General features: G+C 33.9%; 5 protein-coding genes across 9 annotated transcripts; 2 read left to right on the top strand and 3 right to left on the bottom strand.

Moving 5' to 3' along the window:
* Positions 1-4,438: 4,438 nt before the first annotated feature.
* On the top strand, positions 4,439-8,884 carry LOC133183154 (centrosomal protein of 162 kDa-like). The gene is made up of 4 exons (XM_061318104.1): positions 4,439-4,547; positions 6,525-6,903; positions 7,184-7,414; positions 7,755-8,884. The coding sequence occupies exons 1-4, from the start codon at positions 4,449-4,451 to the stop codon at positions 7,967-7,969; spliced, it is 924 nt and encodes a 307-aa protein (XP_061174088.1). The 5' UTR covers positions 4,439-4,448; the 3' UTR covers positions 7,970-8,884.
* Positions 8,885-10,451: 1,567 nt separating this feature from the next.
* Positions 10,452-16,770, bottom strand: LOC133183155 (mitochondrial import inner membrane translocase subunit TIM50-like). Of its 5 annotated transcripts, none has more exons than XM_061318106.1 (11): positions 16,408-16,770; positions 15,624-15,655; positions 15,442-15,463; positions 15,154-15,200; positions 13,440-13,559; positions 13,037-13,144; positions 12,909-12,945; positions 12,081-12,142; positions 11,481-11,637; positions 10,996-11,099; positions 10,452-10,746 (listed from the first exon to the last, which is right to left on the bottom strand). In XM_061318106.1, exons 1-11 carry the CDS (start codon positions 16,760-16,762, stop codon positions 10,660-10,662), a joined length of 1,131 nt encoding a protein of 376 aa, XP_061174090.1. In that variant the 5' UTR covers positions 16,763-16,770; the 3' UTR covers positions 10,452-10,659. The 5 variants fall into 5 exon arrangements, with proteins under 5 accessions (XP_061174090.1, XP_061174091.1, XP_061174092.1 ...); XM_061318107.1 differs by lacking the exon at positions 12,081-12,142 and adding an exon at positions 12,253-12,314; XM_061318108.1 differs by lacking the exon at positions 12,081-12,142 and adding an exon at positions 12,597-12,658.
* A 4,062-nt stretch (positions 16,771-20,832) lies between these two features.
* On the bottom strand, positions 20,833-29,867 carry LOC133183157 (uncharacterized). The gene is made up of 5 exons (XM_061318110.1): positions 29,805-29,867; positions 27,088-27,315; positions 26,730-26,857; positions 25,416-25,516; positions 20,833-23,670 (listed from the first exon to the last, which is right to left on the bottom strand). Exons 2-5 carry the CDS (start codon positions 27,263-27,265, stop codon positions 23,145-23,147), a joined length of 933 nt encoding a protein of 310 aa, XP_061174094.1. The 5' UTR covers positions 27,266-27,315; positions 29,805-29,867; the 3' UTR covers positions 20,833-23,144.
* Positions 29,868-29,938: 71 nt separating this feature from the next.
* On the top strand, positions 29,939-49,905 carry LOC133181596 (fasciculation and elongation protein zeta-2-like). The gene is made up of 8 exons (XM_061316129.1): positions 29,939-30,267; positions 36,587-36,695; positions 40,381-40,536; positions 40,812-40,908; positions 43,184-43,440; positions 44,972-45,047; positions 45,919-45,984; positions 46,466-49,905. Exons 1-8 carry the CDS (start codon positions 29,957-29,959, stop codon positions 46,480-46,482), a joined length of 1,089 nt encoding a protein of 362 aa, XP_061172113.1. The 5' UTR covers positions 29,939-29,956; the 3' UTR covers positions 46,483-49,905.
* A 235-nt stretch (positions 49,906-50,140) lies between these two features.
* Positions 50,141-58,093, bottom strand: LOC133181600 (serine/arginine-rich splicing factor 6-like). Its single transcript, XM_061316135.1, has 8 exons — positions 58,072-58,093; positions 55,571-55,699; positions 55,308-55,378; positions 54,417-54,527; positions 54,108-54,177; positions 52,760-52,833; positions 52,417-52,542; positions 50,141-51,637 (listed from the first exon to the last, which is right to left on the bottom strand). Exons 2-8 carry the CDS (start codon positions 55,691-55,693, stop codon positions 51,376-51,378), a joined length of 837 nt encoding a protein of 278 aa, XP_061172119.1. The 5' UTR covers positions 55,694-55,699; positions 58,072-58,093; the 3' UTR covers positions 50,141-51,375.
* Between the last annotated feature and the right edge of the window lie 13,996 nt (positions 58,094-72,089).

A 72,089-nucleotide genomic window follows, 5' to 3' on the forward strand; every position in this document is an offset into this window, starting at 1 on the left:
TCTGTGCTTGAATAAATAATCTAATTTCCTAATGAGAAAGTTAACAAAATACCCAATTTTTAAATGAGCGGTATAATCCAGAAACGCTACCAAGGAATTCCGAATCTAAAAACATTGTCAGTCAGGTGCGTGGCAGAAATCAAGTGTTCAATTTATTGTTTTATTTATAAATTAATGTAAACTAAATAAATATGAACATCTGTATGAGAAAAATTCACTTGCCCTATCGGACAAGTACGTCAATAATTTCACTTGCCCGAACTCAGAAATTACTTGCCCCGGGCAATCGGACAACCGTTAATGTCAATCCCTGCCCAGGGGCCATGAAATTCACAATTTTGGAAAAGGCATCAATGCTTATCATAACCATGCAATTAGTTTGTTTACATAATATCCAAGAGCAGAGAAGAAGATTTTCAAAGAATTAATGCATTTTCACTATATAATCAATAGAGCCCCACCCTAACACCAGAACCCCTGACCCTGGGGCCATGAATTTCACAATTTTGGAAAAATCATCCTTGTGCATCATTATCATACACTTGGTTTGTTTAAATAATACCCAGGAGCAGAGAAGAAGATTTTCAAAGAATTAATGCATTTTCACTATATAATCAATAGAGCCCTGCCTTAACATCAGAACCCATGACTCAGGGGCCATGCATTTCACAATTTTGGAAAAGGCATCATTGCTTGTCATAACCATGCACTTAGTTTGTTTAAATAATACCCAGGAGAAGAGAAGAAGATCTTCAAAGAAATAATGCACTTTCACTATATAATCAATAGAGCCCTGCCCTAACACCAGAACCCCTAACCCAGGGGCCATGAACTTCACAATTTTGGAAAAGGCATCAATGCTTATCATAACCATGCAATTAGTTTGTTTATATAATATCCAGGAGCAGAGAAGAAGATTTTCAAAGAATTAATGCATTTTCACTATATAATCAATAGAGCCCCACCCTAACACCAGAAACCTGACCCTGGGGCCATGAATTTCACAATTTTGGAAAAATCATCCTTGTGCATCATTATCATGCACTTAGTTTGTTTAAATAATACCCAGGAGCAGAGAAGAAGATTTTCAAAGAATTAATGCATTTTCACTATACAATCAATAGAGCCCCACCCTAACACCAGAACCCCTGACCCAGGGGCCATGCATTTCACAATTTTGGAAAAGGCATCATTGCTTGTCATAACCATGCACTTAGTTTGTTTAAATAATACCCAGGAGAAGAGAAGAAGATTTTCAAAGAAATAATGCACTTTCACTATATGATCTATATAGCCCCACCCTAGCACCAGAACCCCTGACCCTGGGGCCATGAATTTCACAATTTTGGTAGAGGGCTCAATGCTTATTACAATCATGCCAACAGTTTGACTGCTTGATGTCCAGGAGTAAAGAAGAAGATTTTTAAAGATAGCACTAATTTTGATGGTTTTAGCCCCACCCCTCAGGCCCCAGGGGGGCAGGGACCATGAAATTCACAATTTTTGTACCCCTTCACCCATTGATGCTATATGCCAAAATTGGTTGAAATTGGTTCAAGAGAAGAAGCTAAAAATGTTCAAAAGTTTACGACCGATGCACGACAGACGATGCACGATGGACGACGACGGACGAAAACAGATAGCAATAGGTCACCTGAGTGACTCAGGTGACCTAAAAAATCAACAGGTTAAGTTTTAAATATTTTGAATTTATATTGTAGGAATAACAAAAAATTTTCTGTCATTTCATGAAATAATTTATTACTTTTTTGTGACGTCTCAATTAAGTTTGTTTTAATTATGGGATTTAAAACACAAGGAAAAATACGAGTTCTAAGAATGAGGAAAATATAAATTTAGAATCTAGATTTATATAAAATAAAATATAATCGTGTTTTTTTTCTCAAACGATCGTATTTATTTATTTTTTTTAAATGCCAAACATTTTATTCATCATGCTTCAAGTAGGTTTAAATACCTAGGTAGCTATAAGGATAAAAAGCCAAATAATGACAATTAAATGAAGAAAAAAGTTAATAAATAGGATAAATATATTTGTTTATTTAAAAAAAAATAGTTTATAGTCACTGCAATTAAAGTTTTGCATACAGATACCAGATGAGTTTTATGTCCAATTTTTACAATTGAAATTTAAATAGTGACTTAGTCACTTACACCATGATTTATATGTACAAGCCAAATTTTTAACAACAAATTTAGATGTTGATTTTAATTTTGATAAGAAAGAAATGTTGAGTTTTTAATGAACAACTTTGATGTAAAGACAGCAGAATACATGCACTGAAAAAAAATTTTTCTCCAAGTTTTGATATTGTACTGTTGTAAAATTATTTATTTAAAATTCGATCAGAATCAAAGTCAACTGTAGATGCTGTTTTTAGATTTTGACAAGTCATTAGCAGGTCAAGCACAATCTCTTGATTTAGTTAAAGCTTTATTAAGCTATTCAGAATAGCTTGATTAAGCTATTTTATCACACTTTTTATAAGAATTAAAGAATAATTATGTGAGCTTGAAATGAAAATCGTTACTCTGAGTGTCTGACACCCCTGACATGCTAGATGGCTTGTTACTTGAAGCGGGCGTAGGAGTTACTGTTCTTTGTAAAAGATCATAATAAAAATCTTGGAACTAACATATTTTTCTAAAAAAAAAAAAATAAAGAAAGATAATAATTATTAGATAATAATGATATCTATAAATATTTGTTTTCAAAAACTACTAAATTGTTGTCATTATTGGTGGGACTTGGAAATTGCACTTGAATTATGTGAGGATGTAGGAGTTATCGTTCTTTGTTTTTGTAACCGATCAGAATAAATGCTTCTAAACACTTTTTTTTTAAAATGATTTTTATTCAAAATATATTTAAGCAATGAGAATCTATAAAGATATACTCTTAAACATTACTAAAATATGATATTTTCTGGTGGGACTTATTATTTTTCTGTGGGACTCATGTGGGACTTATTTTCCCCGTGGGACTTGTTTTAGTATGTCCCATTATTGCTAGCGCTCTCGAGCGCTAGCAACTACGTTAGTCTATATTTCTGAAATACGCATGCTCGACTTCACGGTCGGGGATTCTGGGAAAACTACTGTAGATAGACTGTACGATAACAATTTCGTTTTGTCATACAAAAATAGAAATGATCCGAATTTCAGGCCTTTCCTGTCTGATATGCGCAATATACATTTCGTAGGTTAGAGACAGTCAATACCAGTCTAGATCCGGATTCTGAATCTTTTTAAAATTTATTGTCTAACCTACACATAAAAGTACAAGAAAAAATTTGGCCATATAATGCCAAGATTCTAGACATCTAGCTTTCCTTACAGTTTTACCACCTTAGTGGATAATTCCGGCAAGCTCGGAAAAAACAACAACAACAAAGATCTTTTTCAGAGTATGTTGGAAAGACATGTCAATTTAGTGTTTATCTTCTGAAAATGCATATGATCTGAAGTTTCGTGTTCTGTTGTCTAACCTGCACGTAAATGAACAAAAAGTAACAGTAACTTTGGTCTTATAAAACCAAGACTAAAGTTGTAATGAATACATAGCTTTTCTAATCGACCTTCATGGATCTTTCCGGCAAGCTCGGAAACCGCGGCAACCTCGGATATGTTTTCCGAGCTTGCCAGAAAGGCCCGAAGGTGCTCCTCGGTTCTACTGTCCTTTTATTTTTCACCTCGAAATTGAAATTACATTAAAATACAGAATGCTTAAAGCACAGTTAGGGGTTATGCCATTGCCGACGTGAAGCACACTCATAGATTCACCATTCTGAATTGTGACACACACACCTCAAACTCAACCCCCCAGTGCACCAGTCTGCCTTCCTTTTAATAATTAATCGATTCAGCAAATTTAACAAATGGTTCAGATATCTTTTTCTGTATTTTATTATGCTACAGCGCTAGCTCACCAATCTTTTTAAAAGATATGCTTGTAATAGCTGCGTAGGTAGAAATAGTCTTCGGACTGGACCTGTTAATAAAGCTAAGAAAGTTGCATTTTTCATGTAGACTGCATATAAATAGCAGGCAAATCCCTACCCAGCATGCTCTCTTCTGAGAAAAAAAACCTGGATTTTATATAAAACTGTGTTTAGCTACCCAAATTATCAGGAAAGAGAAAAAAATATTATGATATGAGCTATTATACCTTACTCTGTCTTCTCGCAACAGGAAATCATATGAGGGTAGTAAATTTCACAGCGAACACACCATTAATCCGGAAAATAATGAAATAATGTTTTATAATTACTTTTGATCATAACCATTTAAACAATGCATAAGTGGAGAGGAATAGAGAGGTCATTTTTCTCCATCACTTAAAGACGTTACATAATGTACACGAGAAACAAACCGAAAGCGAAAGTACTAGATAAGGTAACTGCTTACCCGAACAGACCGATTTTTTCATGATGGGATATTCGTTTTCAAAGCAAGATAGCAATGAGGAAATCACAAAACAGATCAATGATCTTGATTCTTTGATATCTATCATTGCTACAAAACAGGTATTACAAAATTTTGTGCTACGAATAACACCAGGGAACTATATCACTTCATGTATTCATTATGAATTTAATCCTCGCTTCCTCTCTCTGATGACCAAATCTTAAATGCCATTTCCTACTGCAACTGGGCAGAATCCAGGTATTTTTAAGGTTCAGTGCCATTTACCCAAAAAAACACCCCCCCCCCCCAAAAAAAAAACAACAACAAACAAACAGGCCCATGGGCTGTGGCAGTCACCTGACTATCTTCTGATGATTTGATTCTCCTGTAGGCCTAGAGCAGAATATCATCTGCAAAGAGTGTGGTAGTTGATTTTACTCTATCTGGCAGGTCATTGATATAGAGAAGGAAGAGTAGTGGGTCTGGGACTGAGCCCTGGGGTACTCCAGATGTAACTGGTGCTGATGAGTGGTTGCCTGTCTATCATGACTCTCTGGCAATCCAGGTCACTTAGGAAGCTCTTTATCCAGGTTAAAAGAGTTCTCCTGATGCCATAATGGAACAACTTGATCAAGTTCTAGTTGCTGGTGGCTTTCTGAGTTTCTCAGGTTATAATCAATGCAATGTGGAACTGAAAACTCTCTAAACCAATTACCATTCATGAATTTTACATATAAATGGCAGAAGACTGAGATTTTGTTCATAATCACATTGCATGAATCTTATGTCTTAGTTGCTCGATCAGAATTATGTTTTTAATGTAAAACAATGTAAAAGTGAAGAAAATGAACAGTGAACAGAGTGAGCAATCCTGAAAAGGATATGAATCTTTAACAGGGCAAAAGCAATTAATGTACCCTTGAAACACCAAAGGTGGGTACAGGTTCCCAGGAGGTCAGTAAGCATCCTTCAATCACTATAAGTCCTTTACATCAATCAGGTAAACAGAGTAATCCATAGTTAAATTTGTGAAAAAATAATGGCCAAAAATTTATGGGAAACATGCGAGTCATAATTGAATACAATAAAATAATACGCTGTATTTGCAAACAAGGTCATTGTAACAATAGTTCCATAGAATTTGCGAAATGCTGACTTTAAATGAGATAGTTGATAACCCTATTACGTCAACTTATTTATCAGCATCCTGCCTCAGTTTAGAAGAACATGCTCTTTTGTAGCTTATCAGTTGGGTAGACGTTAATACCACATGCAGGAGATAGTGGAATATGACTACATATATAGGGAAAGTTGATGATGGAAAATTAGAAGTCATTTCATTTGTTGTGAACATGTAGTTTAGATTGATTGATTATTTGTTGTTTAACCTCCCTTGCAAGAATTTTTCACTCATATACGACATCACCAAATACCAGTGAAGGGCTTCACATTTACACCATTATTCGGAGTTCAGGGCCATTGAGCAGTGAGGGTTCTTTATCATGCCAACACCTATCATAACAGGGGACATAATTTTTAAGGTCATATCCAAAAGCCTTGTGACTTGCACATCTAATGCCAGGCACTTTGTGAAGTAACAGTCACTACCTGTATCATACATCTTAGGTTTGACATGTGGCAAGAATGGGAATCAAGGAGTGAATGAGCATCCTACCATTAGGCTACTGTGACTCTTTGTATAATTTTGTTGTTAGATATATAGTGCAAATGATCAATTTGGTCCCACCATGCAGCCTGAGGCCTGGGGACACAAATTTCACAGCTTTCTCAGGGGATTAATTCTGCATACAATCTGCTTGTAAAGTTTTCAAGAATGAAGAGAATTTTCAAAAGTATGATGAACATTCAATATAAGACAAAATTAGCCCCAACCAGTGGAGCGTGGACCCAAGGGACATAAGTCAGAGGACTAGCTGCTGGTGGATTTAGAGGCAATACAAATATGTAGAGCACATTAAATTGCTTTGTAGGCTTAACTGTATCTCTAAATTGTATATGTTTGATTTTAGATGCCTATTTAAATGATTTAGATAATCCAAATTAAGATGCATGCATGACTTTCTTCTTCATTATAGGAGTCAATGCATAGAGAAATAAATTCACAAAGTGATGAAATTAAGAAACTGGTTGATGGAAAGGAAAAAGTTAAACACTTATTGAACACACCACGTTCTTCTCGTGGGGATCAAATTGATTACATGCATAAAGCAAATGTTCTTCAACGTAGTCTTGATGATTTGAAAAGAAGTTATGATGAATTATTGAGGGAAAAGAACTATGTGGATTCTGAGAGAAAAAGATTCCAAAGTGATAAAGAACAGCTAGAAAAAGAAGTGAGGAGATGGAAAGAAAAGGATCGTGAAAGAGTAACACTTCAACATCAAAATGGAGAATTGGAAAGAGAAGTGCAGAGATTGAAATATCGCTTGGAGGAAGCAATGCGTAAAAAACCTGGTAATTACAAGGGAAATGATGAAAATTTTAATCTTTTGCAACAAAACTGCACAGATTGGTTGAAACATTGGCCATTAACATTTAAGTATCTAGATATATTATAAGGGAAAAAAGTTTGTTAAGGAAGAGTGAATATTTAATTACTCAATAAAATAAAACCTAAATACCAAAATACATATCATGTACCCTCTTCTTTAATTTCAGTTTTAACTATAAAATTCACATGAAATACACTATTGCAATACTTCTATCTATATAAATCCTATTCTTTTATTTGAAGTTCAAATATACATATATGCCCCATCAATGAATGAGAAAATTTCTACTGCGGTGAGATCAGAGCTACAAATCATCTTGATGGGGCATCTGGAGGCCACCAGGGGCAGACAACTGGAGATTGTGTATACCTCTGATGCTAAATCTGTGTCCTCAAACAAACCCCTGATAGTTCTGTGTATTAACGCCTCCAGACTGGGGACAGATGTGGAACAGGCTCTTCAGCAGGTCAACTGTAAGTATGGTCTTAATGCATCAGACATCACAGCTGTGTCTTAGAACACTAGCTATATACATTGTAAAACAAAGTTAAGATCTAGCATTGCAGTTTAAATTTCTAAGAATGAATACAAGGTGTAAATTAAAATTTGAAATGGTGGGAATTTGTATAAACTAGTAAATTATCATATGACATTTCTCTGGAGTCCCTTGACAAATTTAATTTCAGGGGAAATTGAAAGAAAGGTCATTGAATTGAGTGTGAGTTTTGAATCCAAATTTTTCAAAAGAATTAGCTTTAAAGTGCAACAGATCTGCAATTTAATTTCCTAACAAATTTTCGCCCTTCTTGGCAGGTTCCAAATCAGTGACAGTAGCAGTGATACATCATAAAGAGCTTCACGCCCTGCCCCCACAAACCTCAGAAAAACTTCTCTACGGGGATAAATTCCGAGATCTTTATGCTATTGTGGACATTGCCTTTCTCACTAGCAAAGGGATGTATACTTGTGATATGAATAACAGAGCACTGGAGAGACTCACAGAATTCATATGTCAATTTGATACATAAATTAATTAAAAAATTTCGTAATATACTTGCATATAAGTCAGACTATTTTGGAGAAATATGCCATTGATCCGCTTATAAGTTGGTACTTTTTTTGGCCAGAATCTGTTGCCAATTTCTGATCAATATTCTATTGTACTTACACATGTTTTAAAGTATGTTTTGGGGAATCACATTGATATTTGATCTTTTCACAAATCAAACAAAAATAGTATTTTTAAAATTTCTAAGCACAAGTTTTATGCATAAGGTAACCTTAGATCTTCCCTTCCTTATATTAAAAGAATCTTTAAGTTCTGACCTTTATAAATGATTATCGCTGGAGTTGATACATAATTACTATATTTCCTCTTCTAGAAAAATGGAATTTATAAGTCGGACATAGAGTTTTGAACCAAAATTTGACTCCCATTTATAGGCAAGTATGTTACTTCAGATTAAAAAAAAATCCCCAAAAAAGCAGGTTCACCTTAATTGTTGTCATTGCTACAGTCTTTTGTAAAAAAAAAAATGCTATTAAAAATATATTTATTTATGTTGTCAATAATTGTGCCATATAAAAGCATTGGTCCAGCTCAAATCCAGAAGACATATAAATACAGCTGTATCTCAAACACAAGTATAATGTCAAAGACCAGGGAAATAGGGAAGTAACTCCAGGCTCCTTTCATTTGAATAAGAGTTTCAACTTTATTGAATTCTTGTATATCACTAGGTTTTTTGTTGTCAGTCCCAGCAAGTCTGATATACCTGGGTTTACCTGTTATACTTGTATTGAAATAACATAGTACATGTATATGTATACAATACACATCGTTTTAATCATTGATTTATGATGTACCAATGTTTTCACATCCATGAAATATGTTACTGTTAAGTATATATTCATACTAAAGAAATAAATCAGAAATTGCTGGATTTCTATGTTATAAAGTTCCTATTTTCCCATTGAAAAGAATTTTTTCAAGTTTTCTGAAGAAACACCAGTTTTACATTGCAGAAGATTGATTGATTGATTGTATGTTGTTTTACGTCCCATTCGAGAATTTTTCACTCGTATAGAGACGTCACCATATACAGGTGAAGGGCTTCAAATTTTGACATTTACTCAGCACTCAGGGCCATTGAGCAGTGAGGGATCTTTATCGTGCCAACGCCTGCCGTGACACGGGGCCTCGGTTTTTAAGGTCTCATCCGAAGTGCCGAGTGCATGGCAAAGGAACAGTTGCTACCCATTTTTTATCAACTTAGGTCAGTCGCGGCCGAGATTTGAACTCACGACCTCCTGATCACGGTGTGAGCACTCTACCGACTGAGCTACCGTGATCGGTACATTGCAGTAGAGTAAACGAACTTGATAAATCTGTCATGGCTTTTCAGTGCAAGAAAAATGTCCATAGGACATGCCAAATGGTACATCAATTTGAAATGTATCTTGTTTTTTTCAATCTGTGCTTAAGGCTGTTCAAAGTTAATTCTATGTGTAACATCACCTGCGTGCGTAGGTGTCGGAGAAATTGGCACTTTGAAAAAACAAACAATTTGGCATTCTAGTTAATACTCATCTGTTTGAAATTCTTTAATTTTTTTCTCCCACCCTTGTAGGTTTTTGAAGTTTATAGGTGATGTTAAATGTAGAATTAATTTCAGCCAGCCTAAAAGTGATCGAAATGGAATATTTTTTTTCAAACCAGTATACAGAACTAAAGCGTCTAATAGTGGTTATATTCATGGAGGGGCATAAAAAGTGTGCCATGACAAGCTAGTTCGGGGAATTTATGTCCCTCACTTAAGGACAAAATAAGGGGGTCAGACAACCTTTAAAAAATGCTGATAGCAAAAGAAAAACAATGATTGACCTTGACCTTTCACCTTTTGGCATTAATATCGATAAGGGTCTTTATTCAGTTACAGAGATTGATCACCTTTAGCTTCATTGCAAAATCTCCAAGAGTACTTGTTATCACCTAAGAACTTTATACAATACGTGAATTTCTGACTTTGGACTTTGACCTCAAAATCAATAGGGGATTTCCTCAAGTCATTAGGAGTTATTATATAAAACTTCAATTCAAAAAATCACCTTGACCTTTGACCTTAAATCAATAGGGGTTTTCTTTAAATCTTAGGGAGTTATAAAATTTCTTTGCAGAAGTTAAAGCACTTTTTTTTAAATATCGTTCTGTAACTAAAGTACACAAACAGAAGGACAGACAGACCTACATTAATATCCCCAACTTTCAACAAAAAGCAGGGACAAAAAAATTCATACAAAATTTGTTATTCATGCTATTCATTATTCTTAAGATGAAGGTGAAGTTACATGAGTTTCACCAATGAGAAAACTATAGTAAAGGTCACATTTGCTAATTCTTTTCAAAATAAAAAATGTCATAGATAAAAGAGTTTCAAAACAAGTACTCTTAAACAATTTTCTGTCATAAAGTTGGGCACACCTATAGATAAATATATCAACAATAATCTACACAGTATAAAAACAATTTTATTGACAGTCTCATCATCTGGCAGTATTGTTCATGATTTTATTTCAATTTAGAGTGAATGCATTTGTATGATATTGTCATGCATCTGATGCAGTTTTCACTTGTTTCTTTACACTTCACACTGATGCAGAAAGCACTCTATACTTGTTACATTGGGATATTTCCACCATTCAGCCACTTGTTCTTGAGCTATCTCTTTCTAAATGACTTGGCGAAATCAAACGGTGATTTCTGCTTTGGCTTCTCCTGTTCTTGTCTTTGTCTTTCTTGCTCTTCCTACAAAATAAACCAAGTTTATGACATCTACTTTAAAATGTCAATTACAAATTTACATCTCTATAATGTGTAGTCAGTATACAAAAATAAGCAAGTTTATGACATCTACATCAAAATGTCAATTACAAATGTACATCTCTATAATGTGTAGTTGGTACATTGTCATTTTTCTATTACAGGCTCTGAGTTCCATCTAACTCCTTAAAGTACATGTTCTTGTAATTTGTGGCAGTAAAATAATTATCTAACCTGAAGGAGTAACTGATTTTCTCTAAATTTGGCAATAGGGTCATCAAACTGCATGTAGTATTCTAACACTGTACGGACATCTTCAATCTTACTGTGTGCCAATGCTGAAAAAAAGATAACACTTATTTTAGTTTTTTTTACAAGGCTTTTACAACACCATATGCTTGAATTCCTCTGACATGTACAGTTAAATAATGTTATCCAATGTAAAGGATAAAAGAGATTGTTGAAGTTGATTTTAATTTCATTCTTAAGTTCTTTGTATAAGGTCAGAATATCAGAATTTTATTCATAACCTATTTGACAGAGAATGTAATATTCATGGAAAGATTGATGCATACACTAAAGGATGAAATTTATTACATTATATACACTAAGAAGGGCTAAAGTAAATTCCTGTTATTATAAAATTCTTATCTGGTAGATATTATGCTATATTTAAGTGGTGCCTTTTTCCCTCCCCCTTTCTCTAACAACTGACTTACTTTGTAGAAAAGAAGCCAGATCAAACAACGTGGTGTCATTCTCATCCCCGTCCCATTCTTTCAGAACGAATGCGTTGTTCCTCTGCAGCTTCACAGATTTGGGTTTACAGTCGATCATTATAACTTTGTTTAAATCTCTGTTTAAATAGGACAAATCCTGGAAAAAAATATAAATTCAAACTTCATCAGTAAATTAAAATACTGGTTCAGGGATCAATTCTTGCACAATTTAACACTATGAGTCTGGCAGACAATTAATTAGCTAATATAGATCAAAATATACTACATGTTGTAGAGACAGTATATCTGATAATCTCTATCACAAAATTTTGCAAGAAAATAAAACCTCTGCTGTTTGGGATTTATAATTCTATAAAATTCCTAAAAGCTGATGTATGACCAAAAAACAAATCTTCAAATATAAAAAAGTTCACACTCTGTTAGGTCAAGCATTTTTATCTTCAATCAATACAACATGGTGACTCAAATGCTAGATTTTTCAGAGATTTTTTTGCACAGTTTTATGACTAAGATGTAATCTTTGTGCTATTTTTTTTAACCTTACCATACACATGTGTCCTTGATCAAGGTTACACTCACTTTGACATGATCTTTGCCGTCATACCATGTGGCATCTCTGTATAACTTATAAATGACGTGACCTTGTTTATCTAAGTATTACTTACTTCAACATGATCTTTACCGTCATACCACGTGGCATCTCTGTATAACTTATCCATGACGTGACCTTGTTGATCTAAGTAATACTCACTTTGACATGATCTTTGCCGTCATACCACGTGGCATCTCTGTATAACTTATACATGACGTGACCTTGTTGATCTAAGTAATACTCACTTTGACATGATCTTTGCCGTCATACCACGTGGCATCTCTGGATAACTTATACATGACGTGACCTTGTTGATCTAAGTAATACTCACTTTGACATGATCTTTGCCGTCATACCACGTGGCATCTCTGTATAACTTATAAATGACGTGACCTTGTTGATCTAACTATTACTCACTTTGACATGATCTTTGCCGTCATACCACAAGGCATCTCTGTATAACTTATACATGACGTGACCTTGCTGATCTAACTATAACTCACTTTGACATGATCTTTGCCGTCATACCACGTGGCATCTCTGTATAACTTATACATGACGTGACCTTGTTGATCTAACTATTACTCACTTTGACATGATCTTTGCCGTCATACCACGTGGCATCTCTGTATAATTTATACATGACGTGTCCTTGTTGATCTAATACTCACTTTGACATGATCTTTACCGTCATACCACGTGGCATCTCTGTATAATTTATACATGACGTGTCCTTGTTGATCTAATACTCACTTTGACATGATCTTTACCGTCATACCACGTGGCATCTCTGTATAACTTATACATGACGTGACCTTGTTGATCAAGGCTATGAATCACAGGAACAGCATTCTGAAAGAAAAATTTGTATCCTTCATTTCTAAAAAGAGTTTATCACTGTGTATGTTATTCATGAATGAATGCTGTAGCAAACTGATTCTACCATGCCAGTCTCAGAGGTGTAAACAACGGTCTCAAACAGAGGTGGCCCAACAGCCTGGAGGAAATAATCCACCCCTGGTCTCTTCTTAAACCGCCATCCATTCTTAATCTGTAAGTGTAATAGCAACAATTAAGATGACTTCTGAGAGCAGTTTAAAGCATGTACATGCTCATCATCATATAACATTTTAGAAAGTTTACTGTCCACTCTGGCTTGACAAACTTTATGTTTGTTTCAAGTTATAAGCAGGTGCCCTCTATAAACATAGACACATTTTACCAGTCTGGCTTTACAAACTTAGTTATGAGTTAGTTAGTTAAAAGTTATTTAAAGTTAGTTATGAGCAGGTACCCTCTATGAATGTAAGACACATTTTACTTTATTTGTATGAGTGAGAGTTTACCGTCCACTCAGGCTTGACCAGGATACCAGTGATCTCCATGACCAGTGTGTATGGGGGCTGGACAAAAGGGGGCTGGAGGGGCTCTGGAAGCAGCTTCTTTCTGGAGGGCTCCTCCATCTCCTGTTATCAGAGTATAGCCAGTGTAAAGTCTGATTCATCAAGTGTAAAGTCTGATTCATCAAATGTAAAATCTGATTCATCAAGTGTGAACCCCGATTTATCAAGCGTAATGTCTGATTCAACAAGTGTAAAGTCCGATTCATCAAGTGTAAAGTCTGATTCATCTAGTGTAAAGTATGATTCATCAAGTGTAAAGTCTGATTTATCAAGTGTAAAATCTAATTTATCAAGTGTTAAATCTGATTCATCTTGTCTAAAATCTGATTCATCTATTGTAAAGTCTGATTCCTCAAGTGTAAAAACTGATTTATCAAGTGTAAAGCCTGATTCATCTAGTGTAAAGTTTGATTCATCAAGTGTAAAGTATGACTCATTAAGTGTAAAGTATGGTTCATCTAGTATAAAATATGATTCATCAAGTGTCTATAGTTTTAAGGAGTAACAAGTGTAAAGTCTGATTCATCTAGACATCTACTGTAAAGTCTGATTCACCAAGTGTAAAGTCTGATCCATCAAATGTAAATTCTGATTCATCAAGTGTCTATAGCTTCATGGAGTATTAAGTGTAAAGCCTTATTCATTGAGTGTCTATAGTTTCAAGGAATAACAAATATAATTTCTGATTCACCAAGTGTAACTAACTCTATAGAGTAACAAGTATAAACTCTGATTCATCAAGTGTCTGTGATTCCAAAAAGTAACAAGTGTACAGTCTGATTCACCTAGACAAGTGTCTGTGATTCCAAAAAGTAACAAGTGTACAGTCTGATTCACCTAGACAAGTGTCTATGATTCCAAAAAGTAACAAGTGTACAGTCTGATTCACCTAGACAAGTGTCTGTGATTCCAAAAAGTAACAAGTGTACAGTCTGATTCACCTAGACAAGTGTCTATGATTCCAAAAAGTAACAAGTGTACAGTCTGATTCACCTAGACAAGTGTCTATGATTCCAAAAAGTAACAAGTGTACAGTCTGACTCACCTAGACAAGTGTCTGTGATTCCAAAAAGTAACAAGTGTACAGTCTGATTCACCTAGACAAGTGTCTGTGATTCCAAAAAGTAACAAGTGTACAGTCTGATTCACCTAGATAAGTGTCTATGATTCCAAAAAGTAACAAGTGTACAGTCTGATTCACCTAGACAAGTGTCTGTGATTCCAAAAAGTAACAAGTGTACAGTCTGATTCACCTAGACAAGTGTCTATGATTCCAAAAAGTAACAAGTGAACAGTCTGATTCACCTAGACAAGTGTCTATGATTCCAAAAAGTAACAAGTGTACAGTCTGATTCACCTAGACAAGTGTCTGTGATTCCAAAAAGTAACAAGTGTACAGTCTGATTCACCTAGACAAGTGTCTATGATTATGATTTCAGAGTTAACTGGTGCATGTTCCCTATCGATGATTAATAAAGTTCTTATTACAGACAGTATTTTAAAAACAAATTTTTCAAGAATATGCAAACATTTATTTTAGTACAGTGAAGAAGATGAACCCCTTTGTTCCCAAATCTGAAGGGCCAATAATCATGATAATGACTCATTGGAATAGACTGCATGTTACATATAGGTAATAATGTTAAAAAAAATATACCTGTTTCTTTATTTTAAAGGTGGCAACACTTCTTTGAATGGAGAACCCTGCAGCAAACAACAAGATGTGTTACATTGTAGATGATTATTATACACACAGTCTTGGCATAATCAGGATATGTTAAATTTTAAATAATTTTTATGTGGGAATTCTTTTTTTAATGAATCATAGTTTCATACAACATGATGTTGCATTGTATGTTGTCAATGCTATGAATAATGTACAGTATCCTTTTACAATTAAATGTAAAACATTTTATAATGTACATAACCATGAAAAAAATCTTACCTTTTCCAAACTCATCCTCGACCTACAAACAATGTATAAATGTTTTACTTACAGTGGCTATTGTATTAGACGTATACATACAGGTAATGACTTAAACTACGTACAGTAATTGGGAAAAATCAATCAAAAATACAGAACTACTGCTAGGATGCACCGATATAAAGAAGATTTGTCAAACTTACTACGTTGCCTTCTGGGTCTGTTGGTGGTAGGCCTAAAAAAATAATGTACATTTATAGTGAGAATTGAATGTTACTGGCAAATCAAGTGAAAATGAATTGTAATCTAACAATCTAGAATACTGAATTCTGAGAGGGTCAATTATCAACTGTGTTTTATACTAGTCTGACTAAGAACAAATTTTATATAGTATAGAGAGTACCCTGCAGGCATTGACCTGTCTGCTCTTAACAAACTGCTGCATATGTAATCAAGTCAGCTAGGTGTTTTTCTGCTACTCAATCCTTGAAAGGTTTACAAATTTATTTTTTGCTAACCATTATCAACCATTATCAAGGGCACTGTGCTTGATTTTTTTTTTATGTCAAATAACATATAGCCCTGAATTCTTGTTCATAGGGTTTCACTCTAAGACTTGTGCTTTATGGACTTAAATTTACAGAATAGGGCCAGGGTGTGTTTAAGCCATAAATAATGTTTGTACAAAAGTATATTGTATTTAGTTTACTATATTGATCTTAATTCTGTGCATAACCAATCATATTCCTCAAATTTAGAATATTCTAGACCATCAACTTTTCAAGCAATAGAGGCTCGGTATCATTTTTCACAATAGAAAATTCAGTCAGCATTCATTTAAACTAAACATGGTAGATACTATTCTCTTTAGAGAAGTGGACAGGTAGATACTGGAAAGAAAGAAAAAACCAACAAAAATAAACAAAACTTAAAAGTTTTCCATTATCTACAAAATAACCAACCGGTAGGTTATGAGATTTATCTCACCTAAAATATATGCACCGTAAACACAGCCTGCTGAAAAAGAAGCGAGTGTAAACCACATAAAATATTCCCCATACTTCTTCCACTTGGATTTTTTCTCCTCTCCCTTCTCATAGTTCACATTTGAGTCTGACGTAACACTGTTGTTATATGTAACACTCCTGCTATGAAACCACCGATCGGTCGACCTTCGGAAAAACACACACGCACAAATACCTAGCGGGGACCGTAATGTGTCTGGTCGATATAAATATTTAACGTTTGTTATAGTTCTAGTGTTATCATAAAAATCACATTTGATGTTTGGTCCCTTAAAAAGTATTCGTTTAAATAAACATGTGGACCTGAGAGCTGACATTTTTTACCGGAAATGATGTTTAGCAGTGTAAAATCTTGAATATTTCTGGGTAGTTAGTATAATACCGGAAATGAATTTGAAGCCCAATGGCAACAACGCTCACCTGACAAACCCTTTTTGTTCGTGGCTTATATAATAAATAGAACTCTCTTATTCAACGTGTGAGGATCTTGTGGGTCCTGACTTCACCCCCATCCACCCCAACCCTCAGATAAATTAATTCATAATTAACATGATAAAGTAACCAAAAAGAAAAAGATAGATTGATTGATTGATTGTATTTTGTTTAATGTCCCTCTCGAGAATTTTTCACTCATATGGAGACGCCACCACTTGCCGATGGAGAGCTGCAAATTTTGTCCTATACTCGGCACTTACGGCCATTGAGCAGTGAGGGATCTTTTTCGTGCCAGCACCTACTGCGACAGGGGACCTCGGTTTATAAGGTCTCATCCGAAGGACCGGTCTCCATGTCCCACAGTGGGATTCGAACCCGCGACGTAAGGATCAACTCCTTACTTCGCCACTCTAGAGCAGTCATACCACTGCTCTAACCACTGCGCCACGCGGGCCACGAAAAAGATAGAAGAGAAAAAGTCCTAGGACATTCACCCCTCTTAACAAAGTTGTCGTGAACTGATGAAAGAGAGCAGCTTGTCTCTTCCCCTTTTCCCATTCCTAAAAATTTTTGTTTTGCTTGTGAAAATATCTGTGAGTTGGATTAATTTGTCCAAGACCATCCCCATATGAGCGGCTACGTCATAATCAATTGTGGCGGTCAGACGGGTTCGATCACCGGAGGCCAGATATTCAGTTGGTAGAGAGCCTGACTGGAGATTCAAGGGGCCTGGGTTCAAATCCAGGTCTGGTCCATCGCATTTTTCTCCTCTCCCGTTCATTTGGTGCCATGCCATGCCCTGAAATGGACAGGTGAAAGACCTGCCAGGGAAGAGCCTGGGTTGGTGTCTTAGCAGAGACATATATGTCTCTGGTCTTAGGGGGCTGAAGACCTTTAAGAAGGGAGGAATATGGCAGTCAGATGGGTTCGATTGCCAGTTACATGTCAGTCGTACTGAACTGAGGAGGGTGGGAGGATGAGGGGATAATACCAGTCCTGGGGTGTGGGGAGGTGGGGGGATGATACAAGTTACATGTCAGTCGTACTGAACTGTGGAGGGTGGGAGGATGAGGGGATAATACCAGTCCTGGGGTATGGGGAGGTGGGGGGATGATACAAGTTACATGTCAGTCATACTGAACTGAGGAGGGTGGGAGGATGAGGGGATAATACCAGTCCTGGGGTGTGGGGAGGTGGGGGGATGATACAAGTTACATGTCAGTCGTACTGAACTGTGGAGGGTGGGAGGATGAGGGGATAATACCAGTCCTGGGGTGTGGGGAGGTGGGGGGATGATACAAGTTACATGTCCAGTTGTAGGTACTGTATTATAGGAGGTGGGGAGGGTGGTGGGATATGAATTTAAACATTATCAGAAACTTTGTACATAAAAAATAAGCACAGTTGAATTTCGTTATCTTGAACACTGATATCTTGAATACCATGGATATGTCGAAGAGATTTGGAAGTCCCAACCCCTTATTTTTTAAGTATTTTACCCTGGGTATCTTGAATCCTAGGATATCTCGAAGTTTTTGCTCGGTCCCATTGAGTTCAAGATAAGGAGGTATGACTGTATGTACTTACAGCGAATTACAATATACAGGTAAAGTAAGCTTGCTGGATAGCTCAATAGGGTATACAATTTGGTCTAACAAGTATCACATTAGGTTTGAATCTAGGTCATGAAGTTACTCAGGTGTAATATTAGATTTTACAGGTAGATGTGAGTTGATTTCAATTAGGGCTGGGACGATATATCGAGATATCGATAATATCGATTCAATGTGAGGATGATACGCATATCGATACATATGAAGAAATATCGACATATCGCCCAAAAAATTCTGACTAATGTTTTTCTTTGTTTACTTAACATTTTGGGTTTAATATGTAAAATAAATATGCTTAATATAAATATAAATATAAAATACATAATAATTAAGACCACTTGTGCAAAATAATTAAGTATTACAACAGATATACAACTTCTTTGAATAAATTATTCTTATATGTGAAGAAACGTTTTGTTCACTTCAATATAAAAAAAGGATTTATAACCAATTAAACATATCGTGATACATATCGTATCGTGGCTCAAATATCGGGATACGTATCGATATAGAAAAAGTTGTATCGTCCCAGCCCTAATTTCAATGTTGTATGGATCCACATGTATACGTGTCAATGTGTTCTGCTGTAAATTAATGCATTTAATAAAATTTCTTTAATAATTATTGCAAATTTCAGTTAATATGCAGCATTAATGAATGACAACCCCCCTTCCTCCTTCCTTGTCCTTGCAAAAGGTATTGTTTAACAAGTAAGGAAGTAAGCTTTCCATTTCATTTTTCTTTCATCTTATGGATTTTAAATAAACACATAAATATTAATAATATATTAAATAATTTAATAATAAATAACAAATATAACTTGTACTGAATTAATTTATGATCAACATCTCTACACCCATCAAATTTCTTTATTCTGTAACTCTCTGAAAATCTAAAATTTGAATTAAGGGCTTGTTTTACAAAAGAACTTATGACTAAAACTAAGCACTTTTGCAATTTATTTTAATCTTTACATTGTATAAATTGATATTTTATACTTTATATGAAAAAAAATAGGTAATTTTATAAAAGCAAAATCCCACAAAATTATTCGGTGATGAGAGTTAAGAACTATCATGTTAAAAATTTTTAAGACTTAGTCATAAGTTCTTTTATAAAATGGGCCCCAAGAGTTGGCATAGGCATAGTTTAATCCCTCCATCCTCAACCTCCCCAATATTTTCTCTCCTTTTTAATCAGTTTTCAAATATTGAGTGGCTGTTGCTATTGTTTATTGATAAGAATGAAACTTTTGTCCAAAAGAAAAATTTTACCCTCTAATTTGAAATTGCATGTAGGTCATGAAAATAGATTATAAATCATGTAGGTTTTAATTTCGGAAGTGACAAGACTTTTGAGCAATTAGAAGGATAGTATGCGGAAGATTTATGCATTACTGAAAGAGCTAGCATACAATTTTACTGAAAAAAATTGCAATTAAAGAAAAATAATGCATTTATTTACAGCAGAACACCTTGGCACATACAAGTGACTTCATTCAACATTGAAATAAACTCACATTTACCTGTAAAATCTAATGATACACCTGAGTAACTTCGTGACCTAGATTCAAACCTAATGTGATACTTGTTAGACCAAATTGTATACCCTATTGAGCTATCCAGCAAGCTAACTTTACCTGTATATTGTAATTCGCTGTAAGGGAGCCGACTGGGGTTTTATTGAGTGACATTAACTTTAGTGTACATGCCTAGTTAAGGGAAAAAATACAGGTACATTTACTTTAGGATTTTATGGTAAAGTGCCAATTTTTCGTCCTTTAAAGTAATTTATACAAATACTACTATAGACTTTTTCTCAAATTGTAATGTATGATGAGTAATACTACATTGTGCATTATTTATATGCAAGACACACAAAATTCTACAATCTGGTTTCCAGGGGGGGCATCTCTAAATGTCAATAACGTCAATTAATGAAATTTTCCTGTTTTTATGGAGTACTACAAAATACGACCGATACAAAGGGTTTATACAAAAAATAACAAAAATTATTTTGAGATTCTCAAATTTCTATGGTTTAAATTTTAAGTTTATCATAACATCACTATTATGAAGTCAATCTACCCATCGGTTGAAAAATTGTTTTAAAAATCAGTTATATAAAATTGTGATTAGATTTTATTAGCCTGTGATTTCTTAATTTTGTTAAATTTTATTAAATATATGAAAATACTTGCTTTAAAAAGTAAATACACTTCATTTTATTATGATGTGCGAAGTATTGCGCAGTGGAAACCCCAGTCGGCCCCCTTAAATTTTAATAAAATCACATAAACAATACATTGTTAAATGTTGATTGATCACTAAAATAACAACTTTACAATAATTTATTTTATTATTACTTAATTCAGATAATACATGTACATGTATACAATACCAGTAACAAGCAATGTTGGTCCATACATAAACATTTTTTCCACAATTTATATGCAATAAACTCTAAAAGCTTTTTATCAAATGCACAACTGTATCATTTATACAAGATTACTTCTATGAATAAATATTGATGATATTATCTGGTGAAAAAGGGAATTTATTCTTAAATGCACGTTTGGTTTTGAAATAAGAATGCATTAGTTCATTATCTCTGTGTAACTTATATGACTTTAATTATAAAGCATTGCATGGATTACACAAGATTATTCTAATTTTTACTGCAAATTAATTATTTGTAGATCAATAACATTTGAGATTGATTCAATAAATACACTGAAGTGATATAGGCTGAAGGGCCACAAGGCTCACCTGAGTAACATTTTACCTCCTGACAAGTGTCATTATGTATATGTGAAAACCTTTTTAAATGGACAAAAACTTCAAGTTCATCATTACTCGATTTCAGTTTACAGCAAACTGAATAAGGCTTGATATTTACAAATTATAGCCTTTCCAAAACATCTTAAATGGAAGAGATGTGGCACATGTTGTAAAAGAAAAATCATTCTATGATAAAACTTGCCATTTTTAGGTTGTAAATATTCATAAAAAGAATTTCAAGAGTAAAAAAAAACTTGAAAATGTTAATTGATACTATATCTGAAGTCTTGTGTCTACATGTTTGTTAAGTGTAAGAAATACTTGTGTATTGTTTATTGAAAGTGTTTGGTTGGACAAAGAGACAGACAGCATTAAGACAAAAGAAGGGATGCTGGACACAGGTGATCAGAAAAGCTTACTTGAGCTCAGTTCAGGTGAGTTAAAAAAAACAAGCTTAAATTCTCCTAAGGTCAATTTGAAATAAAAAAATAATGTTTTAACCATTACATTTAGACAAACTTGAATTTCCTTGCTTTGTGGCAAGTTGGTCCAGTAAAAGAACTTATCATAATGAAAACAAAAAATTTACTAACAGACAAACAGACAATGAGGTGAATAATTCAGAACAGCTCATTCAAGCCTTTGGATGACTTAAAGTATACAATTCTCTCAGAATTTACATGAAACAATGGATTTAGCAGAATCTCTTAAGTTTAATGACATAAATTGTAAAAGACTATAATAAAGAGATTGCTTCTGTCTTCATTTTTTTCTCTTATTCTTAACACTTAAGATTATACATATATACAAACAAACATCTCAATAACATTCACATCAAGCAATGTTCACTTGTATGTATGATATCACATCAACCATATATGTACTATATATGAAGTGTATGATATCTGATACCGTAAACACAGAAATTTATGTATGGGAGATTAGGATAACTGCAGTACGGGCACTTGTTCACATAAAATATTTAGTTCTTAGTACATGTGTACATGCACGCCAGATCCATAGATTTGTATATGCTATGGATACAGTGTGTGATGAATGAATAAACCTAATAACATAAATATTTTTGCAAATGTATTATGTCAAATTTAAAAATTTATTAAAAAAGAAATATCTCAGTGTGTGAATTGCTTTGTAGTAAAAACAGTTTAATAAAAAATGGGATCAAAGTACATGTAGATAATTACAATGGATTTAACAGAATACTAGCATACACATTCTGAAAGGTTTCAGTACACTGAAGGCAAGAAATGTAAATGGCATCTTGTTATTGTAAAACTGTATCCCCCCTCCCCTTATTTCACAAGAATATAACAATATCATATGGAAATGTTTGATCTAATGGATTCTGATATGTCACTTGTACTTTGGTCACATGACAAAATGACAGCACAACCACTGAACTAACAACAAATACATATCGGTATATACATCAATAGCACACTCTCCCCAATCAAACCTGTAGGAAACATAACAACATTATCTGACAAAATTTTTCAAATCAGTTTGATTTTTGTCTTATCAGCAACAAGATTATCTAAAAAGACTTTGTTCTGCGACTGACTGTATATAAGGCGATTCAACACAACCCAACCTAATCTGTTACAAAATATTGGAATCAGATTGATGTCCCCCCGTGTTCTGATTTAAATATACTACTGAGTATGTGATCTGAAGTGATTTACAATGTTTAACAATCATCACTCTTTTGTAAATTCATCAAGAAATGCCTTTGGATTCACAATAACTGCAGGAGAGCCCTTTTGATAACCTATGACCGTACTGATAATATACATAAAGTTACACTGCCTACGTATCATTACAAAAATATAAACAGCTAGAATCACAGGGGTCTAGTTCTGGACTTCTTCACTGGGTCTGTGTGAACTGCTTGTGTCTGAGAATTCATCCACATCTGAACTAATTTCAAGGTCATTGTCCTCCATTCCTTCCCGATGTAATGATGTCATAATTATGGGAGGTTCATTGTTTTCCATTCTTTCAGGATGTAATGATGTCATAATTATCGGAGATTCATTGTTCTCTGTTCCTTCACGATCTAATGATGTCATAATTACTGGAGCCTCAGTGTCCGCCATGTCTTCTCCGTCTAATGATGTCATCATTATAGGAGGTCCACTGAGACTTGAATAACAATGTTCAGGGGGAGATAAATGTGGATAGTAAGGAGGGATCCAGCACACACTGGCTGGAGTTGTCCCCCTTGGACAGATCTCTACACAGGAAGTGCTCATTGCCTCTGCGTAAGAAGGTGGGTCTTCTATCTGCTCATTCACTTCCTCAGGCAGAAGAACTGAGTGGTTCAGATCAGATTCGGTGGCCTCCATGTAGCTTGGTGGGGCATTGTTATCAGTGCTGCTGCAAGTAAATATAAGTTTCTCCTCAAGCAGAATACATTTATATTTTCATTCATATTTAACCTTTTCAACATAAGAAAGAACAAACAATATGTATTATTATAGGGCAAGTCATCTTTGCAAGGTTAATTTTTTTTTTATAATATCATTCCTCTACACAATTTTGGAAAGGAATGATATCACAAGACTTTGATATTTTTTGAAGATGGTCATGAGGGTATGTGTTTTATGGCTTTTGTGCCATTCTATTATGCACAGCTCTTTGAATTTGTTGCCTGTATATCACTCCAAATGGAAATCCCTACACTTTATATACATCCTGTGGTTGAGTCTCTCTTACATTCTGGAGAAAGCTTTTTATACATGAAATTTGATACAAAATATAATTTATGCTATGTGAATAACTTAACAAAAGAAAAATTTTTAACTACGAAATCACATGTACATGCATTAATTCAAAATTATATAAACTTGATCAACAAATGTACTTCTTGACACAGCTCAAATTAGTAGATAATAATTAATAGTTAACCGTAACTACGTGTATCTCCTTTACAAATACATTTCTAAGTTACCTGTGCATTACCGTATAGACTCGCCCATAAGTCGTTTTTTTGGGAGTTGAATATTGGTCCCAAACTCTATATCTGACTTATAGGCGAGTCATTGAAAAAATGGCATTTTTCTGGACAACCAAATGTAGTATTTTATAAACATTTTTGACGATTATTGTTGAATAAATTCTGGATATAGTATATCATTTATGTATGCTAAGATTATACATAAAGTACAAGTTTTTACATATTTTAGTTTATGGTATTGTAGTTCATTTTTACCTTAAGTGTGAATTCTTTATTTTTTAATGACTTAGAATTAAATATTGGCGTCATTTCTAAAAAATATTAATTAAAACCAGGTTAAAACATCAGAGCATTGATTTGAAATTGTCAACCAATTCCGGCAAAAATTTGTACCGACTTATAAGTGGGTCAATGGCAAATCCTACCAAAATTACCTCAAAAAATACAACCGACTTATAGGCCGACTGACTTATAGATGAGTATATATGGTAATTACCTCGTCTTTGCAAGCTCAGGTTCTGTGTCCATTCTTTTTCCACAAGCAGAATGGACACAAAAAATGGCTTGCAACAATGTTATTACCTGTACATTTTTTAATTGTACATTGTCAGCTGTAATTTTTAATGCTACTAGTACAAATATTTGCTGTACATTTTCTTGTTACTAGTACATTTCACTGTTCTATTTATTACCTGTTCAATTCACTGTTACTTTTACATCTCCTTGTAATCTGTAAATTTGTTACATGTACATTTTCACATTATACCTGTACATTTGTAATTTGTACATTTTCTAGTTACCTGTAAATTTGTTACCTGTATATTTGTTACTTCTGCATTTGTTACTCTTTCATTTCCTTGTTACTTGTACATTTTCTTGTTATCTGTACATTTCATTGTTGCTTGTAAATTTTCCTTTAACCAGTAAATTTTAAATTTTACCTGTACCTGTATATTCATTACCTGTTCAATTCACTGTTACCTGTACGTTTCCTTGTTACTTGTACATTTCCTTGTTACCTGAATATTTGTTACCTATACATTTCTGTTACCTGTGCATTTCTCATTTCTGTTATCTGTACATTTCACTGCTGTTTGTAAATTTTGCCTGTGCATTTCAGTGTTACTTGTACATTTCATTGTTTAACTGTACATTTTACTCTTACCTGTACATTTCACTTGGAGTAAGGGCCTCGATGATGACAGTCTCGGGGGGATCTTCTCCGTCTTGATTTACTGCCATTGTGGCTAAAGCTTGTCTTCTCTGCTGTAGAATAGAAATCATATTCAAAATTTCTTTCTCTTTAGAACATATGAAAAATGTCTACACCAAACATGTATTTAAGAATAAGCCTGTAATTGCTTTAAAGTTTTAATTCATAGACTATCCTTTTTCTTGCAATTCATTAAGAAAAATATCGTATTGCAATACGTTTTTCCAAGTACTGATAACCCAGCAAACTGCTTGGGTTTTAGATTTCTTAAGTAAAAATTAAATTTAATATGTCAGAAACATTCAATCTTTCCACTCAGTACCAAACGGTTAGGTTGCTGTTGTATGGTTGCATTTCATTCAAAAACTGTAGTGAAATTAACAAAAAAAATTTGCAACAATTTAATTATAATTGTTTTACACACGTTGCTTAAAGATGGAGGTAAATAAATAATAAAAAGAGCATTTTAACTGTCATTGAAAATATTGCAATACATATCACAATACAGTTAAAAACATTGCAATACGAAATTCCAGCCAATACCCAGCCCTACCTACACAGCCTCCTGATTTGACTTACTTGTACTTACCTTCTTATCTTCCTGAATTGACCTATTTGTACTTACCTTCTCAGCCTCCTGAGTCTACCAATCTGTACTTACTCCCCAGCCGCTTCCTCAGTTGACCAATTTGTACTTACCTCCCTAGCCTCCTCCTGAGTTGACCTATTTGTACTTATCTCCTCAGCCTCCTGTACTGACATATTTGCACTTACCTCCTCAGCCTCCTGAGTTGACCTATCTGTACTTATCAGCCTCCTGAGTTGACCTATTTGTACTTCCTGAGTTGACCTATCTGTACTTATCTCATCAGCCTCCTAAGTTGACCTATTTGTACTTATCTCCTCAGCCTCCTGAGTTGACCTATTTGTACTTATCTCCTCAGCCTCCTGAGTTGACCTATTTGTACTTATCTCCTCAGCCTCCTGAGTTGACCTATTTGTACTTATCTCCTCAGCCTCCTTAGTTGACCTATCTGTACTTATCTCCTCAGCCTCCTGAGTTGACCTATCTGTACTTATCTCCTCAGTCTCCTGAGTTGACCCATTTGTACATACCTCCTCAGCCTCCTGAGTTGACCTATTTGTACAGCCTCCTGAGTTGACCTATTTGTACTTACCTCCTCAGCCTCCTGAGTTGACCTATTTGTACATATGTTCTTACCTCCTCAGCCTCCTGAGTTGACCTATTTGTACATATGTTCTTACCTCCTCAGCCTGTCTCTCCAGAAGCTGCTCTTTTCTGGCTTGTAAGAATTGACATGAAGCGACAAGGAACACTATGAGAGAAAAACCAATCAAGATGGGTCCTGCTTCAACAATACCACTTAATCCAGCTGCAGAGAATTAGAATCACACATCTCAGTAAATCAAAGAAACCTAATCATAATTACTCTATTCTAAAATCTAAAGGTAAAGGACACATGAACTAAATTAAGTTTTCATTTAGTTGCAAAATTTTAATTTCTTAGATACAGGTTTTTGTAAACCAGTTTATCCATGTTCATGAACACATGATACAGAATGCTAGATTTGTAGATGAAACATACATTTACAATAAAATTACCTATCCAGGTTAACATTATTCCAATGGTCAACAGGATCCCTGCTATGACCCCCAGAAAGAGCCCCCTAAAGCATGGCTGCTTCCCTCGGGGCTGGACGGTACCAAAGAAGGCGTGGTGGGTAGACGACCATTGCTGCCTCCGACTCACAGAGATGTGGCTCACTCGGAACATTGTCATTCCCCCGTCACCATGGTAACAAAGGGATGCTTTATGAGTGAGCACTCTCCCTTTTCATAAACAAAAAAATCATATTAATAGTTTATTCTGCACATTCATCATAATTATTTTATAAAAACAAAAAAAACAAAAAAACATATGCATTTCTAAGACTGACATGTATGACTCTCCTTACAGAAATTAAGTGAAGGGTGGATTCCTTCCTTGGCACATGCTGAAGCTTTTTATTTTGGAGAAAAATATACAGGGTTTAATTGATCTTTTTGGTAAAGGGTCCTGTTCCCTTTTAATTTAAAAAAAAAATTGGCAAAATTTGGAAATGTTGATGACAAATACATGTAATGTTTTCCTGTGAATAAAAACAGCTCAACTGTATAGGCAGAGCCACTACTGACATTTTTAAATAACCTAAACATAGGTAATCAAAGATTACAAAGCTCACCTCGATGAATGATATAGATCTATAAGTAAGGCAAATCTCACATCATATTTTTTATCTAGTTAGTGTACATCCCAAGATCAATATCCATGCAAGTTTGGTTAATGTAAGACTTATAGTTACTTTGAAATGGACCTGCTCAAAAAACTTTTAACCTGTTTACTAATCAAGAAAAATTTTGTCAGTTCCAACATCCAAAATAAATTTGGTGTTTTCATCCTTAGATACACCATCTATGCAAGTTTAATAATAACAGGTTACTCCAAAAGTATTACCCTGGTCACTCATTTGGAAAATGTAGGTCAGATTCCAAATCCAAAGCAAGTCTGGAAATGTCCATCCCTGGATATATACATCATCCATGCTAATTTGGTTAAAATATGGCTAAAATTAGCTAGTGTGGAAAATCTAGGTCAGATCTACCATCTGAAGCAGGTTGGTTAGTGTCCATCCCTAGATGCATCATCCATGCAAGTTTGGTCCAGCTAGGGCTTATAGTTATTTGGAAATGGACATGCTCCAAAAACTTAACCTCGTCACTCATGTGAAAAATGTAGGTCAGATCCAGCATCCGAAGCAAGTGTGGTAGTGTCCATCCCTAGATGCATCATCCAAGTTTGGTCCAGCTAGGGCTTATAGTCATTTGGAAATGGACCTGCTCCAAAAAATTTAACCTGGTCACTCATCTGGAAAATGTAGGTCAGATCCAGCATCCGAAGCAAGTGTGGTAGTGTCCATCCCTAGATGCATCATCCATGCAAGTTTGGTCCAGGTAGGGCTTAAAGTTACTTGGGAATGGACTTGCTCCTAAAACCTTAATCAGGACATTGATGCTAACGCTGATGGCAGTAGTGATGCTGGGAGTATAGCATTAGCTCATCTCGACTTCGAGCAGGTCCATTCCCAAGTACATTTAAACCTTGTTATCTCGAACTCAAAGGGACCGAGAAAATACTTTGAGATATCCAAGGATTCGAGATATCCAGGGTATAATACTTAAGGAAAAAGCAGTTGGGACTTCAAAACGATTTGACATATTCATGGTATTCGAGATATCCGTGTTCGAGATACCGAAGTTCAACTGTAACTATAAATCCTACCTCAACCAAATTTGCATGGATGATGCATCGAGGTATGTACACTACCCAACCTGCTTCAGATACTGGGTCTGACCTTCATTTTTAACATGAGTGAATTTTATCCGTATTTTTTTTTTTTTTTTACTAAATTAGCATGTATGCATGATGTATCTAGGAATGGACACTTCCAGACTTGCTTTGGATTCTGAATCTGACCTACATTTTCCAGATGAGTGACAAGGGTATTGTTATTGGAGTAGCTCTTTAATTTTATGGCCTGTTATGATTAATCTTGCATGAAAGATGCATGTAAGGATGGACATGCGCTTCCAGGCTTACTTTGGATGTTAAAATTGACAGAAATTTTCTTGATTAAGTAAACAGGTTAAAATTATTCCTAAGTAACTATAAGTCCTACTTAAACCAAATTTGTATGGATATTGATCTTGAGATGCACATTAACCAGAAAAAAAAGTTATCATGATACGAGACTTGCCATTAGATACTAATATAGATAGCATTCGTCCAGGTGAGCTTTGTAATCTTTGATTATACCTATGTTTTTTAAATTGAACTGTCATACTTGCAAGATTTCAACAATTTTGAATTCTTATACTGGATGAGCATTCAGTCTGTTCATTAACGTACTATAATTATTAATTTAACGATTGTTTATGAGCTATATATACTTTTCTTCACTATATACATGATATACACCTGTAAGTCAATGATATTGCATTTAGTGAATTTCATTCAGTTCATACATTTTGGTGTCATATGGTGTAATAAAATTCTTCAGATTCAAAGAGTTAAGGTTTATTTTTACCTTTTGACACACATTCCTTCAAACATAAAAACCTTCAAGCTGTTAAGTTTCAGAATATGAAATCAATATGATTAATGAGGGAAATATATGAAACCAAGAGGTAGGTCCACTCCAGCAAAAAACTGTATTGTGTGAATTCTAAACGTAGAGGAATTTTACAACAAAGAAAAATAAAAAAAAAAATCCAACACTTACGGTACTCCCCCTTCTTCCCAGCATCAGCAACGTTTGTTGTTAGAAGGAAATTGCCAAACGAGTTCCGCAAGGATTGCATTACGATGCGTGAAACTTCTAGAGGTATTCCGATAACGGGCACCTGAAAGGTTAAGGTCATTTACTCCTCGAATATGGCGGAGCTTCAGTTTGAGGCACCGCTAGCCAAGTTTGAAAACGAGGAATGGAATGAATACAGTGAATTTCAGGAAGCTATAGCGGTAGAAAATATTTTAAAAGAAACTGAAACTCATCAAACGAGTGAAGCGACCGAGCATGAGGACAGTGAACACTTTACAGAGCCTTATTCTGGTTCGTTAGAGGATCTCGTGAACTCTTTTGACGAAAAAATTACGAAGTGTTTCTGCAATTTTGAGGAAAATGTTAATGATAAAATAGCCCCTGTACAGATACGAAGCCAAGAGGAGATAATTAATGATTGTCAGTGAGTAATTATTGCCATTATTTTATTTATTAACATCTATATAGTCACAGGAGAGGATCAAAGATTTTTTTTTGTTTTTCCCGTGTTGGTAGGGTATATGTGACAAAGTGATGAAGGGCCAATTGTGGTAGAATATCATATTCTTCACATGTTTGGGGTTTGTCGGGGTTTATATCAGCTGGCTGTTAAGACATTTGTAAGCTGAATCTCTTTTAGAGTGTCGAGCAAACATGATTCATTGATCATGATGAATATTTTATTCACTTTAAGATCGAATTATACAGTTTTGAGGTATGGCTTCAGGAATAGCTTGTTTTTGTTTTGTTTTGTTTTTTTTTCAATATAGATGTACATCAGATCAGTTTCGGGGAGAGGAGTGAGGGGGGACTGCAAAATTACCAGGCATTAGGATAGCTGTAGATCTGTTCATAGCTCGCTGGTCTGAAAAAAAATTCAGATGGACGACCAGAGAGCTACAGATCTATCCATTATGTATTTATTGCACACAAAAAGTTCTTGTTTCTCAATTTATATCTTTGTATGTGTAAGCTGCCATCACAAAATATTACTAACCATGTTTCTTAATACTTCCACAACTAAACACTTCCCAAAACCATTTTAGGCATATTACAGTCATTATATATATATACTATTTGTATGCATCCTAACAGTTGGTAGATAACTCTCTGTTTATTATACAATTGTTTGTTTTGTTCTGTTTATTGTTATTTATAACTATGATTTCGGACATTATTCATCTTTATGCTCCACTGCGGGCCTTTTTACCATTTTGGTTGGCAAAATAATTTGACCAACTATTGTTTTACAAGTTGAAATTGAAGAAGACATTAGACATATACCAATTTAACTTTTTATCTCTAATGCAAAACATTTAGTTTTTATTATCCAAATCTTATTATTTTAATTTGATTAAGTGTAAAGAAAATATGTTTTACTACTTATAAATCAGAATAAAGCGATGTGTACACGGTTGTGCAAAAATTGGATCAGTGCGACTTGAAGCATTCAAATGCCTCATAAATCATTAAATATATCAGGTAGATAATTTACATTTGGTACAAAATTATAAACTTAAGATGTCTTACAATGTCAAAGGGAGAAAAAATCAGGTCTAAGGACTCAAAAGATAACATTGGGTTAAGTTACATTGTATAAACAAATGGTGTATGAAGCATGTTGGACTGCGCAGAATTTGTCATACAGCCAAAATGGCAGTATAAATAGTCAAAATTTTTGATGGTGTCAATTCTAAGCCCAGGAAGGCTGTTAAAATGGTTTAAGGGAATGTTTTTTTGTGGAAGTAGTAAATGAATATGTTAAGAACACACAGTAATATTTTGACTTTGAGATGGTAGCTAAAATATATAGAGATTTTTAAAGCAAGATTTGTGCACAATAAATGTACTTTTTTTCAGTGGATGGATCTCTCTGGTCATTCATTCCATTTTTTTTCAGACCAGCAACCTAAAGATCTGCAGCTAATGTTCAGATCACACAGAGTAATTTCTACATCCAACTGTTTAGTGTTTATATATCTAAATCAAATTGTTGATAGTAGTAAGCAGAATTCAAAACTAGCTCTTGATCATTACTCACAATTTTCGCATGAAAAATGATATCTTAGGTTGCTTTAATGTCAATCTAGTTCAAAACTTTAATATACATGTTTATTCTTCATTTTATATGAAGCGTCTATTGATCAGATTTTATTCTATATGAGTATTATGGTGCACATATTTAAATTCTGGAAAAAACAAGTTTGTAGGAGTTTAACTTCCTTTGACTTCTGGCTTAGTTTTCCTACTTGTCAAAATGGCAAGTCAACAGTGGTAGGTGGTCACCAGCGAAACAAAGTAAACTGTTTGACCTGATCAGAACCTAGCACCTCTTGCAGCAATGATTTTCCATATCAAAGCATCTAATTATTTAAATTACTAATTGGACTTCAACTATCCTTTTGATATTTTCTTGATTCAGTCATGTAGATTTAGGGTCCTTACTTAGTCATGTATTTTCTTTCTATTTTTTTTTTTTTTTTTTTTTTTTTTTTTTTTTTTTTTTTGCATCATGAGTTATTTAAACCATGTACTTGCCACAAAATGGTTTTAGATTTAACCCTCATGTCTGACTCGGAATGTATGAAATTTCCCGGACAAGATATCATAGAAGGGGTTTGTGAATGGTTTTCATAGAGTTACAGTGTGCAAAGTTTTCTTACTGTAAATTTTCAGTATTTACTTAAAACATATCAGAATGATATATATCTTAAAACTGAAAATTAATTAAGAAGCATATACACTTGAACTTCGACATATTGATATCTCAAATACCATTGATATGTCAAAGCAAGTTGGGAGTCCTTACCTTGTTTTCTTTATTTTTTTTAACCTTGATATCTTGAATCCTCGAATATCTCAAATTTTTTCTCGGTCCCATCAAGTTTGAGATAGTGAGGTTTGACTGTACTATATATTAAAATTAAATGTAACCTAAGCTACCAGTTCAGAGTTTGTAGAGATGTGACATTTTCTCTAGTGAAAAGGTGCTTTCATAGTTTGTAAAATGAATTTTAAAATGTCAAAAGAATCACACTTGAATTATGGTGATTTAGTGAAATTTTGTTGTTTGTATTTTTTTTTTTTGAGGGGGGGGGGGGTGGTTGAGGATTATGCAAGTGCAGACTTGCAGTGTAGAATTTAATAGGATTATGACAAAGAATTTTTTTTGAAAAAATTGATGGTGTGATTTTGGCCCAGGGTTAATAAACATATGTATATTTTTAATTTTTTATTTATAGATATATTTATAGGTATCAGTATTTCAAACTGAAGTATTCTTTATTAACTCTAAAGAACAGTAAAACAAGTGATCATGATGCAGCAATTGTATTGATGATTCACCTGAATCAATAGTGAGTCACGGTTTATAAGCAATGCTGATCAGGGCTAAACAGATTTTGTTTTCTAAATTGTAATGATTTCACCCATTTGGTACATGTGAAGTCATTTTAACTATAATAGATGTCTTAATTGAGGGAACTGTTACATGCTGTTGACAAATCAATATGTACTTCTAGTATGCTTAGTAAGGGCACAGGAGTCAGGAACTCGGGAGAAATGCTGTTATTGATTCAGAACGGCAAATCCCGTCAGAGATCAACTGGACTGATAATCATTTGAGGACAGAGCTTACCAAATACCCCTTTCAAAATTACTTAAAGACAGTCATTTAAATCATTATTTAGTGTGGTGCATTGAAATCTGTTAGGTGCATGGCAGTGATATGTAAAGTTGTTATCTGTCAAAATGTTTTTAAAGCTTGACACATCAGTAACAACAAGATGGCTCATTAACCAATAGCTATACATAGGTATTTACTGAAAGAGTCCAAATTCATTACTGTAACTGGGAATATGTCATAGCTGTCCATGTGTTCATGAATTCAAACATTTTTGTAGGTATACTAGAATAAGTTTATACATGATGTAGCACAACATATTGTATATTTAGGTGTGCTGGGACAGCTCTATTTCTAATCAAAGTTTATCACAGTTCTGTATTTATTGGAAAGGTTCTCTACTTTCAGTGGTGGGCTGGAGAGAATTATGAATTTTATCAGATCCATTAGGAGACTGAGTTATTGTCAATATTACACGGAGAACTTAGTGTGTGTATACAGAAACAATCAATACATGGTCTCGGAAAATCGGGATATCCTGTCACAGAATATAGAGATTAATCTCAGCTTTGGGGGGAAAAAAATTTAGAAATGAAAATGGCTATTTTGACCCAATTCAGTAAACTATGCCAAAATTGCTAACTGCTAGCCATTGGATATAAGCTTTTATTTTTCTGCAGTCTCAATAAGTACAGTTGAATTTCGGTACTGATCAGCTGGGATCTCTAATACCGTGGATATGTCGAAGTGATTTGGAAGTCCCAAGACCTGATTCTTTAAGTATTTTAATCTGGATATCTCGAATCCTCGGATACCTTGAAGTTTTTTTTCTCAGCCCCATTGAGTTCGAGATAATGAGGTTTGACTGTATTAAGAAGAAATAAAGACTTGTTGAGATTAGCTGTAGATGGAATTTAACTGCCATTTAATTATAAGCCTGACCTTGACCATTGTCTGGATGATGCATATAGGAATGTATTCAGGTAGATTTCTTTGATATGTAGTGAAAACAATGTAAAGATGACAATAGCTTCTCACATGTCAACCAAAGTCTGATGGTGCTGGTGGGAAGGGGGGGCATATATGATGTCACAATATTCTGATGTCAATCCTTACGTTGTGATCTGGCTTTCAGCAACTTAGGGTTAGTCCTCATGTACTTTTTGACTGATTGTCTCACACTCTCACTAAAAGTGGGTGATATTAATTTGGGTCCATCTGTCCATCCATCTCTCTGTCATTCTGTCTGTGTGTAACACTTTTGTTTCTGGATGTTATCTCAAAAAGCCTTTGAACTTTTGCAATAGAATTTTATATCACAACTTCCTATGGCCTAAAGAAGACCCCTATTGATTTTGAGGTCAAAAGGTCAAGGTCAGAAATTCTTAAATTACAAAAATGGTTTCCAGATGTTAACTTCATTTTCTTCAAGCTTTTTCCATGAAATTTTACATCATAAATGTCAATGTTTTAAAGACCGACCCCCTCTGATTTTGGGGTCAAAAATTCATAACTTGCATAAAATGGTTTCCTCATGATAACTTTAGTTTTTTTTTGTTGAAGTTTTGCGATGAAATTTCATACCATTAGTCAATATAATTTTTTTTAAAAATCTATTGACTTTGAGGTCAAAAGGTCAAAGACCAAGGTCAGAAATTCATATATTGCATTCATAGTTTTCAGATGATAACTTAAGTTCTTTGTTAGCTTTTGCAATGAAACTTAAGGTCATGAATTTCACTTAAAAAAAGACCCCTTTTTAAGGCAAAAAGCTAAAAGGTCAGGATTGACCTTTTTTTCTTTCTCCATCTGCATTTCTCTTAAGTCTTCCATCCTTTTCTTTTACTGTAAGCCACGAATGCAGATTCCCTGTATTAGCTCATTTGGATTATTTCTCACATTAGAGGGCGATATGAGGTTAGTCCTCGTACACCATTTAACTGATTAGGGTTAGTCTCGCACCCACCCGCAAGATTATAATTAGTCCTTGCACACTATATTTGACTGACAAGGATTATTCTAGCACCCTCTTGAGAGATTAGGGTTAGTCTCGGACTCCAAACACTATTCCACTGATTAGTGTTAGTCTTGCATCCACTGAAGAAATTAGTGTTAGTCCTCAACCACTATTCCACTATTCCACTAATAAGGGATACTTTCACACCCACCTAAGAGATTAGGGTTGATGTATTATGATTAGAAGACCCACTCGAGAGATTAGGGTTGATGTATTATGATAGAAGACCCACCTGAGAGATTAGGGTTGATGTATTATATTAGAAAGTAAGAAAACCCACCCAAGAGATTAGCGTTGGTATGGTAGATGACCCACATAAGAGATTAGGGTTGGTGTATTATGATACAAGACCCACCAGGGAGATAAGGATTGGTGTTTTATGGTAGAAGACCCACCTAAGAGATTAGGGTTGGTGTATTATGGTAGAAGACCCACATAAGAGATAAGGGTTGGTGTATTATGATACAAGACCCACCAAAGAGATTAGGGTTGGTGTATTATGATAGAAGACCCACATAGGAGATTAGGGTTGGTGTATTATGATAGAAGACCCACCAGAGAGATTAGGGTTGGTGTATTATGATAGAAGACCCACATAGGAGATTAGGGTTGGTGTATTATGGTAGATTAGAGGTGGTGTATTATGGTAGATTAGGGTTGGTGTATTATGGTAAATTAGAGTTGGTGTATTATGGTAGATTAGAGTTGGTGTGTTATGGTAGAGGATACAATCTACAATTTTATCATACATATTTATGTGCAGTATCACACATAAGTGGATTAGTGTGGACCATGGCACATTGGTTTATGGCTTGAAGTGAAAATTACAGTTTCAGTGGTACTCAGTAAGAGCTCAGTGTTTCACATTTTATTAATAGATTATTTTCTTGTAAAGGCATAGGCAAGGCAATTACATATATAGCTTTCTCCTCAGAAAAAGGAAATGTTTTTTTTTGTCAAAAAAACTCACACATATACTGTGCTAGACCTATCAGACAAAATAGAAAAGCCTGCTTTACACACAAACAAAATATGCCAATATATTCAAAAAATATCTGAACCAAAACAAACAAGCTGATTTAACAAAGAGCAATATATTTTTAGAATGTGGTGGACCATAACAGGTAACTTTGGTAACATCCTTCCTATTGATTGGTCCAAGAGCTATGCAAGACAACTGCAATCCAAAGTACTCAACCTCAAAGAAGACCAGGTAAGTTGTTCTAAATTAATACAACTTGTAACTTTTACAAGTTAGTTGACTTTTACACTTTGTTAATTACTTGTTCCTTCTGCTACTCTGTTTTTTTTATTGTTTAAATTACCACTCTTTTAATTACTTGTTACTCTTAACACTCTTTTAATTACTTGTCACTTCTAGCAGTCTTTTAATTACTTGTTATTTCTTCCACTGTTAATTACTTGTTACTTCTACCACTCTTTTTATTACTTGTTACTTCCCCCATCCTTTTAATTACTTGCAATTTCTACCACTCTATTAATTACTTGCTACTTCTACCACTTTTTTAATTGTTAGTTACTTTTACCACTCTGTTAATTACTTGTTATTTCCATGACTCTGTTAATTACTTATAACTTCTAACAGTCTGTTTTCTGTTAATTACTCATTAATTCTACTACTCTGTTAATTGATATTTCTACCTCTGTTAATTACTTGTTATTTCTACCACTGTTAATTATTTGATGTTTCTACCACTGTTAATTACTTGATATTTCTACCTCTGTTAATTCCGCTGTGTACATGTAAATTGTATAAACTTGCAGGGTATAAAAGGGTCAGTCATATGTAATCTCATCATGTATTCTTTGGTGAAAAGTCAATATTTCACAGTGTTTGCCTGTCATTGAGCTTTAAGTCATATTTGAAACCACAATCTAAAAATAGAAAACATCATGAAAGCTAAGATCATAAAGCATTCATTGTTGAGATTGTTTAGTACATATTAGCTCACCTGAGCCAAAGGCTCAAGTGAGCTTTTCTAATCAAAACTTGTCCATTGTCTGTCGTTGTTGTTGTTGTCATTAACTTTTTACAGTTTCATCTTCTTCTCCAAACCACTTTCCAGTTTCAACCAAATTTAGTACAGAGCTTCCTTAGGTGAAGGGGATTCAAGTTTGTTCAAATGAAGGGCCTTGTCCTCTTTCAAAGGGATAATTTAGAATTAGTGAAAATTTTAAAGCAGCATTTTAAAATCTTCTTCACAATAACCACTGCACCAGAAAAAATAAAACTTATATGAAAGCTCCATTACCTAGTGTAGATTCAAGTTTGTTCAAATCATGACCCCCAGAACTAGGATGGGGCCACAGTAGGCAAGTACAGGCAAGTAAATAGATCTACTTGAAGATTTGTTACTGAGTACTAGACAAATTATTTTGTTGATCCCTGGTCATCTTTCTTTTGCTCTTGGGTGACATGGCTTCATCTATCAGTTTATTTTTGTTTTATTTTATACTTCTATTTATCCTTTACAGTGTTGTATTATACTCAGGTGATTGTTAAGGCCCTTGGGCCTCTTGTTTATCATCTAGGGTTCAAACAGTATTCCAGGTAGCACATGGAACATTTGTTAAAATTGTTCACTCTGCACATTTATGCTAAAATTCAATTCAGAAAATCACCCAATTATACTCGCTCAAATTCTTGTTATAAAAAGGAATATAGATACTAACAAGAGGCCCATGGGCCACATCGCTCACCTGAGCACATTGGCTAGGCAAAAGCACAAATCAGTTCAGTATTGAAAAGATTAAAGGGGGGGGGGGTTGTCTGTTCTTGAGAAGAAATATTTTTTTCTATATGTTCTTATGTAAAACTTTCAATCCCCCATTGGGCCCCATCCTACCCCCGGGGGTCATCATTTGAACAAAATTGAATTTACACTACCTGAGGATGCTTCCATATCAAAATGACTAAACATGATTTTCAGTTCTTGAGAAGAAGATATTTTCCTATATGTTCCTATAGGAAATTTTCGATCCCCCATTGTGGTCCAACCCTATCCCTGGGGTGCAGTTCTACAGAAGAAGATATTTTCCTATATATTTCTATTTAAGACTTTGATCCTACATTGTGGCCCCACCCTACCTCCGGTGGTCATGATTTGAACAAAATAGAATCTTCACTACCTGAGGATGCTTCCACATAAATATGATCAATCAGGACTTTGCTGTTCTTGAGAAGAAGATTTTAAAATATTTTCCTATATATTTCTATGTAAAACTTCGATCCTCCATAGTGGCCCCGCCCTACCCCCGGGGGGTCCTGATTTGAACAAACTTGAATATACACTACCTGAGGATGCTTCCATATTAATATGACTCATCATGGCTTTGCTGTTCTTGAGAAGAAGATTTTTAAAGGTTTTTCCTATATATTTCTATGTATAACTTTGATCCTTTATTGTGGCCCCGCCCTACCCCCGGGGGTCCTGATTTGAACAAACTTGAATATACACTACCTGAGGATGCTTCTATATAAATGTATGTCTCATCATGGCTTTGCTGTTCTTGAGAAGAAGATTTTTAAAGATTTTTCCTATATTTTTCTATGTAAAACTTCGATCCTCCATAGTGGCCCCGCCCTACCCCCGGGGGTCATGATTTGAACAAACTTGAATATACACTATCTGAGGATGCTTCCATATTAATATGACTCATCATGGCTTTGCTGTTCTTGAGAAGAAGATTTTTAAAGGTTTTTTCCTATATATTTCTATGTAAAACTTTGATCCTTCATTGTGGCCCCGCCCTACCCCCGGGGGGTCCTGATTTGAACAAACTTGAATCTACACTACCTGAAGATGTTTCTATATAAATATGACTCATCATGGCTTTGCTGTTCTTGAGAAGAAGATTTTTAAAGATTTTTCCTATATTTATCTATGTAAAACTTCGATCCTCCATAGTGGCCCCGCCCTACCCCCGGGGGTCCTGATTTGAACAAACTTGAATATACACTACCTGAGGATGCTTCCGTATTAATATGACTCATCATGGCTTTGCTGTTCTTGAGAAGAAGATTTTTAAAGGTTTTTTCCTATATATTTCTATGTAAAACTTTGATCCTCTATTGTGGCCCCGCCTACCCCCGGGGGTCATGATTTGAACAAATCTGAATCTACACTACCTGAGGATGCTTCCACATGAGTTTCATCTTCCCTGACCTTGTGGTTCTTGAGAAGAAGATTTTTAAAAGATGCTATTAATTTTTCACTAATTCTTTATTATCTCCCCTTGAAAGAGGGCGTGGCCCTTCATTTGAACAAACTTGAATCCCCTTCACCCAAGGATACTTTGTGGCAAGTTTGGTTGAAATTGGTCCAGTGGTTCTTGAGAAGAAGTCGAAAATGTGAAAAGTTTACAGATGGACAGACAGACGGACGACGGACAAAATGTGATCAGAAAAGCTCACTTGAGCTTTCAGCTCAGGTGAGCTAAAAATGGTATAGAATACATTTTCTTTCGGTTCCTATTATTGTAATGGTGCAATGTATTCTAAAGGAATTTCTTCAATAAGAAAACCAAAAGAATGAAGAATATACATGTATTATGTTTCTTGCTATTTCTACATTAAAGGTCGTTTTTCTTTGGTATAAAATGGTTTCTCTCTCTATATAGAGACATCACACATTTATGTAAAAGCCCCCTCCAGGATAGACTTTTAAATGCCATAGCTACATGTTACTCTCCTAATTACAGCATATTATCTTTTATTCCACCTTTGCGTCAGTCAGTTCAGTGGGAATTATTGAGTGTTATATAATTGTTAAGTCTTTACAAGGTGTTCAAAAATCAATGACCTGATATGTCTTGATTCCCCAGTAAGTTATCAACTGGTCTGTAATTGGTACGTTAATTTCTCGGTGATGTTTCAGGAGCAGGAGTCGCCCAATCTGGACCTCTCAGACGATGAGGAGCTGGCACAGCAGTTTGACATGCACTCGTTGATTGTGTCCAGTCTACAGACCAGCGACAGTGACCACGTTGCCACAGCTGACGAGGTCATCAATGAGATAGAACACATGATGCAGGTAATAAATCAGTGCTCAATTATTTCATTTTTACTTTATTTTCTTTATAAATTCATGTATATGGGAGCTTCATACAGAGTGTTTCATTTCAAGTTTAAGAAATTACACCATACATGTTTAAGCAACTAAAGTAAGTATTCCAGGACCTGCAATGTGCATTTCAGAAATAAAGTATACCTTATGCAGAGCAAGTTATAGAGAAAATTTCTTTCTGTGATTGGAGAGATATTCTTGAACATTGTGGTTAGTTGCATATTTATCTTCACCATTTTCAGGAAAATGAACCCTCGGAGTACTCTCAAGATGACCTTGATCATGAAATGGCCTTGGAAAAAGAGAAACTTCCACAGATTCCCTCCTATACAGAAGCAGGTAACCATGGCAATGAGAAAGTAAAAGTGTATCATCAAATACAGGTAAACTTCGGTATCTCGACATCGGATATGTCGACAACCTGGGATATGTCGACGTCCTTCCGCGGTCCCGGCAGTATTTACTATATAAATGATTTGCAAAAACTCTGATATGTCGACCTCGGTAATGTCGACAACCCGGGTTATCTCGACGTATATTCACAGTCCCAAGAGCAAAATTTACCTGGCATATGTCGACATCGGCAATTTTCTGCTCTACTGAACCTAACTCTTTGTCAGATAGGGTCTCTCGTCACGCACGGACGACTCTGGGTATCTCGACGTCGTCAAAGTTTCACACCTTTCACACCCATGTTATGACTGCACGCTGCTTAATTAATTTTATGGACTGTGTTTGTTGGTGAATCCCAAGCCACTTCAGCGTCTTTGAGAAGTTAATTGAGCTTGGGTAATATCATTGCTAAATCTACACGATTCTGCGTAAATGTACAGAATGTTATTTATATCGAAACGTAACATAACTTTTAAATTTGAAAAAGATAACTTAATTACAATGAATAACACATACACTGAAAAATTCAAACTAAGGAATTTAAAAAAATGTTTTAATGATATTTTGTAGTTAAAATGTATTCAACAGGAAACAATCCAATTAACGACACGATTGACCGAATCAGCCGTAATTCGTGCATCTGTAACATCACTACGTTAGTTTAGATAAACAAATCTCTTTTAAAAAAATAAACTAACGTAGTGATGTTACAGATGCACGAATTGCGGCTGATGTACATTCTTCCTGAATGAAATAAGAAAAAAAAATAATCCGCATTTAATTTTTTTTTTTACCGTATATCGGATGTCGACTTAATACGGTTCGAAGTTTATAGAGCGCATTTCGTATCCTGCTCTGACGAAAAGGCAAGTTACACGCGAATGCAGCTCAATGCTGTAACTTTGTGAATTTAGAAAGATTTCGATACGTTTTATAAACAAGATTTTTAAAATAACTTCTTAGATTTTTAATAAAAATAAAGGGAATTCTGAAATATGTTGAGCTACAGTCTATATCAAAGTCATGTACATATAATAAGCTTGTCTGTTTTGCTATGCAATGAAATCTTGGACGTCAAGTCTCAACTCTGATATCTTGACACCTCGGATATCTCGACATTTTCCGATGGTCCCGTCGATGTCGAGATAACGAAGTTTACCTGTACATCAAAAAGGCATTGAAAATAATAGTAGTTTTTAAAAATGGCTTTGTCTCATTAATAGAATAAGCAGCTCTTCTGAGAGATTACTCTATCAGGGGTGTGCAATAACATCGCCCGACGCTCGGGGCTACCAATTTAAGAGGTCGGGTTATCATAAATCTCTACTGCGTTAGCCCGTTGGGCTAGCAAATCTAAAACGAAAGTATACGTATATTTACGTCTCGCACCCGCATGGCGCAGTGGTAGTGTGTCTGCTTTAGAGTCGCAGAGTAAGGAGTTGATCCTTACGTCGCGGGTTCGAATCCCACTGTGGGACGTGGAGACTGGTCCTTCGGATGAGACCGTATAAACCGAGGTCCCGTGTCGCAGTAGGTGCTGGCACGAAAAAGATCCCTCACTGCTCAATGGCCCGGAGTGCTGAGCATAGGTCAAAATTTGCAGCTCTCCACCGGCAACTGGTGGCATCTCCATATGAGTGAAAAATTCTCAAGAGAGACATTAAACAACAAACAAACAAACAAATTTACGTCGACTGAATTGAGGTACGAATTAACTTTGTTGTAAATCATAACCTTTAATTCGTTTTAACCTATATGTATTGTGTGTTGCTATCGCCAGTTGTTTCAGTGACAATTATAGTCGATAAAAATAGGGAGAAGTACCTGACGATAACAAAGCACAAACCATTATTTGTTTTATTTATTTCAACCTCGGGCTAGTAACTTTGTTACTGCCACTGCCCGACGGGCTAGTAACTAATTTTTGTTATTGCACACCCCTTCTCTATGATCAGTGGTCTCTTGAACTCTGTTTTACTATAGTTACATTTTAATAGACCTGAAAAACAGGAAACAGGTAAACATGTTTTACGTCTACTGCTTATGAGTTGTAACAGTAAATACATGGTAAATGATTTATCTGCTTGCAGTATATTATCCTAACTGGCAGGAAGAGAAAAGGAGAAGATACCTGTAAATTGTTATAAGATATTGCAGACAATTAAGATCCAATAAAATCCTGTAAATAAAACTTGATAATTATTGTCATTATTTTCTGTAGACCTGAAAGAGATGAACTGTACCCAGCTTAATGAGGTTCTCAATGAGTATGAGGTCATTATAAAAGAGCTGTCGGAGGTTCTGATCCGAGAACTGGCTCTCAGAGACGAGTTGGAGTATGACAAAGAACTCAAAAATCAGTTTATATCTCTACTGCTGACCATACAGAAGCGTCGCCGCGAGGGAAACTTGGACAAAAAGAAAAAGAAGAGCAAAGGAGTTAATAACAACATGAGCAGCCCTGAGGGCGCAAGCACGGTACGTAATATCTAGAGCTGGATTATGGTTAGAACAGCCCTGAGGGCACAAGCACGGTACGTAATATTTAGAGCTGGATTACAGTTAGAACAGCCCTGAGGGCACAAGCACGGTACGTAATATTTAGAGCTGGATTACAGTTAGAACAGCCCTGAGGGCACAAGCACGGTACGTAATATTTAGAGCTGGGTTACAGTTAGAACAGCCCTGAAGGCACAAGCACGGTACGTAATATTTAGAGCTGGATTACAGTTAGAACAGCCCTGAGGGCACAAGCACGGTATGTAATATCTAGAGCTGGATTACAGTTAGAACAGCCCTGAGGGCACAAGCATGGTACGTAATATTTAGAGCTGGATTACACTTAGAACAGCCCTGAGGGCACAAGCACGGTACGTAATATTTAGAGCTGGGTTACAGTTAGAACAGCCCTGAAGGCACAAGCACGGTACGTAATATTTAGAGCTGGATTACAGTTAGAACAGCCCTGAGGGCACAAGCACGGTATGTAATATCTAGAGCTGGATTACAGTTAGAACAGCCCTGAGGGCACAAGCACGGTACGTAATATTTAGAGCTGGATTACACTTAGAACAGCCCTGAGGGCACAAGCACGGTATGTAATATTTAGAGCTGGATTACTGTGAGTTAGAACAGCCCTGAAGGCTTGAGATGGTATGGAATATTTAGAGCTGAATTACAGGTTGATGAAATCTTCACATCCTTACTTCTCAACAGAATTATTTAAATGTTATATATGACTCTCTGCTGAGTTATATTATGTTGTGCTTATCAACTTCCTTCATGTATACATGCATGTTAATCAAAAAAGACATTTCAATACCACCTTTGAAACTGATGTTTACTTTAACGTTTGACATTGTATTTTGTAAACAAAATTTAGCTCTCGTGTAAATGGCTTTTTTTATGCTTTTTATCTTTAATTAGGTCAACTGAGTCATTCAGATGAACATTTGTATTGCTGTTTTCTGTTTTTGTCCCATCTTGTGTTAACATTTGAACATTTTTCAGCTTCTTCTCTGGAACCACTGAACCAGTTTCAGTTAATTTTGGCATATAGCATCTATGGGTGAAGGGAAACAAAAATTTGGAATCTTGTTGTCCTGGGGCTAAAACCATCAAAATTAATAAAAGCCTTTAAAATCTTCTTTACTCCTGGTTATAAGATGCTTTAGAGTTTGAATGATGTTTATGATTGTTATGTCAAAGTAAATCAATCTTATTTAAATGTCAGTATAAACTTCTGAATTTGACCCAAGTTTTTGACCTTATATTGGTCAGTGGGTTCGGGGTTTTTTTTTGGGGGGGGGGGGGGGGGGGGAGGGGGGTTAAAAAAATTGATATTCAACTTGAAATTATCTTTAAGAATTTTATTGTTTTCTTGTTTATTACATGTATTTGGTTTAGTATCAACCATTGCACTTATCTTTTCAAGGTATCAGTGATTCACAATGCTTCCATTATATGTTTTGATGACAGGTGCCTTAATATGACTGTTCTTGTTTTGTAGTTTCTGACAACTGTAATTCCTTACCATGCCATAGATGGTCCACCCAGTTCAGAACAACTACAGATCTACATCAAAAGTAAGTCTCCTACAGATCTACATCAAAAGTAAGTCTCCTACAGATCTACATCAAAAGTAAGTCTCCTACAGATCTACATCAAAAGTAAGTCTCCTACTTCAAAACAACTACAGATCTACATCAAAAGTAAGTCTCCTACCTCAAAACAACTACAGATCTACATCAAAAGTAAGTCTCCTACTTCAAAACAACTACAGATCTACATCAAAAGTAAGTCTCCTACAGATCTACATCAAAATTAAGTCTCCTACCTCAAAACAACAGAACTACAGATCTACATCAAAAGTAAGTCTCCTACTTCAAAACAACTACAGATCTACATCAAAAGTAAGTCTCCTTCTTCAAAACAACTACAGATCTACATCAAAAGTAAGTCTCCTACCTCAAAAAAACTACAGATCTACATCAAAAATAAGTCTCCTACTTCAAAACAACTACAGATCTACATCAAAATTAAGACTCCCTCCAAGAAAAAAACAACTACAGATCTACATCAAAAAAAAATTGTTTAGCCTATAACCCAAACCAATAACACAGATCTATAGAATAACTACATGTCTACGTCATAAGTATGTCTCTCATTCAGCTCAGAACAGCTACAAATAACTATTTTTTCAGAATCACAATTACAAATTTACTTAGAAGTAAGTCCCTTTATAACCAAAGATCTGTACCTAAATTAAGTTTAACAATTTTCACTGACATGACAACTAGTCAAAAGGTTCACAACAAGATCCAATTACTGTCCTAACCTAAAACATACACATTAAGTTCATACATTTATTGCATATTAAGGAGCTTACAAATCTGTGAAAATTTGAATCAGTAACTGAGAAATGGACAGTATATATGGTTGATTATTTTTCTTCAGTTTTACAAGCGATTAACGAGGATAGTCCCACAGTTCCCGGCCTGCTGACGGATTATATCCTTAAAGGTAAAGGTTCAGTACAGGAAGCATTCTATACCTAGTAATATATTCAGTACAAATATACAGTATAACACGCTTATAACGAAAACACTTTTAATGAATTGACACATACAGCGAAGTGATTTTCACTTCCTGTGGCTTTAAAAATATATTGTGAAATTATAAAACTAATTATGTTTATCATGAAGAAGAATAATCTTGTCCTGGCACTTCATTATAAGCATGTTTTACTGTAGTAGAAGCTATCAAATATTATAATTTTTATTAACACACAAAAATTTTACATGACTTTCTTGACAGTTGGTTTCTGTAAATAAAAGGTTACGTTTGACTTTCAGTTGTATTTACATGTAATCACACCAAACATATAATTTATCTAAGACACAATTTTGATTTTAGAAATATGCTTGCGTGGTATAATGTTTGTTTGGTATAATGTTTGTTTGGTATAATTATCATAAACTTGTATTTTTCTTCACTTTGACAGTGTTGTGTCCTACTTGAGACCCCAGTAGAATCCCCTGCAAAAGTCTGGGCCTATTTTTCCTACTTTTTTCTGAAAGTCCTGTTTCTAGCAGCAACATGCAGGACTATCAATCGCTGCTTGATCGCCTTTTATTTTGTTGGTGTCCATGACAAACAAGTAGCATGTTACTTAATGAATAGTTTTATATTCAATTTTACATTGTTAGAGTGCAATAGTAATGTACAATGTGTAATATGGTATGTGTTTTTGAATAGTTTATTTGTTTTTATAAAATAATTGCCACCAAAGATATTATTTCAACAATACTTGATGTTTTAGGTGCTTATAATTTTCAATCAAATCGTACATCCACCAGGTTATTTAAGGGGGGAAATGTCATCTTTTATTGGATGGTGTGTTCACTTTAATTAGTCCCTGTCAGATGAAAATATTAGACAGTATTATTTTATCATTAAAGCATGTGAAATAATCTAGCAGTGTAATTCAGCTCTGTAAGTCATTCTGTGGTTCCAAGAAATTGTGATCAATTATTAGAATATTGTAATAATATTTCAGCCAAATGAATTAACCAGTGTCAATTTGTACCATGAAGTTAGGAAACAGACATTTTTGAATTTGTTTTTTGCTTTGTTCGTGAGGAATTTTGTTGTGGATTATAATAATTTAAAAAGGAAAATACATAAAAATTGTAGTGTTGTGATAAGAACTGTCTCGTTTATATATCGGTATGTTTCGTGCATATGCTATTTTGAACAAATGAGAGTGCCATTTATTTATTAGCAGAATGAAGCTTATTATTGTATAAAATTGTTTTTAATGATTTTTATATGGTTATTTATTATACCCCCTGCTTGATAAGCAGGGGTTAGATTGTGATGGGATGTCCGTCTCTACATCCTTTGGTACATCCCTCTGTACCGAGCACAAAAAAAAAATCATCTCTTACCCACAACTTCTCAAACACCACTGAATAAATTTAACTAGACTTTCCCAGAAACTTTATTACGTAGTGTCATTGTTGACTCCTATTTTTTGTTTTGATTGGACAGATACTTGGGGGTTCCCGTAGCCAAACATGGACACTGCCATTCTTTCTACAACATTGGGGTTACCTTTTTCTTATCCCCAACTCCTCCACTATAAAGTTTAATAAGACCTTTGCAGAATCTTTATTACTTAGTGCAATTGTGCACCTTCTATTTTATGTTCTGATCTGACAGATATTTGAGGTTTCCCATAGCAAAAAGATGAACTTTGCCATTATACTCGTAGCAGTGAGTATTATTTTGTGAGTTCAGTGCTCACAGTATGTTTAGTTGTAAAATGTTCTGTTTTAGAATCATTATTTGTGAAACAGTTTTATTTCAAATTATGGCAAGATATTGAGCAAATGCACTTATACAGAAGCTAGTGAGCATTTTTGGTTTTTTGTGTGAGTGGAGGTTTTCAATACCATATGATTGCTAACAGGAATGGATGCATGTTAGTTTTAAAAAACTGAAATCCATGCATTAATGCAACACCATGTAGCACATTATGTGTAAATAATAAAGTTGTATCTGGTCCAAAAATACATGTAGGTCCCTTGATGGTACACAGTATTAGTTTATACTCATTGATTCAGATACTATTTCTGTTCCAACTACTGCTTTAAATACAGTAAAGCACAGTTAAAACAAACATGCTTATAACGAATTCATGCTTATAGCAATGTGATTTTCATTCACTGTAGCTTTAAAACATATGATGAACTTAACAGATATAACAAATTATGTTTATAGTGAATCCAAATCGTGCATCCTTGGCACTTCGCTATAAGTGTGTTTTACTGTTCATGAGGGGTCTGATTTTGTCAAATCATTTAATTTTGGGCGTGCTTGATTTAGCTTAACTTGGTGAACACCAGTGTACACCGGTGTGAAAGATGATGGTGTATAATCAAGTGCATTTTACGAGGTGTAGTGTATATGGTGTAGTATATGTTTTGCATCTCGCCAGTGTGTGGCTAAAAATTTTTGTTTAAAGTGAAAAAAAAATTAAAAAACGTTAATAATTGACTAAATTATTTTAAAATGGTCAAAAAATGATTTCAATGTCATCACTTACATACAAAAGAAAACTTGAATGTGATTTCTTATCCTTTATATTACATAAAACCATTTCTTAAATTTTTCAATTGTACCATTCTCCGCCATATTGGATTCAGTATACACCTTTCAACACATGCCCTAAATTTGGTGTAAGAAAGTGTACACCGAGTGTACACCAAAAATCTACACCCCTGCACTTGATTAAGAAAGGTGTAAGCGGTGTAAGTAAATCAAGCGCACCCTTTGTTGTATATGAACAATAGAAATAGCAATTTGTGTTGATACAAGTAGATCAAAGATATAGTCGACATACACATATTTCAAGCATGAAATCAGTTACATGTATGAGTAAATAACTGTGCGATAATTGCTGTTCAATTAATCGGGAGAGTAACCAACCATCTCTCACTCATTCTCACACTGTTACATGTATTTACACTGTATCGTTCAGTACATTGTGTGTGGTCACACACAAATCATGACTATTTTAAACTGTCTAGCTACATTTCTTGCTTGTAAGTGTTGTTATAATGTGTATACTTTTATATCCTCGTTCGTGTTTACCACTTTGTAATGGTCTAGTCAACGTTAGTGTATTCTGGTAAACCCTGTATTTGTCCATGTAAAGTGTACATGTATGTATATTAATGTCTCGTATAAACATTTAAATAATATGTTTAAATAGATTCACTTTGTCACATATGATGTACATAATAATTATGAAGATATGAACTCTTGTACTGTTGCTTTACAAATGGAATACTGTGGAAATCATTTCATAAGGTTCATTTTTTCATAGATTTTTAGGTACCCCAGTCTAAAAATTCATAACCTCAAAAAATATTGAACTTGTTCAAAACATTTAAGTTGCATTAATTGATGTTTCAACAATGTAATTTTTAACAATCCAAAAAACAACCAAAATAATATCACAGTACATTTTGAATTACCTAGGCCACTTTGAAGAATTGATTTAGAACTGTGAATTGTTTGTAACATGTAAGAATTAAAGCTAGGCTCAACTTTGATGTCTGAACACCATGTCTCACAAAGAGTAATTGAAACTGACAGTCGTAGTTTTCAGTCTCATGTCAGCAGAAAACAAACACATTTGTATCATGATGGATCTGTATTAATATTGTACAGAAGGCCAGTCTCTGTGATTAGCTCTCATCGTAGAATCAGGTGTGATTCCAATGTTGCATCATTTATCCTCTCCAGTTATTATAGAAGCTGGTTGTCAGTGTATAGCTGTGATTATTATTATTTATACCAATCACTACCATGTATATACTCAAGTGTGCTCTGTGAATGCAGGTGTATTTACCAAATAAAATGCCTCTTTGCAAATTAACTGTGTTATTTTGAAAAGACATATCCTCTGCAAAAATGCTTAGCAGCTATGATGACGTTCATTTATGATGCACCATAAAATTGTCATGTATACATTTAAATTCCTCTTGGTTCCCCATCATCTGCAGCAGTTTCAATCTGAATTTCATGCAATATGTTACAGGTCCTGAACTCATAAGGGATGCAATTTGTAGCAAAAACACTTAAACTCCAACCAAGATATAAATCAACATAAAGCATTGTAAAATTTATTCACAACATACATTTTCATGTTCTATGACAAAGGTATTCTTAGTTTGAAAATAATCTACACTGTAGGTCAACTTTAAAGGAAATCCATGTATTTTAAGTATTAAAAAAAATAACATTGCTATAGCAACATCATATGAACTAGTAGGACATCACAGACATGAACCATCTGGTGAATTTTAGAAATGCAACATCAAAAGCAAAGCATAATGGTTGTGTACTAGTTAAAAACTTAAAATAATGATGAAAAACATCCTACAAAACTCCAATTAAAAGCCAGCTCACATACTTATTTAAGCTGCATTTGCAGATAACTGGATGTTTAAGATTGTGTGGTCACTACATACCCCAGAAGTGACCCCCCAAAAAGTGAGATTAACATTGATTACAGGAAAAGGATGTTCCATTTAATCAATTGGAGAAAAGACATTATAAAATTAATCTTGTTAATTACATTGTATATTAAAACAAAATTTATGCAGAAATGTGATAAACTGAATTGTTAAGTTTCACTGAAGTATACTTGGAGCATTATATACAAGTACCAAAATGAAGAAGTTGCAATAAAAAATAGTTTATATTAACAATGTACATATATTCCATGGTGAAAATCATACCAGAAATGCATAAAATATAGTTTGATAATGAATTTTCATTTTATGATAGTTTATAAACCAAAAAAGATCACTACAATGCAGAACAAACTACTACACACAGTACTAAGAGATGATTAAGTCACAAGTCTAATTCTTCGCCACATATTTTTGCTATAAAATTCAGCATTTAAATAGAATTGTACACCTGTTGAGAATAGTTATTAAGCCAATACGTCATCAAACTGGGCTGAAATGCTACGAAGATTTAAATAAATTGGCCAATATTGTACCAAACTGGTGAAATATTGTGCATTAATGATGAACTTAATGAATAAAGAAATCTAAGTGATTATAAAAAATAATGAAGATTTTCAAAATGAATCAAAAACAATAATATACCATGGACCTGGGAAAGAAATCAGCTGAGACCTCAGAAAAACCTAAACCTGTCTGTTATAGCCTTCCTACTGTACTGTTGGTTTAAGTGCAAAGTACATATATCTATAAACAAACTTTGTACATTAAAACATTAGTCTACAATGCTCTATGAAACTTGTTGTGGAGACTCTTGATACATGAAGTTATAAAGATGAGAGTCCCTCTGGTTTTAATTCCCTGAGCCCTAATTCTCATCCTTATCCTCTTTGTCACCTGGACTTTTGGAGCGAGATCTGGACCTGGACTTGGACTTTGAAGGTGACTTTGATCTAGATCTGGACTTAGAGGGTGATTTGGACCTGGACTTGCGCTCTGGTGACTTGGATTTAGACTTTGACTTGCTACGACTGCTACGGCTTCTGCTGCGGCTCCTGGATCGACTGGCTGACCTTGACCTTCGTCGTGACCTTGATCTACTCCTGGATCTGGAGGCACTTCTGCTGGGACTGAAAGGATAAATGCTTGTCAATTAAATTTAATATTAACGCAGTCTGGTATTATTTACAAAAAGATGTTTTATCTACAACATATGATGGATGATTCCTTGATTATCTTGAGGATTAGGTTCTGCTGAGGAAGGATGGTGAACTGGAATATGGGACTCCTCAGCATCTGACGAACAACCTCACCTAAAATAAACATCAAACGACTCCATAGAGTCAGTGTCAGCCACTGAAGAGTGGGGACTTCTGGACAGATCAGTTGTGGTACTAGACCATTCAGACTCACTGAAAAATGAGTAAACAGATGACCAATCACTGGAACTGGAGTCAAAGATCAAGTCAGAGGCCACAGAGGGACTGCAAAATAAATACAGCATAATTTACTCACAGCAAATGCATATTATATGTGTAAAATCACAAAAAGCACTTGGCTCAAGCAGCAGATACCAATACATGTATATCAGTAAACAGTTATTCTACAAATACAGTTGAACGTCAGTGTCTCGAACACAGACATCTCAAATACCATGGATATGTTGTAGTGATTTCGAAGTCCCAACCCCTTATTCTTTATGTATGTTACCTTGCATATCTCGATTGCTCTAATATCCCGAAGTTTTTTCTAGGTCTCATTGAGTTCGAGATAACAAGGTTTGACTGTACTAATAATATACTTCAAGAACATTCATAGGAAATTCCAAAACATTTATACCAAATAATTAAATAAACTTTAAAATACAAAACAACATCAATGTTTATCACTAGCATTTCTGAGTCCCTACCTTCTACGTCGGCTGCTGCGTTTGGGTTTGTCCTCGATTAACTTGATCTTTCTTCCGTTGATTTCTGTTCCGTCCAGCTTACTGACAGCATTCTTCATGTCAGAATACGAGGAAAATTCCACAATTCTGTTCGCATAAAATCATATTTAATCATAATTAATTAAACCATATTTAATTATAATTAAGTCTATTACATGATAATAGGATGACTGTAATTTAATGAAAACCTTGTTACCACTTTAAGAGAAAAAGATCATTTTCTAGACCAAATCAGCGCAACCAACTATATATATCAAATCCTTTCACTGTTCATTAATAATTTAAACTTTGTATAAATTCTCACCCTTCATTTTTGTGTTCTTTGTGGGCATCAGCATAGGTTACTTCCCCTGCCTGTCTCATGTAGTCCTTCAGGTCCTTCAAACCAAAGACAAGAGAATTAATGACCACATATACAGAAGTCAGACCAAGATGAGGATGAATGATGTTTCTGATTATAAGATGCCCTGTCTTACCATTATAACTCACCTTCCCTCTACTTGTACTTATAACATGAAAAAGTAAAAATTCAATTTGTTATCTATCCATTCCATACAAAACATAACTCAATCAGGGCTTCTATTAATCAATTTAATTAAAACTGCAATTTACATTTCAAATTATTCTACTGCTTTTGCTCAAATTTCATCGAAACCAAATTTTTAAATTTGCTCCAGATCGAAATAACTTTTATGGTATTTCTTAAAAGCCCTGACATCATTAACACAGCATGGAAAACGAATTACCTCCACGGCTGTACTCTGTACCCTAAAAGCGCCCCCTAGTGTGTAAGCCTGGTGGCAAGATTGCCCAGCTCTTCTCCACAGTGTTACCAGGAACCCTTATTTTCATTGTAGATCTGAGAGTTTCATTCTACTATGAAAATCAAAGGCAGGGCCCAGTAAGAGGAGGTGTAGTCACCAACGAGGAAAAAAACCCAAAGAGAATTGCAATATCCTGTGATCAATGTGCTGAGGCTTGCCCCAATTATATGTGAAGGCTGCGGATTGCCTGGAATAAAGCCTTCGGGAGGGAGGAGGAGGAAAAACCTGGCCAGACCTCAAGTATTAACAATCGAGCGACCAAGACCGGATAGCACCCTGAACCTGATCATGTGACCCTCTCGTCTTTCGAGCGCTCTCGTCTAATGAGGCTGCGAGGTTTTATGAAAATACATTATACATATTATTATATTTTAAATCTGGGAGAAATGACATTCTACATACATCAATTCTATCATTAATTCATAGATATCACATGACAGTTATAAATCTGACAGTATTCCATATAACACATATTTCAATTATTCTGCCCTCTTAGAGTCACAAAGGAAACAGATGAACTCCTCTTAAGATACAGTGCTGGAACTCTGTGGCATCACCTCCTCAATTTAAATAATTTACTGTGCATGTCGATATTTCTTCGAAAATTCCCTGCAAATCTATTTAAGTGACATGTGCAAAAATACTTATGGAATTACTCTTAGAGCAAGTGAAACATAAAACCATGAAGATCTAAAGTGAATACAATCAGGGAAGAGTCAAGATTTAAATATAAAGGTTCATTTCTTAATATATACACGTAATACTGTACTCCTTTTAAGTGTGACCACAATACCAACATGTGATCATCCATTATAATATTCAACATACCTGCCAGCTGACTCGAGAACTCAAGTTTTCCACAATCAGTCTGTAGTCGGTTCTAGTTGGTGGCCCATACCTCCAAAGAACAAGATGAACACAGGTAAAGTTCTACTTCTTTAACAGTATGAAATTATCAACAATTATCTTTAAGATATCCTATAAATTGTCAATTATCAATAGTTATCTTTAAGATATCCTTTAAATTGTCAATTATCAATAATTATCTTTAAGATATCCTATAAATTGTCAATTATCAACAATTATCTTTAAGATATCCTATAAATTGTCCGTTTTGTGAAAATTTGCACTACTCACTTGTCTCTTCCTCCTCCTCCCCGATTTCTTCCCCTTGGGGGAGGGTAGTCACGGTAACTGTTTCTCCTGTCGTCTCCCCGAGGACCTCCACGAGCATGCTCCACAATCACTCTGTCAATGATAATAGAAACCTGCAACTGCACTTTACATTATTATACTTTCATGTTACTGAAATCAACCACTTGAGAGGGTAGTGAATCAAAGCTTTCTTAGTGGGAAAAAAGGTAGGCAGAGAGTTTAAAAGCCTTTTAAACGATATCTAAATTTTCGACTTTCTTATTTATCAATCAGACATTCAGTACAGTTGATACTGACATCCCTTGGAAAACCATTGTCAACTGATGCATCCTTTGCTTATGGTTTTCTCTCGGGTGTCAATTTCAACTATTAACCTCCAAAACATGTACTATTTATATATTCAAACATCATTCAAACGAAGATCACTAAAATTGTCAAATCTTGGGGGTGTTGACTAACTCATTGGAGTGCTACCAGTGAAATGGAAATACCTTTTGAAAATACTCCAAACAAAAATTGCTATCTTTGATTTCTCCTGTTTGAGGAAGATCACATTTTTTTCAGGGAGATTTTCATCTGATTTCAGCTTTCAACATCCCCCTTTTTTTCCCCAAGAATAACTCATTTTACTTGATTATGAGTGAGAGATACAATGAAGCAAACTGTTGACCTTTGGAATATTTAATATTTCTAGAAATATTATCTGTTATTCATTAAAGTAATTCTTTGTAACAAATTTTTGTGAAGACAAATATAGGAAACGTCTGAATGTTTTTGTTATTAAAAATATAAATCTAACGAACATCTCTGTAGTTCTACATCCAGTAATAACCTTTCATCTAAAAGCTCTTGTAAGAAATGGTAAGAAATTACCTTTCACCAGCCAGATCTTTTCCATTCAATTCATACACTGCATCATCAGCATCCCGATAATCTTCAAACTCCTGCAATTAATACACTACATCAAAAAACTTTCATTTTATCATTTCTAAATCATTTTTTCCTTGAAAGCAATGCATAAAATATAAGAGAACTCAAAAATTATCGCTTAAACTTTTTTTTTTACATATTCTAATTGTTTTCATTGACCTTATTTAAAAATCAAATTGAAAGAAAAGAAATTAACTAAATATTACCACAAATCCATATCCATTTTTCAACATGACATCCCGAAGTCGTCCATATCCTTTGAAAAATCTTTCTACATCCCGTTCTCTGGCATGATGTGACAGTCTTCCAATATATACACGAGTACCCATTCTGTTCTACTTTTAGAGACAAAAAATATTTCATAACACTATCTTTGTGCATGACAGTTAAAATATATTTATAAAAGTTACGGGAAAACATGTGTGTTTGTTATATATGCAGAGAAGGTTTATCGGTAAAGGAGATCGATTGGTTGTTCATTTTGTTCACGGGTGAATAGGTTGAATCCGTGCTACGCATGATTCAGTCACGTATAAGGTAGATTTTCGGGTGTTTTAAGTCCTTCGAAGTTTGTTGCTACATTGCAACAGACTAATCCCCCACCCCACTCCACCCCTGCCAGTATCTATATTCCGTACATGTTTTTGTTCGTTTTGATGTTGTTGCTTTCTTTGAGTATTTTTCTTTTGTAGAATGATATGGATAAGAAGTCAAACTAAAGACTGCTTTGTATACTGTATACACTTCATTAAAGTCTGTTGCACTCGCGCATGCGAGCTCATCCTATATAAAAGTGTTTTGAGTTTTATTTTATAAATAATTTATAATTTAAGTTCGGTTGAACTGGTGAATTTAGAACATATAGAACACTGGAATGTTAGTCTATAACAAAAAAATTAAATGGTGGAATAGAGAAGTCTTACAAATAAAATAGGTGAAAGATAAGGCCAAAAATAAAATTAGCATTGTTTGGTGTTGCTGGCCAACTCATATAAATCGGTGCCGTCCAAAGAATTTTTTCAACAGATACTGATCATAACTTTTATTTCATTATATTCATCCGGATTTAGGTGTTTGTACGTTTGCATAATATATACAGAATGGGAAAGAATCATGTAAACGCTTGATTGATCAAACAGTTCTCATTTATAAGCACCTATGTGATGTTGAATAAATGCGTATCACGAATCCAAGCATGGCTGTCGAAAGCGGTAAAATGTAAACTCGGTATAACAGAAGTTGATGGCATGACTCTCTGTGGTAATGTGGTTTTAAAAGTAAACTGATGAATAAGATATACCAGTTGGAAATAGGAATTTCACAGTGCAATGTTCTGTCTGATTTGCTAGATGAATCTAGCTGCAATGCTTGGATTCGTGCACATGATAATGACTTTACATTAGTTTAATGTCGGTGATTTTTAATACCATGTATATTAAAGGTTTAAAACTAATAGGGTTTGAAAATCAGTGACAAAACTGGGAATCAATTCTGACTGTGGTTATTGTTAAACTATCGGAAACCCATGACGTTCGGATACTAACAACATGTACCATTTCTGAAATTTAAATAAAAAAAATATTTTCCCTACCTACTGACCCAAACGTATAAAGACTAAGTCGGCAACGCCAAACTAACAATATTTTAATTGTGGCCTAATAAAGAATTTTATCTATAGATACAAGCTTACATATGTCAAAGCATAACTAAATCCAATTCTATTTTGAGGGAATTGAGTGCCACTCATATAGTAAACTCTAACTACTAATACAATGGAAGAGTCAAAATGTGACCTTCACCTGCGCACCCTGATCTTTTTAAACGCTCGATTTTTCAAATGGTCATTTGGACCGAAGTTCTCTTGAAAGTTATCAATCAAGATAAATTTTTACCTGCCTTGCCTACAGGACCTACGGTTTTCGACAAATCTGCATAACCACTTTTTAATTTAAAAATAAATTTATTCTGGTTGTAACAAGCCATTAGATTAGATAGAAAACTTTGTTAATGTTGTATAACCTGTGTTGCCTATGTCATAATCATTTACATCATAACTGAATCTATCCATTTGATGTTACATTTAAAAAATGTAGAATTTAAAGCATTTTTGAAGGGAAAATTGTCTTACTTGTTATACCGAATGATAGGAAATTAAATTACAAGGGAAGAATTTAGTTCAATAAATACCTAACCAAATTATATTTGTATAACTTGGGTTAGAACAGCATATACTTTATTATAAATCGCTCCAAGGTTAATAAAGCATATATTGCCCCAACCCAAATTATTCAGTACAACTTGGGTAGCTTTAAATTCATTCCTTAAAAAAAAGGTTAACTGAACAACACTGTGTTAATACTTTATAAACAAAGGGAAGCAACATTGTTGGTTGACATTGTAAAAACTTACCACGTTTAAAAGTAACAACACACTTTTTTTTTAAATGACGTGTGTGATATAGCTTGCAGAAGGCCTAGAGTAAGTAAACGTCCAACATACAAAATCAAACGTTATAACTACGAACACAAACCGGAAGTTGTCCTGTTTTATCGCGATTTTATCTGGTAACGAAATTTTCTATTAAAATACAAATTGAAATCATACATTCTTTATATCTTCCTATAAAAACATTCCTTTAAGTCAAATACATATAAAGAATATAGATTGTTTTACGTAGCACAGCCGCTTTTTAACAAAATTACCTTACCAAGCAAATGAAGCCAAATTCCAGTACGTGTATGTTCGATTTCCCTCAACGTCTGGCATACGCTTTGAAGAAAGAGGTGTTTCATCAACATTTCCGAAACATCCTAATGACATAGATATTTTCAAAATTCACAAACTTTTGTAGATCTATAAAGAACTAAAAAATGCCCACCCTGATATCTTCAATACATGAAGCAAATAGTTCATAATTAATTCTCTTCCAACCTACGCTCTTGATCGGCTTCATCCGGTAGAATCCGAAGTTTCTGTCGGAATCTTACGAACACAGCCGAGCGTGTCCGAGCGTGTGTTATCGCAAGAAGCCCCCCCCCCCCCCCCAATCGTTAATATTGTATTATATTCAGCTGTAATTGATTAATTTTTCCCCCAAGTAGTTCTAAAAAATGTAATCGGTTATCATGAAACATCTTATTATCGCGGATACTTGAAATTTTGATCAATTACAGTTTAGAATTTGACTGTAATCATGATTATTTCCTGATTACTTTTGATTACTTTTAATTCTTCTCAAAATAGTTTGTATATATGGAATCACCATCACCCACTCCCCGCGCTGCCAAAAAGTTATTGAAATGTTTTTACTACCCTAAGTGTGTTCCCCCTTCTTAATGCTTTTTTTTGGGGGGGGGGGGGGTTATTGAACCACTGATAATTTGATGATATTGACATAGATGTATATAAACAATCGAACACCGACTGAACATAGATTTAACATGAATTAAAGCATTTTATCTGGTCAATGTCTTTAAACAAACATAGGGTTAACTGTTTTCGATTGCACAAATTGCATTCAAATTGTTATTCAAACAATAAGAAATGCTCTGAACATTATATGTCCAAGACACCTGCTCTTGAGAGTGTTTTGATATCCCAACTCGGATGAAAGTTCGGTTAAAGCAAAAATGCAAATTATGCATCAATGCAGATTAAGAGTCAATATCAATCATGATTGTATGCAAAACGTCATCGCTGAAAATATTGAAAGGAGAAGAAACACTATTTTTATAATTGTTTAGGAAATCTTAATTTTTGAAAGGAATTTGAATTTGATAACAGAAAGAACACAAGCAGATTTATTTGAACATTTTGACAGCCTTCTGATCTTTTGTTTTTCTTTTAATTTGTTGCGAATTGTTTGCTTTAGTTCGTTTTAATTCTATCGTACGGAAAAATCTAACAAATTACTCCGTCTTATTTGATGATTAAAAATAACTAATTTATAGAGGTGTCTTGAAAGTCTTCCTGATTCCCAATCAGAAAGAAATCAAATTCTGCGAAACTCACTGAGGATATAAAAAGTTAATAAGTCACGGATTTTAAATGACGTTCATGGAAGTTTTACCCTAAAGAACATTTTTTAATATAAACGACGCACATTCAATGTTTTTTGTGAGCTATATTTAATCTGAGGATTACCTCAACGATACGGTTTTACGGAATATCCTATTGATATGCAAATGCAAAAATATTTATCATCCAAACCATTCCTTTAAATCCGTGTATATTATACTTGTTCAACTAAATAGAAATATATTTACCTCGAATAGTAAAATTATTTATAACCACATCTGGTATTCTAATATACCGTTTTATAAATATGACAGTAATAAAGTATCAATGGTAAAGTTCACAACATTTTTGCAATATATAATGTAAAATTTTGTTCATATTTTTGAAAGTTACATTTAAAAAAATAAATATATGCAAAAAAAACTTCATCAGATCTTTGTTATTCAAAATATTTTGAATTTCAAAGAGAAACCCCACCCTATTTATTTTTTTTTATAATCTACATACTCAGCAAGTGTACGTTTCACCAAGAAATACTAGTATATGTAACTGGTATTCAATTAAGGTAACAAAGTATTATTTTCTTTCAACTACATGTATTTGAAATTCAATGATACTGAACAAACTACTAGTATTCAACAAAGTATTATTTTCTTTCAAGTGTTTAGAATTCAATGATACTACGTATGGGAGAAGTACCACGTATTAGGAATAGGGAACTTTACCTTTCTAAATTTATCGCCTTGTCACAATACTACGCAGATGTATACATTTTTACCCAGAATTAGATCGCTTTTCATGGTATATATACTCTCATATACTTTTGCTTTTATTTAAAGACGTTAATCTCCATCAAAACTAAAAAATAAAAAAAAAAAAAAAAAATTAACAGATACTGTAGATATTCATAAAGTATATATAGGGAGCTAACATACAAATATATTTTTAGTATTTTTAGGTTGAGTTTAATTTTTTAGCTCACCTCAACGAAGTTGGGGTAACTTATTATTACTTCTATGCCCTATATCAATCAGAGATGCATGGAGGATGTTTCTAGTGTGTTATTGTACCAGTCAAGGTGTATCAGTCAGATGCTGCAATATCAGCTAAAGAATGACCAGTTTAATGTTTCTGGAGCAGGTTAAAGTTTTTGGAGAAGGTCTCATTTCCAAGTAACTTTAAGTCCTATATTGACCAAACTTGCTCGTATGATACATCTAAGAATGCACACTACCAGGCTTGCTTCGGATGCTGGATCTGACCTATATTTTCCGGATGAGTGACCAGGTTAAAGTTTTTTGGAGAAGATCTCATTTCTAATTAACTATAAGCCCATATTGATCAAACTTGCATGGGTGATACATCTAAGAATGCACACTACTGGACTTGCTTCGGATGCTGGATCTGACTTTCATTTTCCGGATGAGTGACCAGGTTAAAGTTTTTGGAGCAGGTTCATTGCCAAGAAACTATAAGGCCTATCTGAACCAAACTTGCGTAAATGTTGCATCTAGGGATGCACATTACTAGATTATTAGTTTAGTGTGGGACTTAAAGACAACTTAAAGACAACATTCATTGTGAGCTCTGTAATCTCTGATTACCTGCGTTTTCTTTCCAAGATTAAAGCACACGACACCAGTAAGAAGGAATCTTTGTGAAATATCATCAAAGTTTCATTTGTAGCTTCAGAAATATTAACAAGATCAAGTTTAATCTAAACCACTTGGAGTTAATAATTTTTTACAGGCTAATATTCCATAGTTATAAACAAAAAAGGGGGGTATACATCGCAAAATAATTAAAATTGCTTATGCATTGTACCAATATTCAGGGTTGCATATCATAGATTTAAGATGACACAAATCTTTCGTGAATTCCTTAAAAAAAACTTAAAGGGACATAGACACAGATCTGAAGTTAATATTTCTAAAATTTTCTGTATAATATCGTGACTTATATGTTGATATAGCATTTCACACGGAAATATAATAAAAAAAAAAATATTTTATCTGAAAATTATTGAAACCACGAATTTCGGGACGCGTTTGATTAACACATCCTTGTACTTTCACAAAATAAACTTTATCCTTAATACTTAAGAAAAGTAGAATTTTTTTGTGTATTAATAAAAAAATTAAAGATACAGTCCATAATATTGAGTAACCAATGCTTCTTTATTATCTAAACCTGAAGAAGAACTACGCACGCTAACTCTCGATTCCCGCCTACATTTTACACCCATTAAGGCATTTAATTCAAAACTAATGGCAATTTGGCCGTAAAAATTTTGTTGAATGCAAAGAACAGTTCAATGATAATTGATTGAAAATCTTAATGCCGTGTTAAATAGTTAATAAACCCTAATTCCAGCTCTTTAAATACCGGTAAGGGGGGTAGATGATATTTTCCATTGAAATAGGGCTTTGAAGCATCAACACATTTTAAAATATTCTTGGATATGAATAAATGTTCATTAAATCTTTTCTTATGTTTTAAGCATATAAAATTAAACATATATTATTAAGAAAATACAATGTTTTAGTCGTAAAACCCTTTGAAATTGGTGAAAAAATAAGCATTTTTGTGAATTGAACATATTTTATTGACAAAGCCAAAAGGATAAGACACAAGTTCTACAACTTAGATAGTCTTCTCCTTATTCAAAATTTTATAACATTGCCATAATAAAGTACAATTATTCTCAGTAACAATTAGTAGTGTCAAAGACTGTAAGCTCTTTATACCAGAATACAATTCTATATACAAAAATTAAGATTTTTTAGAAAATCTACCACATTCTTTTAAAAAAGTATGAATAACTTTAAAAATTTCTACATTTTGCTGATCAGAAAATGAATTTACACCCCATAATATCAAATGCACATCTATAATGTACAAACAGTTGAATGATAATAAATTACTCATTAGAGAATGTCTTGCTGTTGCATATTTTCTACAAACAAAAAACAAATGGTAGGGATCCTCTATTTGTCCACATGAGCAATTTGGATTGTCTATTAAATTACAGCGAAATAGGTCAGAATTTAAAATACAATTATGTCTTAACCTTGTGTGAATAATATTCCAAAATCTCTTTCCAAAAGAGAAATACTTTGGAGGTTTTACAATATTGCTTGACAAAATTTTTTTTAGTTTTTTGTCTGTAAACATATGTCCCCCCCCCCCCCCCCCCCGTGAAACACAAAAAGCTTTGGTATGAATTTGTGAAATGACAGTCCATATTACCTGTAAAAAGGAATTTTTGTTTCACGGGGGGGGGGGGGGGGGAGATGTTTTAAAAATATTTTCCGTTGATTTCTATAGTGAAAAACACAAGTTTTACCCAAATTATTGAGTTATCTATCTTTGTTTCCCCAAAGAAGTAATGTTTAATGAAAATTCATATAACTATCTATATAAATATGAAAAATCATTCAAATGTGTTAACTTTTGAAAATTGACTTGGAGGTAGGCGGGAGAACAATGCTATCGTTCGCAGTTCTTTGGAAATTTGTTTTTAAGAAATACATGTATTTCTTTTCTCTGGTGATCATAACTTTCACATGTTATCATCAAAATATGTCTTTCAACATCTACCTGGAGACGCTAGCATATTTTTATGAATAATCATAATTCTATTCTTCGCAAGAAGTTTTTAAAGATTTCTTTTTTACGTATTTGTTTTATAATACTAGTAAATAAAACATAAGAGGATTGTACCGAATGGAGTTTTTCAAATGTTGCGGTAATGAGTTATAAATAGTAATTTTTAATGGAAGGAATGTCGCGGTAATTGGTTGTAAATTCTTATGCGTTCTCCCCGTATTACTATTTATGACCCTTTTGTTCTTGATTCCCATGTAAACCGTTGATCAATCCTGACCTCAAAGTCCAAGATTTGAGTACCTATGAATCTTCACTACCTGATCCTGAAGATGCTTGCATATTGATGAAATTGAATTGATTAATATTGATTGATTATATGTTGTTTTACATCTCATTCGAGAATTGCAACTTATATAGAGACGTCACCATATACCGGTGAAGGGCTTCAAATTTAGACCTTTATTCGGCACTCAGAGCCATTGAGCAATGAGGGATCCTTATTGTGCAAACGCCCACCGTGACACGGGACCTCGTTTTTAAGTTCTCACCCGAAAGACCCGCAACTTTCACTTTAAAGTGCCGAGAACTTGGCGAAGGAACAGTTGCTACCTATATTGACAGCCGCGGCGTGTGCGATTACGGAGCGAGCGTTCTACCAATGAAATATGAAGATAACGAACAGTAATCAAGCTCAGAAGTCCATTGAAACAATACAAAATGGGAGTAGAGCAAACACGGACCTCTAAAACTTTAGAGTGGGATCAGGTGCCAAGGTGGAGTAAGGATTCCCTGTCGACCGGTCACACCGGCCGTGTGCTCCTTGTCATGATCGGGCAAGCGGGAAAAAAAAACGTAGACAATTCGGTGTGAAAAATAATGGTCAAACAATTTGTATGAAAAACGTTATTTAACTTTCGACTTAATGATAGATTGTATTTTTTAAGAAAAAATAAACATGAAACAGATGTGTCAAACTCTGTGGTATCTTTTATTTCGAGTTCAAAGGGATATATCGAATCAACGTTGGAATGAAAATGAATACATGTATTGTTAATATTGATAAAACGTCGACATTGTCGATATATCTGAATGTAGGCCACAGCAAGATACTTCTTTTATTCATGAAGAAGTTTTTGATAAATTCTGAATATTCTGCTACATATGAATACAAAAATAGATCTGCTATTAACGGGGCGCAATTAGTATACCCATGGGAATTCCGACAGATTTGTTGGCAGACATGATTTCCAAAAACTACGTAAATATTGTCAATCAGAAACTAAAGCATCTTTTTAATATGACTAACCAAACATCTTTTTGATATGACTAATATGAAACGGCCTTCTATTTAGAAGATCTTTAACGATATTTCCCTGTATATATTCCAGTCTAAAATTTAAAGTTACATAGTGAGTCAAAATCATGTGTTTTTTTAAAGATAGTTATATTATAAACTAAAGATTTATGAGAAATAAGAATAAAGCGACTCGAAGTTTTGAGAACTCATCTGTACTGTAAAGCAAGAAAAGACTGCAAAATGTATAAGTGCCGGAAAAACAAAAGTTGTATCTATCGCGTGGTTGTTATCTTCAATGTCAACAATGTCAAGGTCATGCATCTTTTATTTTTAGCGTGAAACTTGCAAATAACATTGAATTGGAGCAAGCAAAAGTTAGGAATAAGTTCTGGTCATCTTTTTTGAAGGTTGTATCAAAATCCATAGTGATCCGACATTTATGTCTTTGGAATTGAGACCATGGTAACTCCTTTAACTTTTCTGCGCATGCGTACAATAAAGAGGAAGAAGTGAAGCAATATTTTTGTGTTGGGACAAACAAAAATTATTTTAACTTATATTTTTCTCCATAAAAGTAGATTTTTTAGGTTCTGAAATCTGTTATTTTCTGAAATCTAATACTTTCAAGAATTGAATAAAATTTACACGTGTCTTGCAAAAAATCTGCCTTTGTCAATTTTCCCCTTTTTCCGTCACGGTGTCTCTTTAATTTCCCATTGTGCCCCTCCCTACCTCGAGCTCATAATTTAAACAAATTTGAATCAACAATATAGCAGGAAATTTCATCTTTTCTGACCTAGTGAATTTAAAGAAGAATATTTTTTAAAGACACCAATATTTTCTTCATTCTCTTGTTTATCTCTCATTTCAGAAGAAAGTGACCCTTTATTTGCACATACTTTAATCCCCTTTACCCAAAAAAGTTTTATTGAAATTGGTCCAATGGTTCTGGAGAAGAAATCGTTTACAGAAGAACTGAAACAGACAATGGATAAAAGGTTATCAGAAAAGGCCACTCGAATCTTCGGTCCAGGTTAACTAAAAACAGTTCATTGTTCTGCAAGAATTTCTAAAGATTTAACAAGATAGAAATCAAATAGCTTTTCCTTTTACAATCATCATTTAGCTTTCAAAACACTGATTTGCTATAAACATAATTTCTTTTCTATCCTGACAAGTTTTTTTTTTTTTTTTTTTTTTTTTTTTTTTTTTTTTTTTTTACAGAACAATTTTATTAATTGTAAACGAATTGTTAGTATATCCACTCTCAATTTTTCAATTATAAAGAGTTAAGAAAATAAATAAAAATGTGTCCACAGATCATCAGAAAAGCTTCCAAAATAAGTCAACGATTTAAAGAAATTGAAACCTTTCATCAAACACCTTTTAGTTTTATATCTTAAAACTAATAGCAAGACCGGATTGAATAGCATTTATCATATAAAATCTGAAAATGAAATAGAAATATGATTCCCCAACCCTCAAAGCTAAAGTGAATAATGAAATTGAAATTATTAGAAATATTTTTTTTAAATTTTATAATAGATGTTGAATCCAACTATCCTCCAAAAGTGATCCCGAAATGTCGCTCCGGTCTTTAGGTGACAATAAAGTAATCTGCTACAGTAAGTTCATTTGTGGACTAGATATTCCATATAGTTCATTGCACAAAAATTAAATCCCTGGCTTATTTTAAATCATTTAAAACTGATTGACTATGGTCATTAGGAGCCAACTTAGAGTTTGCAAAAATCTATAACTAAAATATTTGCCTCTTCAAAAGGAAGTGAAGCTAATAAGAAATGAGATATACGTATATATTTTATTTGAATATTTTAGTAATTATTCTCTCTCTCTCTCTCTCTCTCTCTCTCTCGTAAGTTATCATATTTTGTGAATTGTTTGCTTCGATTTATTTTAAAGGTGCTTGGACACAGATTTGAAGTTAATATTTTCTCAAATTTTCTGTATAATTTCATGACTTATATGTTGCTATAGCATTTCATACTAAAATATAATAAAAATCTTGTTTCATCTCGAAGTTATTGAAACTTCAAATTTCTGGACGCGTTTGATTGACACATTCTTGCACTTTCACAAATTTTAATTTTATTCTTAATACTTAAGAATAGTGGCAATTTTGTTTTGTATTAATGAAAAATATTAAAACTATAATCCAGAAAATTCAGAGTAGAAATGTTCGAAAGCAAAACCCACTCACAGTATTGTCAGTCCGTGCTCAGTGGTGCAGACTTTAACAATTGAACACACCCGGTGAATCGTAAACATTAACAATAATAATAGCTCGTGCCCTGTTTACAAAAACAGTTTACGTTTCACGGGTGTATTCAATTTGTTAAACTCTGTACACAACACTGAGCACGGGCTGACGATATTAGTGAGGAGGTTTGCTTTCGCACATTTCTACTCTGAATTTTCTGGATTATAGATGTAATGTTTTTCATTAATACACAACAAAATCGCTTCTTTTCTTGAATATTAAGGATAAAGATAAAATTTGTGAAAGTGCAAGGATGTGTTTATCAAACGCGTCCAGGAATTCGTAGTTCCAATAATTTCCAGATAAAATTAGTTTTTAATTATATTTTCGTGTGAAATGCTATTGCAATATATAAGTCATGATATTATACAGAAAATTTGAGAAAATATTAACTTCAAATCTGTGTCTAAGCACCTTTAAATCAATCGAACCAGAAGGTCGGAAATAAGCATACCTTCTAAGTTATAATTTAAAAATAATTAATTTGAAGGTGGTACTAAAACTGTTAAAAGTCTTCCTGATTTACAAATCAGCAACAAAATCAAATTCTGCGAAACCCGTTGCTTAAAAAAAAACAAAACAAAACATATCGACAAGTCACAAATATTAAATTACGTTCATGAACTTTAATCTTAAACTAATTGCCCCTTAAAGGAGGTTTTAAATAGAAATGATGCAAGTTTAAATATAGCAACGGAGGAGTAACACGAATTGAACAGTGCATCTCATCGACATGATATACATTTTAGATATCGATTCATTAACCAAACGATTCCTTACGATGAACATTAATTGTGCTCCTATATTAACCGACCTGTTTTTATATTCCTAAGAAGCAGAATTTATGAAAAACTTCTAAATGAGAAGAAGGAAACACTTGCTGTGGCCTTCAGCTCGACATTTAGATATACTGACGACTTTTATCAATTAACAATAGTTACTTCCATTCATACGTCGACTCGATATATCCCAGTGAATACATATAAAGTCGTTCTTGTCAATGCATCAGTGATTGACTTCAACATTGATCTGTAAATGATTGTCAGATTTTATACTTCAGAGGTTATTATATTTTTAATACGTACATGATTTGATCGATACATGTAGCTCTACACCCCTATGGTTTAATAAGAAAAAAACCCCTCAAGACATCTACCTGTATTATCAATTTTTTCTATCGCATGTTAAATTCACGATTTAATGATATAATTTCCAAATCTCATTTCAAGGGGAAAAAAAACAACAGATAAATATACCCTTAACAAGTAATGAATGTCAGAGTGATTATAAAATCACATTTTTAGCCGGGCTTTGCTGAAAGCAAAGTCCTGGCTGTAGGCATCGTGATCGACTGCCTTACTATAAATAGCACATGTTCAGAAAAGTAAACAAAAAGCCTAACAGCGTCAAAGCAGACGCTTCCGATAAACAAAATAGTCACATTGAAAGACGATTCTTAAACAAATATTTTTAACATCTCAATCTACGGAAACGATTGATCAATATTTTTGTTTGAGAATTAAATTGAAAGAGGAATTAGATATTTACGTTATTAGAGTTATCGTGATATAACAATTTGTGCACATACGCTGCTGAATGCATATTGTAAGCGAACTATTTTCAGTTAGCGCGGGCTTTTCGACAGGTTGCCTATATTGAATTGTTAAAGAATTTCATATCGTTTTCGTCGATGTTATGTGAGTGGTTATATTCTCTGTTTTGTCTTTCAGCAAATAAATAGATAAGTAAATTGGAGTTTGGAGAATTAATGTGCGTTATGCCTGAATCAATTAAGTCGCCTAGCTGACAATTGTACATGGTGTATCTGGTGTATCTAGTTGGCGATAAAAGTACTGTTTGTTTGAAACTTATAATTAAAGAATATCTCTAAAAATATGTGCATTACTTTAACTATGAATTACATAAATTATTAAACCAATATGAATTTAATTTTTTTAAAATTAAATTCTAATTCAAATCTATCTAAAGAAAAATCAGCAAACCATATGGTTCAACATTCATTAAAAAAAAGTTTGGCAATTGATAGACAAATATTTTTTGTAAAAAAAATAATTGTTTTCTTAAATGTTTAAATTAGTGACCTTAAATGTTTAAATTAGTGACATTAAATAAAACAAATGACTTATATATTCCCCTCACTAGCTATACGTTATTGGTAGAATAAAAAAAAATCATATTTTTTGTTCGTTTACTGATATTATAGCATAATTAGTCTGACCCATATTTATTTACGTCTGTGGTGATGTATAAACAGTAATTTAAGCTCATTGACAATGTCGTGATATCTGTAATTGATTTTAAGATCAGTATAGCATTAATGTGTCTTGAATGGCAAGAAATTTAACGTAATAATGAATTTCAAAACATCGGTGGTCATTTATCAGATGTAATTTGGTACGATCCTGTGTTAATTCCTGCTGATATTTTCCGGGTTGATCTTGTGAAAACAGCTTAATAGGAGACAATTTATTAAATTTTTCCTCTCAAAATAATTTAAAAAGGATGATTTTATTATTATATTAACAGTATGAAATAACAGCGAACACCGACTACTTGCAGCAAACAAGTGCGCCGCCATTACGAATTCGTAAAACAAAGAGACAGTTACGGAAACTCGTAATTTTCTGAAATGAAAAGGGGTAGGAGATCAGTGGGGTATAACCGGAAATAAACAATTTTTTTAGCCTAATGATGTATGTATGTAAATATTGACGAAGATTAATCTTACAGTCGTAATACTGGTAATGCTGAAATGTTTTCAATATATTACTACTCAAATAAAAAAGTTAAAATTTGAATGCGTTTAAAGAAAAGGGTTTGAAAATATGGTATTACTTCGATAACACTGAATGCAATTAAAATAACTTTCTCCTTTCTAATAAATAATTTCGAACAAAAATCCTTATGATGGTTAAGATCTTGTGTAAAGGTGATTTAAATGAAGTTCAAAACTAATTGTTTTCTTTCAGAATATGAAATAAACAATGCGATTCCATTTGGTTAATATTTTAATTTAAAAGTTTTAATTTAGATGACTGGGATAAAGATTTATAGTCTGTGAAGCATGGAATATAAATAAATAAAAATGTAAAATTTAAGATAGAAATTTCATGTGAATATGTTTTAATTATGTTTAATATATTAATTATTTATACACATTGAACAATCAATTTAGCGTCAAAAATTTTTATGCTTACAAATTCAGATCAAATTTTTAGTGAAAAGTCAATGGTATGTTTTGAATGTGAAAATTTTGTTTGAGACTTCTCACCTTGGATTCATCTCGTATGTGCTCCCAAAGCGCTTTACAGTATATTGAGCGTACGCGCGCATTCAAAAAAATTGGTCTAAAAACATATGCAAGCTCTCAAGGGTGCTGGGAAATAAAAATCGTTTATGTTAATATATAATTTAAAAAAATACAACATATGAAAATGTTCATTAGTCTTTATCTAAGTACAACACATTATAATTGTTCAGAAAAAGTTGGTTAGTCTTTGCTTCAAAACTTTCAGTTCAGAATGAAGAGCCATCTATGTACGAGCCATAAAGACCTGAATATATCATGATTTTCTCAGGCAATGACCATTTTGGCCGAACCTGGAACTAGACCTAGACTCATATTCATGTCATAAAAATTAGATAATTATAATTTTCGTGCAGCTGGTTTCCTAGAGGACCAAAAATAAAAAATAGTTCTTTTCTGATTAATACAGGCATGTAGTATCGTTTTTAAAGGAGAAAAAAGGAAAATTGTCCAAACCCGAGAATACTTTTCCGTTGGAGAAGGAGTAGGGGTGGGCTACAACTTACTTTCACATTTCGAATTTCATTAATGCATTACCAAATTACCGTAATTTTAATATGCTACAATAAAATGATGGGTACAATCTTATTAAAATTAGATCATCCATTTTGCTTTAGTAAATCTGTTCGTCGCTCGTGACAAATACCTGGTATATATTACGAAGAGTGAGATGAAAGTTCTAATTGAAATTTGATTGCGAAGAGTCAATCAACCTTTCAATGTACATTGTCCATTGTAAAAGTTTATGTTTGAAAAATGTTGACACCCCTAGCTCCTCCGATACTATGTGCCTGTATGAATCAGCAAAACCACTCAAAGTGCACTGTCACCATGCTTAACCATTGTGAGCTTAATGTTTAGAAAGGTATAAATGTATTTTCATTAAAAATATCACCTAGTCCTATCCTGGGGTCTTAACGTTGGGTTCTGGACCTTTAATCTTAATTATTGGTAGATGGTTTATTGTTAATCATAATCACACAAACTCTACCTGTTAAATATCAATGGTCAGAAAGAAAGATTTTCAAATATGTACTAATTTAGGATTAGACAATATACTCGAGCATATTAAAGCCCGGCTTTCAGTACTTTCAGTACTTTGATTTATGTGAAGCTGATCTAAGGAAGACAAAAAGCATGTTTAGCAAAATTACCGTTAATTCTGTCATCAGTGTGTCAGATATGTCATTTTGTCCAAAACAAATCTACATAATGGACAGCGAGACATTTGCAATGCTTTATTTTTAAAATTCAATTTTGAGCGCATTCTGAAACACAGTAATTAAATACCTAGGGACATTAAATCAGAAAACTTGGCAGATATCAGATATACTACGCATTGTTGATTTCTCCTTCTAGGAAATGAATACTTCCTGTTCTAGAACAGATAAACATAAATAATTATTTGTTTATTACCTTTCTTGTTTGCACCTATGACTACCTCTAAAGTCTTCCTGGCCGATGATCTTACGTATGGATCAACGATTGACTTCAATACTGATCTGATTATGTAGGGTTTTTGTCCAGGAGTTTTAATCAATTCAAATTTAAATTATTGTTCGGTTAATTTTGAAGAAGAAAAATCTATTTACATGTGCGCCTAGGTTTTATCATTTTTTTTTCCACAATGAAGAGCCCGCTTCTTACTCAGTCATATATATACCTTGCTCTTTATCTCAGGAAAGTCTGTCAACATGGATCATAAACATTTGTAGATTTATTAAAATGGATCTTGCATAAGCGAAAAATGTGTCTTAGCTCAATAACATATCTAGTAAAATTAATTTTTTTTAAACGTAACATAAAATCATAAGCTAATTATGAATTAGCAAAATAGTTTGTTTATGCCGTGATCTAAATAGTTACAGATGTTATCTTTGCCAAGGAGAGTAAAAATAACGGAAAGGAAGATATTTACAATGCTTTATTTTGCAAATCTCTACAACAACCAGTAAAGCTATAGAAAGTTTATACCCAAAGACTGATTATCTATTGTTTGACTATTATTATACTCATGTACTCTTGATCCTGTCATTTACCACATAGAACAGATTTACATTTTTAAATATAAACATGTTTGAAGAATACATACAAGCAATTGATATTCAGTCATATTTCTACATGTATTTGTTTACATGTGATTTTACATTTTTAAATATAAACATGTTTGAAGAATACATACAAGCAATTGAT

The sequence above is a fragment of the Saccostrea echinata genome, unplaced genomic scaffold (genome assembly GCF_033153115.1).
Source record: "Saccostrea echinata isolate AGI-Se365-2 ecotype Australia unplaced genomic scaffold, CSIRO_AGI_Sech_v1 ptg000009l, whole genome shotgun sequence".
Lineage (NCBI taxonomy): Eukaryota > Metazoa > Mollusca > Bivalvia > Ostreida > Ostreidae > Saccostrea > Saccostrea echinata.

Excerpts from the sequence above, each read along its gene's own strand:
- LOC133183154 (XM_061318104.1), top strand. The coding sequence starts at position 4,449 with ATGATGGGATATTCGTTTTCAAAGCAAGATAGCAATGAGGAAATCACA. Across the intron at positions 4,548-6,524 it reads CTATCATTGCTACAAAACAG|GAGTCAATGCATAGAGAAAT; the intron begins GTATTACAAAAT and ends TCTTCATTATAG. Across the intron at positions 6,904-7,183 it reads AGCAATGCGTAAAAAACCTG|TTCAAATATACATATATGCC; the intron begins GTAATTACAAGG and ends TTTTATTTGAAG.
- LOC133183155 (XM_061318106.1), bottom strand. The coding sequence starts at position 16,762 with ATGTCAGCTCTCAGGTCCACATGTTTATTTAAACGAATACTTTTTAAG. Across the intron at positions 13,145-13,439 it reads TGGTCAAGCCTGAGTGGACG|ATTAAGAATGGATGGCGGTT; the intron begins GTAAACTCTCAC and ends TTACACTTACAG. Across the intron at positions 11,638-12,080 it reads ACGGCAAAGATCATGTCAAA|GATTTGTCCTATTTAAACAG; the intron begins GTGAGTGTAACC and ends ATTTTTTTCCAG.
- LOC133183157 (XM_061318110.1), bottom strand. The coding sequence starts at position 27,265 with ATGACAATGTTCCGAGTGAGCCACATCTCTGTGAGTCGGAGGCAGCAA. Across the intron at positions 26,858-27,087 it reads AATAATGTTAACCTGGATAG|CTGGATTAAGTGGTATTGTT; the intron begins GTAATTTTATTG and ends AATTCTCTGCAG. Across the intron at positions 23,671-25,415 it reads ACTCCAAGTGAAATGTACAG|CAGCACTGATAACAATGCCC; the intron begins GTAAGAGTAAAA and ends ATTTACTTGCAG.
- LOC133181596 (XM_061316129.1), top strand. The coding sequence starts at position 29,957 with ATGGCGGAGCTTCAGTTTGAGGCACCGCTAGCCAAGTTTGAAAACGAG. Across the intron at positions 43,441-44,971 it reads GCCCTGAGGGCGCAAGCACG|TTTCTGACAACTGTAATTCC; the intron begins GTACGTAATATC and ends CTTGTTTTGTAG. Across the intron at positions 45,048-45,918 it reads ACTACAGATCTACATCAAAA|TTTTACAAGCGATTAACGAG; the intron begins GTAAGTCTCCTA and ends ATTTTTCTTCAG.
- LOC133181600 (XM_061316135.1), bottom strand. The coding sequence starts at position 55,693 with ATGGGTACTCGTGTATATATTGGAAGACTGTCACATCATGCCAGAGAA. Across the intron at positions 54,178-54,416 it reads GGAGGAGGAGGAAGAGACAA|GTATGGGCCACCAACTAGAA; the intron begins GTGAGTAGTGCA and ends TGTTCTTTGGAG. Across the intron at positions 52,834-54,107 it reads GTTCTCGAGTCAGCTGGCAG|GACCTGAAGGACTACATGAG; the intron begins GTATGTTGAATA and ends TTTGGTTTGAAG.